Raw genomic sequence first — 72,089 nt, forward strand, 5'->3', positions numbered from 1 at the left:
TATACTTTTGCTCAGGATGACGCGCAGGCAGAGGAGCCACATTGCACAAAGGGGGGGAGGGGGGCCTCCGCAGGCTTCTCACCCTCCGTTCTGTTTTCGCTACAGGGACTCCCGCCAGGTTGGACACTCTCAACAGCAGCTCTTCGTCTATTGCTCCGCCTCGCCGGGCTCGTTACGATCAGCTTTTCCGTCCCAGTTACCGATGCCGCTGGCCGCCTTTTGTTTGCCATGGAGGAGTCCGGCCGCTGCCTCCATGCCCCACTAAACCGTTCTCAAAGCCGCCGTCTTTCTCAGTCGCTGATTGGCCGAATCGGATCCTGCGGAAGCGGGGGATTGGCCGCACTCGCTTTAATGAGAGGGGGAGAGAAAGAGGCGTGGCTTCCTAAACGCGCGCGGTTTAGTTTTAATTAAAGTTGCGGCTCTCTAGTTTTTTTCCACTTTGATTAAAGAGAGTGCTGCGAGTACAGTAATCGGGGGCTTTAAAAGACACTTGGTTGTCAAATTAACTGCAAATGGGTCTGCTTGTCAGCCGCGAGAACTTTGCACTTAAACACGCACTCAGAATATCTTCCTTATATGAGAAAAATAACAGGAAGGCAACATCCTACATACTCCGACTGAGTGTCTGCTGCTGTAAAGCGCTAATCGTGTTTAAAAACTAGTCTGCTGGATTAGAAGGGCGCACACAAACTTGCATAAACTTTTCTAAACACTACAACATTTTCCAACGAATTTATTCCACTAGATTGGACCTCCCCACCCCCTGTGTAGATGAGGATAGCTTTTAATTAATATTGAGAAATAAGGTGATTTTCTAAACGGAGAACAGCATATCCAATTTTCTCCTTGCTTAAATTATCTCTCTTAAAAATTAGAAGTACCTCCCCCCCCCCCATGCACACCCCAAACTGGCATAGTCCAATTGTCATTCCTAAAACTCACCTACAATCAAAAGTACAAAAAGGAAGTGGTTTTATGCCACAGTAATGCCAGTAAGAAATTCAGGAAAGAAGACAAATTTGTAAATGATCAAGTCCCAACAGTAGCTGTGTTGTTTCAGGATGGGGAATATTAATGCTCCAGGACATCTGAATGATATGTGAAGAAAGCACAAATGCTGCTGTAGGAGGAGCTTTTGCTGGATTGCAGATGCTGGGTTGTGATATTTGCTCTCTGAACATTATCCTGCCTGAAAAATATATGGAAGTATTCTTAAAAGTTGTCTTATTATTTTCATATAATTAAGGATACTATTTTGAAAATTCTTTGATAGATGTTAACTGTGAGAAGAGGCACTTAAGATTTACAGATTGTGCATATGTACACAGGTCGTCCTTGCTTAATGACTCCTCTGTTTAACAACCTTTCATAGTTATGATGATGCTAAAAAGTAAATTTCTGACTAATCCTTGCACTTATGACCATCATAGCATGTGGTCATATGACTGAGATTTAGGTGTTTTGCAACACCTGCGGTCATGTGATTACTATTTGCATACTTCATAGCCGGCTTTCGACAAGCAGAGTCAATGGAAAACCAGCAGTAAAATTACAATTCACATTTTGGTGATATTTAGCTTAATGGCTGTGTCCTCAGTGACAGAGTTGCCAGTTCCAATTGTGTTTGTTAGACGAAGACTGTTGGCGTATCTTTCTGTCATAAAGACTACTATATCATGGCATGTAAAACATAACTGAAATGTCTGCACAAGATAAACAATACAGGAGGAAGAGACTTGGATAACCGCAACAGCCATAGCATATTTCTTTCTAGAATAGGAGGCCATTTTGATGTGAAACCATTTTAATTTGTCCCACAAACTCTTGAAGGAGTCCCTGACACATCTCATTTTCAATTGGAAGATTTAAACTCTGATGCTACTAGAATCATTTTGCTCTCTCCTTTTGGATTCTGAGAGGGTTAGGTGTACATATTAATCTAAAGCTCTCCTTTACTTTTTCTCAGTTGCAATATGCTATTTAGCTATTAAGGATAAATATGTATGCATCTATGTAATTGGAGTTATTCCCATTCCACCTACCCCGCCCAACTCTGATGTAGAAATAACCCTGTTTTTATGAAATATATTTCTGAAGGGCTTATTAAGATTGTATTTTAAAGATAGTAGTTATAATTAGGTACCGGTAGTTGTAATGCTCCTATTGGACAGCAACAATGGGATTTCCCCCCCAATATTTTCTCAAGAAAAATAACATTTTGTGCACCTGAAATGAACTGTGATCCATGAATGCTTATTTTGTTTACCTGTCATATGTCTGCAAACCTTTCTTATGAGAGACAAATAGATTGCACTGATTGCACTGTCAACATAAAATTGTAGTAAAATGAAAATGATATTTACTATAGAAATTAATGCAATAGTATGCAAGACTGTTGAGGAATTCCTTTCATACTGGGGAGCCCCAGCTTGCTTGTAAACCCTTCTTGTTTCTGCTTTGCTGTTCATGACTCAATCTAATTGATTGAAATTGTGATTTATTTATTACATTTATATCCTGCTTTTTATACAAGATCTCAGGGATGCATATTTATTAGATTTTTATCCCACCTTTATTGCTAACTCAAGGTGGTGAACATTCACAATACTCCTTCCTCCACCTCTTTCCCCACAACAATAACCCTGTGAAGTGGGTTGGGCTGAGAGAGAGTGACTGGCCCAAGATCATATAGCTGGCTTTCATGCCAAAAGTGGGACTCACAGTTTTCTGATTTTTAGGCCAGCCTCTTAACCATATGCCAAACTGACTTTCCTGCCTCCATTTTTTCTCCTCAACAACCCTATCTAGTATGTTGGGCTGAGAAGAAATAACGTGTCCAAAGTCACTGAGATTCTATGCCCAATATCTTATTTATTTATTTATTATTTAGTTATTAAATTTATATTGCCACCTATTCGCCTATGACAACTCAAGGCGGCTTACATCATTTAAAACCACATTGAAACTAATTAAAAAATCAGATAAATTAATATAACAAAATCACCCCCACTCTCACTTTATTATGATGTATGAACCCAAATTGTAATTAGTTTCTGAATTAGTGAAAAAAATAGTTATTTTGGAAGAAAAGAAGATACATAATTTTTATTAGGTAGTTATTTGCTTTATGAGGTGAAATGGATGTGTGTAGGCTAATGCTAGAATCTGTATCTCACAAATTCTTTCATAGTATTGTCTCATATAAGTGGTTTTTTAGGATCAGAACAAATATATATGCTAACACTGTGATCAAATTGAACAAGATTTTAAAATATATGATATTTAGATATAAATTTAAGACATATTATGGTTCCCCCACCCAACATTTTAAAATTGGGGCCACAAAATGTTTGTTAAAAACTGCTGACATTTTGAATTTGTTACATAAATGTCTGATGGGGGAGGGGGGATTTTCAAGATTTCATACAGCAATGATTTTGAAGAAGATAAATTATATGACATGCTTACCTTTGTACATGTTGCTGTGTGGAAAACAGAAGGCAGAGTTGTTTTTTATATTGGGTTAGGATTTCATAGCTGATATCTGCCTAAAAATCTGCTTTCTAGGCCACAGTAAGTACATTAAAGAAAGAAACAGAGTCACTAATCCTGCCTGCGCAAGAACAAGCTATCTGCACAAATGCCATTAAGGCCAAAATCGAAAAATCCTCTGATGATGCCAAATGCAGACTTTGCAAAGAAGCTGATGAAACTGTTGATCACATACTTAGCTGCTGTAAAAAAATCGCACAGACTGATTATAAATTGCAGCACAATTCAGTAGCACAAATGATCCATTGGAATTTGTGCAAAAATTATAATATTAAAACAGCAACAAACTGGTGGGAACATCAGCCTGAAAAAGTCACCGAAAATCAGATGGTCAAGATCTTGTGGGATTTCCGTATACAAACCGACAAAATACTGGCGCATAATACACCAGACATCACACTGGTTGAGAAAAATAAGGTCACAATCATAGACATCGCAATACCAGGTGATAGCAGGGTCGCCGAGAAGGAACATGAAAAAATCGCAAGATACCAGGACTTAAAAATTGAAATTCAACGACTATGGCACAAACCAGCAGTGATAATTCCAGTGGTAATTGGCACACTGGGTGCTATACCAAAAGCACTGGAATTACATTTAAAACAGTTAAAAATTGACAAAATCACCATCAGTCAAATGCAAAAAGCCGCACTGCTTGGATCTGCATGCATATTACGAAAATACGTTACGACGTCCTAGGCCCCTGGGTGGGGCCCGACTAGTAACCAATGCCAAATCCGGCAAAACAACTGGCCGCTGTGATACAATTGTATAATAATAATAATAATAATGTCGAACAGATAACTATCTGCCACATATCCCCCCCCCATCCAGTGACATGCAGTGAGGTTTATGGCTGGTGAGGCACTGACATCATCACAATCAGATTTACAAACATTAAAATCCTACAAATTATCCAATATTTGATTGGCAGCAGTTAACGGGTTATGTTTAAAGTCTCATATCAGCATTCTTTACACATACTGTAGCACGCAAAAAAAGCACATTTAATTGAAGTTATTATGGGTCTTACCTTTACTTATAAATGAAATCCATCCGCCACTCCTTCTGAATAAAAGCATCTATAACTTGTTGGTAGAATTTTTCATTGTCTTCTTTTAGTTTTAAAAGTCTCTCTGTCTCAATGGCGATCACGGCCAGGGAAGAAAGTCATCCTTGATATCACCACGCTCTGTGGCTGTCACTTACTCTGCTGCCGCTGAGTCACAGGAAGAACGAGAGCCTTCTACTATGAGGCAGGAGAACTGCGTGCCTCACCTAGTCTGACTTTTTAGGTGTTCTATGATTGCTCAGCACACGAAACACATTCCACACATAGTTGTTGACAAAAAACACTCCATTTTATATTATATACATCAGCTAAACTATTAAAAATGACATCCAGAGAGACAGCGTATTGGTCTCATTACAGATCATGTAAAACAGTTAAGCAGAGTCATCTACGGTAAAGCAGCAGCTAGCTCAGCCTCACCTCAGCTCTCGCCTGACTACTTGAATGGTAAATGTGAAAATTCTGCAATTTTAATACCAAATAATGTAAAACTGGTGAAGTTAAATGGAAAATAACTTTATGGTACAGATCAGTAGATAAATACAAGCATTTAATTTATTTTTTCCTTTTACCTTTTTTTTCTTTTTATGATGAGAGGTGAGGCTATGCCTCACTTGCCTCACCTTACTGCACGTCACTCCCCCCATAAACAATTGTTGATAAGAAAGAAAAAAAGGGAATAGTGGGCATTGCAGTATTTGAAGACAGCAGAAGAGAAGAAAAAGGAGAGAATCGCACAATATAAAGACCTGTAAATCATTGTGTCTTCGGTTGCAATTTCAAAACCTCTGGAGCCCCACTTGAACACCCTGGGCATTGACCAAATCATCATCAGTTGCAAAAGGCAGTTTTACTTGGAACAGTTTACACCCGGCAATGATACCTTTAATGCTATCAAACAACATCTGCTTATCCCAGCTCCTTAGGAGGGACTCGAAAGGTGAATATAAATGCCAAATTCAGCTTAAACATCTGACTGACTATACAACCAAATGCAATAATCAGTCACAACCAAATTAACTATTTTTTTCCACCCAGAAATAGGGCTGCAAACTGTGTACCGTAATTCCCCATATAATTTAATGTTACATGGTAATGAGGGAAAAGGTGCCCTCGGGGTTGAACCAGCTCATGAATTCTGAGGTAATCCACACCTGAGGAGAAACAGTAACTGGAAAAGCCCCCTTGCTGCTAGACCTACCTTCAGCCCCTTTGTTATAAGCCATTTTCTCCCTTCCTCACCAGCCTTCTGGGGAACCAGGAGAAGACTGAAATCCTCCACCTACTCTGGGTCTGGCTAGATTGCAGGAAGGTGATGCATTAGCCCTGGAATTAGGAGGGGGGCATCCTGTGGAGAGTGGAGACATCCCAGGAAACTCTGTGTGTGTGTATGTGTGTGTGTGTTACATGCCTGGTGGAGCTGAAGGGAATTAATAAATAAATATTTAAAGGGATGGTATGATTGTGATGATCTGGTCAAGTTGGGGTGCCTCAAGTGGTCTGTGCCACTTGATGTTCCACATAAGGCAAATAGTGTATGTTTAACCAATGAGATTTTTTTGCAACCATGCTATTTCCTTGTTTCTTTGCTTTGAACTGTATAAACGTAATTAGAAAACGCCACTCTGGGTCTTGGCTCCTTTTACTGGAGTACTCCAATAAAAGAAGCTGAAAATGCCATTCCTTGTGTCTGGTGGTCTTTATTGGATTTCGAGCCAGACTAGGACCCATTTTGGGTTCAACAAAGGGAAACCAAGTAAAACCTTAGGGGATCAATAGCTGAGGCAGGTGCTGAAAGGCCACCAGTGAACTCAAGGATTTAACTCAAATCAACTTTATTGAAGGTGCCAAAGGAGACAAATACACCAAATACAGTTTTAAAAAAAGATAATATACAATCTTAATGCTATTCCAACTACAGCTAAACAACTCAACGTCCAGGTTTGCATGAGGCCACCCCCTCATACAGGATTCCAGTTAATCCCCCCCCCCCAAAAAACCCACTCAATAGAACACCCTTCTTTTCCTTTATTGGCTCCTAGAGGTCTGGTAACTCACTATAAGCATATGACTGATTTGTTTTTTTGAAGGATCAGCTACTCCCCACTACCTATTCATATAAGGTACATTAAAATTGTATGTCATCTGTGACAGTCTTAATTAGCAGCGGTAGGACCCCCAAAGTGGTGATTTTGTAAAAAGAAAATTCTTTTAATCTCATGATTCCAGCAACTTCATCTTGCAATCTAATGCAGTTTCAGTATTCTTTTTTTTTAAGTTTTTTATTAGATAAACATTAAAAACATTGGACATAGTGCGACATTTCTGGCATAAACATTTCCATATAGTAATTAGATCTTACAACAATTACATTTTTAATCCATTACATAGGTGTGTGTAGTCAATCAGATTACCTGTCCGTTGATCCTTTCTTTTATATAATTACTAATCATACAAATACATATCCAATTCCTACCTATCACACATTCTTAATGCCATATTTTCCAATTCTTAACTTGTCTGTGTTTTTCTGTCCCGACCTTTTCCCCTCATTTCTAACTATTGGCAACATTTGTCCCAGATTTCATGATATTCCGTCTCACTCTTGTCTTTGAGCTCTAGAGTCAGTCTGTCCATTTCTGCCCACGTCAGTATCTTATTTATTATTTCTTGTTCCGAGGGAGTCTCTTTCTTGTCATCATGATGCCCAGGACCTGTAAAGTTTATTAATACTTGAGGTTAATTAATCAGTGTTAGAAAACTTGAAACTCAAGAGCAATATAATATAGATTTAACCATTTTGTAAAATCTGTACACTATCTTGTATAATAGGGGAAATACTTCAGAACACTACTTTTATATGTTGAGAAAGTGCCGGCTGGGAAGTGTTCTGATAAAATTAGTACTTATGTTATGCAAACAGACTGCATAATTTGCAGAGCAAATTAAAGTGTAACACAGTATGATCCTTATACAGTAATTAAAAATGAAAATGTCCGATTCTGATGCCATGTTCATCTCATCCATAGAAGAACAGAGCCCCCTAACGGTGGCATTGGGAAATAACACAAGCAATGCAGTTAGGATCCGATATAGAAATGAAGAAAATAACAAATGGAGATGCTTCTGAAATTTTCATATGAATTTTTACTCAGAATTGGGTTTATTAATTTAATTTTCCTTTGGAAGGGAAAACAGGTTATTTCCAAAACTTTCCATTTCTCCATTATTATATCCTTTCACCAATTGTTATTGATGTGCTTTTGCATGCATGGACAATTTCATATACTTGTGTGGATTAGTTTTGTTGATATTTTTTGCAGTGTTTTTATTACTGAATTGGAACATAACTGCATAGTAGGAGTAAATATTCAAGTGCTGTTTTGAATCATGTTCAAACGTTTTGGTGCAGTCAGCGTACTGTAGATCAGTGTTTTTCAACCTTTTCTGTGCAAAGGCACACTTTTTTTCATGAAAAAAATCACGAGGCACACCACCATTAGAAAATGTTAAAAAAAATTAACTCTGTGCCTATATTGACTATATAGTGGGTGTTTTTCCCACGGCACACCTTACACTATGTCACGGCACACTAGTGTGCCGCGGCACAGTGGTTGAAAAACACTGCTGTAGATAATGTGCCTCTCTCTTGCCTATAATCTTTCCCTTAACTCACATATTCCATACATGCCATGTATATTTTCCCCAAATCCTCCAGTGATTCTTTTTTAAAGCCCTTCCAACAATACTTTCTCTGACTCTTGGTCTGTTCCTATTTTACTCCCCCCCCCCACTATTGTTCTACTCTTTTACCATTTTCCATCCTCCCTCACCTCGCTCCCTGTCAGGTAGGTAATACTGACCTCTATTAGCATTGCTGAGCAGAGTCTGAACTAAACAATATGTTCTGCTTATTTAGGAATCTGGTATGATGTATAAAGCACTAGAATGAGCTGATAGATGTGCAATACATTGGCCTTCTGGTTTATGAACATTTGTGGATAATCCTCAAAGCATGTGCTAGGAAATTTATCCCCACAAGGGATTTCATTCCATTCTGCAGCATCCAGGGCCATCAGGACTTCAGGAAGAAAGTTGTTACTACCTATCATAACAAAAATTTCTACCAATCTGCCACAAAAGAGCAATTAAAGAAATGTGTTAATCCCTCCCTCTCCCCCAGAAAAGAGAGGGGGCCTGAAAATTCTGGCCCTGACCCCTAATACGGTCTTAGTGTTATCACCGCATTTCCAGTGAGCTTCCGCAGGCTAAATAATGAAGAGAAGGCACACTCCAACCTCAAAACTAGCTTATCCCTATGATGAAGAGAATAATAGATGTTTCCAAATGTTCCCTGCAGCTGGATCAGGGCACACTGATGTCTCTGACTCCGGGATCTGAAAAAATGTTTTGCCAATCCAAGCACTGAGATGTTAAAAAGGAAAATCAATTTTCTTCCTGCCAAACTTAGGGATGGGTCATCTCCTCGTGGCATGAAATAGGGTGTTATATCAAAATGGATGTTACCCAAGCCAAATTCTGAAATTCAGTTCCCATTACATTCCTGAGAATCTCAGGAGCACATTGACGGCCCAAATACCTCTTCTTGACCCTTGCTGCTCCTTTTCCATCCAATTATTCAGCAGTATCAGGGCCATGGGGAGGTCACAGCCTCTCTGTGATAATGGTATGTTCTGAGTTGTTTATTCTGACCAATTCCACGGTCCATGCTGAGGTTTCCTATCAGGAGTGGCTCAGGAATTCATGGTTACTATAGCAACTACAGAGTCTATTGTGAGTTATTTCTGGCCCTACCCATTCAGCTGGATATAGTTTTAACTAGATAATGTTAACTACCGTAGATGTCCTATTGGGTTATTATTTCAAGATATTTCCTTACATCAGCTGAAAAATAGAATGACCATGGACAGACCAAAGAATAATGGGAGAGAGAACAACTTCCAACTTCCTGCTGGCTTCTCCACTGTTTTTCTTGTGGGAATTCACAGAGCACACTGGAAATCTTCCTTCCATCCCTTCCTCTTTCTTCATTCTTTCCTGTTCCTTCCTCTCTCCCTTCCACTATTCCTTCCTTCCCTTCTTCCTTCCCTCCCTTTATTTCTTCCTCCTTCCTGTTCTCCCTTTCTGTTCCTTCTTCCTTCACTCCTTCTCTTTCCACCCTTCCTTTCTTCCCTTCCCCCTCCTTCCTTTCTTCTTACCGTTCCTCCCTCCCCCCTCTTTCTTTTCCTCCCTCGCTCGAATTCCAGTTGGTTTCCCTATTCAGTTTGCTTGTGGGAAGCTTTCAGGGGGAATGTCAGTGGGGAAGCCAGTTGGAAGTTCCAACTCCAAGTAGGCAGGTAAATGGCTGCTGCCATGTGGAGGAGGGAGCAAGGGTGTGTGGGTCAGACCAGAAGGCTGTATAGGTATGAACAAAAGATGCAATGTGGGTTGTGCAGGGTACATGGATAGCCAGCATGGGCCAGGAGGCTGCATGGGGGTGCATGAGAGATGCAATGTGATGTTAGGTAGGGCATATGGAAGGAAGTGCAAGTCAAGAAGCATGTATGGATGTTGTGGGGTTATGCAAGAGGTGTCAGAGACAGGGCAGCATGGGTTGAGAAGGTTTGTGGATTCACCCAAGAGGTGCAATTTGGATTAGAGAAGTGTGGTGGAGGAAGAACATGGACAGTGTACCATATGGGTTGAGAAGGCACATGGGGAGGGGATTTGGGTCGAGGGAGCACACAGGGAGCAACCTAGAGCAGGAAGGATGCACAGTGGGTTCTTTCTTCTCTGTTTCTTCCTCCTTTCCTTCCCAGGAGACAGGTAAGTGGCCAATGTTGGATGGGGAGGGAGCAAGATTGTGAGAGTGGCTGGGAAACTGTCATGGAATGTTAAAAATGAGCATCTCATGACACAGCAACAGCCTGGCAGCACTGAAGCAACCCTAACTAGTAAGTACCCACTGCTAGTACTAAATTTGTAAGTAGTTGAATTTAGGAAAAATTCGGCAACCTGTAGCCCTTGACCTAATTTCCTGTGGGGGTAGCTTCAGAAGTTTTGTGCAAAAAGAAAAATAAAAAAACCAATGTAGGTCTTTGATATGAGAGGTGTGCCTCTTTTCTGCCACCTGCTATTTGGGGGAGAAACAAGTTGGTTCACTGGTCCCAGTGGTCCTACTGGCTTGGGCTTATGGAAGTTAAAGGCAACACATTTGGAGCATACCAAGCTAGGAAGACTTCCCTGTTGAAAAAGAAATAATACAAACGCATTGTCATAAACTGGAAACAAACCAATACACGCAGACGAAACAATCATTAGAAAGGCACTCGAATATGCAGAGATGAACAAAATGACCATGGAATTAAAAGAAAGCGAAGAATCGGATTTCTATAAAAATGGAATAGAATTTATAAGTGGCTAGAAAACAGAAGCCAAGCAGGAAATAGAAGTCTTTGTGGGGGGGGGGGGGGTTTCTAAACTAGTATTGAATAAAAATAGTAACCAAAGTTACTAATTACTATCAAACTTAAAGTATTGACTACAATGTAAATATAATGGTGATATGAACAATTAATGTTATTACAAGTGTTAGTACTACTCTTACTACACTATTAGAGAAGTTAAAATTGATAGGAAGGCAATGGAGAATGGCGAACTACAAAGGCTAAATATGAATGCAGAAGGCTGTATAACTACTTTATATTGTTATGTTTGTCTTGTTTTTTCTTTCTTTTGTGTGTGTGTGTTTTCTTTCTGTTTTTAAAAGTAAAAATGTTTAATAAAAACTTTTGAAAGAAAAGCATTGTCATGGAAGAAGAAGAGCTTTTGAGATGGTAGCATGCATGGTTTCAATTTTATTATAGTGTGTTAAGTTGCCACTGCTTCATTGGGCCATTGGGGGAGGGATGGAGTTGCTCAATACTACTTAATGGCCTTAGGGCAGTGATGGCTAACCTTTTTTGGATCACATGCCAAAAGCGGGGGGAATGCAGGGGGGTTGTGCGCAGGCATGCCCACACCCATAATGCTATGTGCCTCCCCCCTCCCTGCTTTTGGCACACTTTTTTTCACCCTCCCCAGGCTCCAGAGGCTTTCTAGGCGCCTGGGGAGGGTGAAAACAGCCTCTCCCCACCCCCCGGAGGCTCTCCGGAAGCTTCAGGAGCTTCCCTGAAGTCTCCAGAGGGCAAAAACTGGCCCTAGAGGCAGCTCGGAAGTTCAGGAACTGTGACTTCTGGTTTGTCCGTAGGGCCTGTTTTTCGCCCTCTGGAGGCTTCAGGAGGCTTCCCTGAAGGCTCCGTATGGCGAAAAACGGCCCTATGGCCAAACCAGAAATTCTCCTGAAGGCTCCAGAGTGCAAAAAACAGCTCTACAGCCAAACAGAAAGTCTGTTCCTGAATTTCCGGTTTGCCCATAGGGCCGTTTTTTTGCCCTCCGGAGGCTTCAAGAAAGCCCTCTGGAGGGCGAAGTTGCTTCAAGAAAGCCTCCAGAGGGCGAAAGACAGCCTTAAAAGAAGGCCGAAGCCAGCTGGCCAGAGCGCGCATGCGTGCTGCAGCTGACAGGGCAACACCTCGTGTGCCCTAACAAATGGCTCCGTATGCCACCTGTGGCATCTGTCACAGCCCTAGAGTAACTGTTAGACTATCACTCCATCTTTTGATTTGACATTTAACATATTACACAATAGTTGGAACAAATTCATTAAAATTGTATTGGAAGTTGCCAGTTTTGAAGCTCAGACAAAAAAAAGCATCCATGTCCATTCATTTTCAATAAAATAACCACATTTTCTCAATAATTCTCCCTCAGAAAACCAAACTCCTGTAAGAGAGTTGCATTAAATTCTGCTTAAGAGGTTTTCCTCCACCTTGTTCTCTCACACAGTATGAAGAGCTCCAGGATTCTGTTACAACATATGGAGATGAGCTGCACAGTGTAAAGAACGAGATCCCAGAACTGAACTAACTAATCCAGAGGCTCCAAGTGGAAACCGATTCTGTGAAAAAAAAACAGGTATGGCCAAGTAGAATTACCAGAAAATTAATGGGAAAGAGTACCAACACTCCTGAAATTTTCTTGTTTTTCTTGTAAGCAGTTTAATTAATTTTGTTAATTAGACCACCTTGATTCAGATTGGTATAAAACAGACAAGGGTAAACATGCAGATGTTATATGTGTGGAAGATTAGACCACTTTTGTTCATAGGCTAATCATCATCATCATCACCGTCACCATTGGCATCCTTCAGTCTCAAAAGACTATAGTATCGTGTTCTGGAAAGAGGTCCTAATGCAGCATCTAGTGTGGCTAAAAAGGCCAATTCGGGAGTGGCAATCCCTTCCACACTGAGGGCAGTGCTCAGCCCCCAGTCCCCTGCCCAGCCCCCAGATTTCACTGGTTCCGGGACTGCCTCTTTGCCACAGCAAACTTCCCCCCTCCTTTCTCCCCCTTCCTTTTTTCACTTTATTTTCCTATTTTTCTGATTGTCTGATTGCTGTCTTCATCTTTTCTTCTCAACGTGGACATTAATATTCCATATCAATACTTACTACCAAATTCTAACCTAAGATAAAAAAGTTTATTTTATAGCAAATCCTTGGATGTAATCTGCAACATTTTTTATTCAATTCTGGATGAAAAGGGTAAATAATCTGATGATCCAAAAAATTGGCATTTTTGCTCAATTTTGCCCCCCCCTCCAAGCCCCCAGGAGTACACTATAAGCCTCCTAAAGGCTATCCATGCCCTTTAAAAAAAACTGGGCCTGTTTTGGCAAAAAATGGGCCATTTTGGGGAGGTTTGCAGAGTGCAAAAACTCTTTTTTTTTTAATTTGCCTCTTCAAAACCTTGGTGTGTCTTATACTCTGAAAAATACGGTAATTTCAGTCACTTTCAATTCAGGATATACTTCAATGCATTCTGAAATTCAACTGATTTATCCATGTTCAAGATAAGATGGATCTTGTAATCAAGTGTTCTGAAATAAAACACTGGTGAGGAAATAGCTCTTAGCTATCTATGGGTGTTTTTTTTTCTTTTTTAAATAAACTAATCCATACATATGAATATATAATCTGTCGCTTGAAACTATTTTCACCTTGCCAAACCTAGAGTATGCACAAACCACATAGAAAAAAGAATAAATATGCTCCTATGTGGCAAGTTCAGGGTATGGCATCTTTTAAACTTCCCTAAAAGTAAATTATAGGCCATTTAAATTTTACAGCCAAATGTCATTTTACAATCAGGATTCAATGGGAAAAAGAAACTGTGCAATCTAATTGCAAAATACTACTACAGATAATGTGCAACTTTAACCTATTTAGCCATGGTTAGCAAGTTGCTTGTTGCCAGACCTGAAAAATTGGATATGTCCCAACTTACAATTTTTTCAAGGCATTGTCAAAAGTGCTTTGGGCAAAGTCTAGGGATCACACACTTTAAAAAAAAGGGGGCCATGCATGAACCACCATCCAGCACCGCGTGTGCTTCTTGGGACTGAGGCAATTGCCCTGCTCTGCTATAAATATTCCATGGCAAGCTGTCTTCCTTTCTGCAGATTTATTGCTGTGAGTATGTGCTCATAACATGGTGCATGAACTTCTGCTTTCTCAGCATCTAGGGATTTAGCAAAAGAGCCCATGAGCTCCACGCAGCAAGCAAACGCTTTGCAAGATCAAAGCTGCAGACTACTGGCCTAGGCAGGAAAAGGAGATTAAAACCAGGCCCCAACCATGAAAATCTTTCTGCTGAGTACAAGTTTTGTTTCATTTGTGTATAGAAAGGGAGGGGAGAATCCACACTTCAATGTGTGGTGCTTTTAAGTGTAATAAAGAATATTTGTGAAATACCTGAAACCTAAAAGCCATGTTGTATATAGGCCAGGTAGAAAGCTGGGTGAGAAACAATAGCAATAGCACTTAGACTTATACCATTTTACAGTGCTTTACAGCCCTGTCTAAGCGGTTTACAGAGTCAGCATATTGCCCCCAACAATCTGGGTCCTCATTTTACCACCTTGGATGGATGGAAGACTGACTTAATCATGAGCCTGTGAAGATTGAACTAACAACTGCACCATCATGACTCATCATTGTTATTCCATGATGCTGGAATAGCCATCTGTGGCCCAAGCAGAGATGTGTATTCAGATGCCACATCTCTGCAGAAATGCAGGGAGCTGCCCTGCTTTCCACTTTTATGATTTGCTCACATGTCCCTCCCCAGGTGGCTTCAGATATGGGAGCAGAAGGGGATCCGGTGTCCAATTTCTGACACCCATGGTCAATTGTGTATGTTGTCCTTAGGAAACCAATATGTAAGACCAAAGGTAGGTTCCTACCAGTTCGCACCTATTTGGTAGAACCGGTTCGTCAAATCTACCAAACCGGTTAGAAGAGGTCCCACCAGTGGACCCGGAAAGCAGGCCACACCTACAGAAGATGTTCCAAAAATTTTTGAAACCCACCACTGTGTAAGACCCACAATAGTTTGGGAAAACTGATACCAAGATCAAAAAGAATATTACCGGCTATAAATAACAATGGTTGCTTCAAAACAAACAAACAAACAAACAAACAGAGCTCCTTTCTGATGCCTTGTTGCCAATATAAGAGTTGTTTAGAAATGCTAAATTGATAGTTCTCACCTTATCTTGTCTAAGGTGGGAGAAAAGCCAGATTGGCAAGTTGAGGTTTCCAACAGAAATGTCCCTTCTCAGACATTTTGGCTGATCACTTTAGTTTTCCTGACTTCCCCGGAAGAGACTAGAACGACCTGCAACTTCTACCTCTTTTTCCTATCAGAGGAAAGAGTTATCAAAGCTTCCCAGCTTTGAAATCAAATTGGTCTATATTCATGATGGTGAATCTATGGCACGCGTGCCAGAGGTGGAACACAGAGGCTTCTCTGTGGGCACGCGCACCATCGCCCCAGCTCAGCTAGCTGGTCGTTGGGTTTCTGAGGTACGCATGCACAATGGCCAGCTGGTTGTCGGGTTTCTGGCATGCATGTGCCTCAGAGGTGGGTTCCTACCAGTTCGCACCTATTTGGTAGAACCGGTTCGTCAAATCTACCGAACGGGTTAGAAGAGGTTCCACCAGTGGACCCGGAAAGCAGGCCACACCTACAGAAGAGGTTCCAAAAATTTTTGAAACCCACCACTGGCAAGGATCTTGTAACTTGACAGCTTTAAGACTTGCAAGATTCAAGATTTAATTTATTTGTATGCCACCCTTCTCCGGGAGGGACTCAGGGCGGCGAACAACTCCAAAGGGGAAAGGGGATACAAACACAATACACGTAATTAAAGTACACAAGAGTCATACAGCCATACAAGTCGAGAGGGGAGGGGAACTCATCAACCCCAGGCCTGCCGGCATACTTCAATGCCAGAGTTTCTGAATAGCTACTTGGACCGACCTAAGTACTAATTCATAATTTCATATTCGGTCACATGGGTGGCAAGCCACTCCCATCCGGTCACATGGGTGGCAAGCCACTCCCACAAAGGAGGCCACACCCACAGAGTAGGTTCCAACAATTTTTGAAATCCACCACTGATGTCCCTTCCCAGTTTGGGCACTCTGTGTCTAAAAAGTTCGCCACCACTGGTCTATATACTTAAAGAGTTGGTCCTCCCTTATTGACTTCCCATTCAGCGACCATTTTAAATTGTGTCAGTGCTGAATGAGTGGCACTTAGGACCAGTCCTTGAAGTTGTGGTCATTGAAGCAACCCACAGTCATGCGGTTGCAATTGGGGTGCTTGGCAGCCATCTCATATTGATGAGGGTTGCAGCATCTTGTGATGAAGTGATCACCATTTGTGACCTTTCTTTCTGGTTTCTTGCAAGCAAAGTCAATGGGAAAGCGGCCAGAGTAAGTTGCAATTCGCTCTGGTAAGTCTGCTTATGCACCATATTGTGCCCTCCTTCCCTCAACCTCCCCATATTTGCACCCACTTGCACTACCATGTCCCCTTCCCCTCGGCTTCCCTGAGCTCAAATGTGCTTGCATTGCCACATCCTCCTTCCCTCGGGTTCCCTGCCCTTGTGCGTGCTTGCACATGCCATGCTCTCCTTCCCTTAGCTTCCCCGCACTCAAATGTGCTCACACCACAGTCCACACTCCTTGCTTCCCTGCACTTATACATGTTCACACTGCGCGTGCCTTTCTTCCATTGGTTTCTCTGCACTCATACATGCTTGTGCTGCACTGCACCCTCCTTCCCTCAGCCTTCTTGCACTTGTACACGCTAACACTGACCCACACTCTCCTCTCCTTGGTCTCCCTGAATTCATTGCACACTGGAGCATCCCCTCTCCTAACTCGTGGCCTCTGCCAGGTTTCACAGGACCTCTTATATCCCTTTGGGGTATTCCTACATGCCTTACCTGGGATTCCGAGCACTTCCTCTTTAACAATCCACATATCTTGGGATTATGATGGCAACTGAGACTGCCTGGAGTATCATCACTAAGCAAAGCAGTCATGTGACATTGTGTTTTACAACCACATCACTTAGCAATGGCAATCCTGATCCAATTGCCGCCCTATTCTGAGGACTACCTGTGTATGGCAAGAAAATAACATGAAAAATGAATGCAGGGAAAAAGTTCAATTTTTCAGACATAATACTTGTGAATCTCCCTCTCTTTCTTTCCCTGTAGTTAGGAATTACAGTAAATGTGAAAGCTTATATGCCCCCCCCCCGAAGTACCGAAACAGACATTTTCATGATGTTATCATGCTATAATGATGATGTCATGTAGTTATCATTATCGCTATAATCTGCCAAAGACTTGACTGAGCATGGGCCACCCAGAATACCAAGGGATTTACATCAGGGGAAGTGTGATTTCATTGCAAATTTGCTGACTGTTTGTACAAGCTTTTTAATTTAATAATTTAATTTAATTTGCTTCTCCTTGCCTTTTGTTCTTTTATCTTGAGGGTGAGCGTTCTCTGTATGAGAAAGGCTTGCTTGTAGGTATTTCATGTGATCTGGCTATTGCATTTGGCCATTTCCTGTGGAAAACTGACTTGTTACAGCTTCTCTTATTTCTGCTTTATATCTTGAGCCAGGATACCAGAAAATGGGGAGCATTTTGCAGAATCCAATAACTGCAGCTTATTTGAAGATGAAAGCCTTGTCTCTCCTTTAAAATCCTAGAAAATGAAAGCTTGTTTTCATTGTCAAAAAGACAACACGATACAACTTGGCACAAAATCTGCCTCTTTGAAATTTGTACCAATCAGAATCTTCTTAGAAGGGTCCACCAACTTAGGGACAGAGACGTGTCAGCCTTGGCAACGTGATGGATGAAGAGTTGAAATGCAGTCCCTGCCTCCTTCTGTATTTTTTTTTTTTTTTGTTAATAGCAATTTTGTTAAAAATTATCATAATCATAAAAAGAAATAAGGGGGGGGGGGAGAAAAAATAGAAGGTACAGACCAGTAATGGTTTTCTCTTACCTTCGCTACCGGTTTGGAACTGGGACCACGTGCAGAGTGTCCATGATGACGACGGGGTGGGTGGGCAGAGCCTCCAGCCACTGCCGCCCGAACCAGGGCAAACTGGGAGAATACCACCACTGGTGCAGATAGAAAAGAAAGAGGAAAAAGAGAAACTACTGTAAAGAAAAAGAAAAGAAACATATAAAGAAGTGACTTCCCTCTTCATCACAGTTATAAATAATTTTAGTAATTTATCACTTTCTCTATAGATACAGTAAATCATCTCTTCTTCCCATATGCCTGCTCTTATCTATAAATAAATCCATATAGCCTTGTTTCAGTCCTGATGTCAGGAAAAGTCCATTGAAGGTTATCAGAGATAAGGTAGCTATCATAAATTAAGGCAAATATAGGTGTCCAAGGATAATGTTGCAGGATCCAATCTGGTTCAGTCACTGGGACCAGAAGTTTAGTCTTTTGAGCTTTCGGATTCATGCTGGAGCCCATCGTCAGGGAACTTATTTCTACTGGAATGTCACTTTCTGGAAAGAGAGAAGTTCCCTGAGGATGGGTTACAGCAGTGGTTCCCAAACTCTGCTGGCTGGAGAATTCTGGGAGTTGAAGTCCACAAGTCTTAAAGTTGCCAAGTTTGGGAACCACTGGGTTACAGCATGAATCCAAAAGCTCAGAAGACTAAACCTCTGGTCCCGATGATTGAACCAGATTGGATCCTGCAGCATATCTATTTTAATCTTGATCAAATAAATAAAATTTATATCCTTCCTTTTACTTCTAACAATCTTGATTTTTAGTCCTTTTAAATAATATCATAGAATTTGATTTCTTTTCATTTTTCTTTGTCCTTTCCTCACAAAATTCTTCAAAGCTCAAACAAGCCTCTTTTGTAAATCCAATGTAGGAAAATTATCCAGTTCGCTCTCTTGATTTGTTATTTGTACAGCTGGATCCTTTTGTATGTATAACATCTTTCTCCATGGTACCCTCAGGGTAAGAGCCTGCCAGACTTCAGCTACATAGTGCACAATCTTATTAAGATTTGTATGAGAGATGTAACTTCAGTTGCCTCAAGTTAGAAATATTCTGGGCCTTCTCAGTACCCAGCCCTGAGCTCTGAAATGTTTTTCTCTGAAAACCTGGAGAATGTTCATGATGCCTAGTAATTAGGAAAGATGTGAAAATAAAACCTTTTAGTCAAGTTTTTTTCCCTTACCTGGAATTTGAATATTTTAGGCATTTTACTCTACTGCTTGTATAATTTGGGAAGTGCTTTCACACATTTATTATTATTTTTTTCTTTTTACAACTCTATAATTCCTTAATTCAGGATAGAGTCAGGACGACCGAATGAAACTGTGCATTTACCAGAAGAATGCCCTTCCTGATGCCTACTTGAAGTTCACAGCAGATACTTTCTCTTTGAGCTCTGAGAGAGAAACATCTGCTGCTACCTTATGAATGGGAGGCTAGCATCCTCATCACTGGGCCGCCATGTCACTCTAATTAATTATAGGAAGTAATTAACTTCCTATAATGTTGAAATGAATAGATGAAGGTGGGGGAAAACACTCCGAAAGAAGGCATGAATGGATATAGTATTATATCATCTGTAGAGTAATATGGAAATGATACTTGTTTTGCCTCTCCATCCCAAAATAACAAAATGTTGATTCAATAGAAACTCAATCAGAATCCTCACATACCATTTCATATTTTCCAATTCTGCCAGACAGACATTTTTCTTTCTGGCACAATGTTATGTGCAGACTGATCCAGAAATGTTTTGGGACTTGAAAAAAGGCTGTAGCTATTTTAAATCTGGCATTAATTCTAATGAATGGATTCCTTGAAGAATCTAAAGTGCCTTCTCTGTATTTGTGTGAAAACCTGAAAAGAGTTTTCACACAAATGAACAGTATTTGAACAGTAATGGTCACGTGGGTGCAAAGCACTTTCTTCAGAACTGTTTTTGAAGTGTGCAGCACACGCATGCACGCACACACACATATTATTTTGTACAATAGGCATAACATGAAGAGAAAATCAATATTCAGCTCATTTATGTTTTTTTTAAAAGAAATATCAATGTGTGAACAGTGTAGCACCTGGGTTTCATACATTCCAATACAAATAAAACTAATGAAATTAATCATAATTATTACATTCAATCAACTCGTGTATATCTAGCAATAATACATATTTATATTAGATTATAGTCTATCATCATTCAATTATTCCATGTTGTATAGAAAATTATTTCTGTCTATCCTAACTTCGAATCCTGTCACCTACCTAAAAGGAAAAAAAGGAAAGAGAGTGAGAGGAGATGAAAAGCAAACCAGAATAACAACAAATAGAAGGATCATCCATCCATCATATATAGCCTGCTTCACTATTTTAATTGCTACACTTTAAAGGAAAAAGAGAAAGATGGAAAAGCAAATCAGAACAATTAAAAAGAAAGAGAAATCATCTAACCATCATCCCTTTAATACTTTAATTGCTATGCTTTTTCTATTGACCTGCCTCCCCAATTCCTCTCCTAAATCTTTCTCTATAACTTCATCTGCTTCTTGACTGTTCAATTTAAGCACTTCTCCCACCTCTACCCTCTTCCATTGCCCAGTTCCTAGGTTTTCTACCCAAGCCCCAATCTCCCTTTCAAGTGTATCTTCCAACTCAGCTCATTTATGTATTGATGCATTGTTATCAAGAGCTGGAAGGCAAAACAATTGGCTGTATAATTCTTCAGCCTGCAGACTTGATAGAAATTTGGTAACGGGTCTGGGCAGCCTGTAATGGAGTCTCTGCATCTCCTTTGGCTATTGAGTCAGTAATGTTTATCTTATTAAACAGTTACTGCCAAATGTGCAAAAGCAGGACTTGTTGCAGGTCCCAGGGATGAAATTGGTTGTGGGAGAAGAGCATTACAGTCTAGCCAGAAGTTTCCCAAGAGATTTTCTATTTTTGTTTGATTCTATAACTTCCCTTGGTGGGGAATAAAAAGGAAGCAAGTCAGGACAAAGTCCTCAAGCTTAGCAGATAATTATGCAGACACACATAACAATTACAAAGATTTTCCTCTGAACCCCACACACAGTTTTGATCCCATGAATGTCATAAGGGTTGGGTGGAGAAACTGGAGAAGAACAGTTGCAGAACCAGCATAAACACCAGAAAAGGCAACTTGCTCTCATTTCTGGTTGGTTATTTCTTGGTTCTTCAGGACAGCTTGGGGAACATCTAGTATGTGATATTACATATGTAGCAGGAGAGAGATACCAGACCCCCTGACACTTTGAAGGAGATGTTGGGGATCTTGATATAGATATTTTAAAAGGCAGGGCTTTGACCATACTCCTGTGACTTTTTTGACCCCCTCGCCCCCATCCCGGTGCCAGTTCCTTACTGCATTGGATGGATATGTATTGTTTGTGTGGTACTATATTGATTGTGCAGTAATTATTATGCCTGAACCCAGGAGTGGGATTGAAAAATTTTAGCAACCGTTTTTCTGCCTGGATGGCTATGGCCATTGGGGGTGTGGCCTACTCAGCCTCCTGCATCACAGCGGGGGGGGGGGCATTTCCACCCTCCCCAGGTTTCAGAAACTTTCTTCTGAGAGGGCAAAAACAGACCAGTTTATGGAACTTCTGTGAGGCCTGTTTCTTGCCCTCCCCAGGCACTGGAGGCTTTCCTCGAGCCTCTGGGAGGACGAAAATGGCCTCCCCCGGGCTCTGGAGGCCGGAAACGGGCCCATTTCCAGACTTCCGGAACTTCCGGGAGGCTCGTTTCTCGCTCTCTTGGAGCCTCCGTGTGGGCCCTGCACTTACCTGGCATGATGAACGGGCCACTTGGAGACTTCTGAGAGGGGCAGGATGGGCAGGGCCAGCCAGTCCTTCCAACTACTGGTTCGGCGAACCAGATGCAAAATTAGCATCCAGTTCGTCCAAACTGGTCCGAACTGGCTGAATCCCACCCCTGCCTGAACCGAACTTTTATCTTCCATTTGATGTTCTTGTGATTCTCTATTAGGCTTACAATGCTTATTGCATTGAAATAGTAATTAATATGCATTGCTTCCTCTTCTTGTCCTTGTTCAGTAATAGAATATTAGTTGATTTGATTAGCTTTGCATAATCTCTATTGAATGTCAAATCATAATATACAGCCCTGACTGACTATCATTATTATTAGTTTTATGAAACAAACTATCTTTCAGGCTAATGTGTTTGCTTCTAATCCTGTGTGTGTCCCTCTCAGGAACAGAAATATAGCAATCTCAGTATATTTTGAAAGTAAGGTATGATAAGAACAAAGAGCCTGGCTGATGTCAATCAGGAGACAGGAGTGTCAAACTGGCAGCCAATGGTCCAGATCTTCACACGCAGGCCATCCCCATCTCAGCACCCCAAAGGGAAAAAATATCACGATACATCACATTTCGGCAATGCGACATCACAAGTATAGACCTTCTCAATGGCATCATGTAACATCCCTCTCAGACAATCACACAGATCCAGAAGTTGGAACAATTCTAAACTGGACTTTGTGTGGGGAGATCCATTTCAAAGTAGCTAAACAATCAAAAGTCAGAATGGACAAGATCTAATCGGCACCAGGGAGGCCAATGATGAATTTTGATGCTATGTTACTACCAGTCTACCATTTACTTCCTGACTTGGCTTCTCAAAAAGACGACCTGCGCTTCCTTGCTTCTTTGTCTATTAAACTTTCTCTCCTAGCCAGGCTAAAGGTTTGTTGGATATAGAGCAGAACTGGCTATATAACGTGTGAAGTGTGTGCTCAGCGAACCGGTTGTTAAACTGCTAGGATCCCACCCCTGTCTCAACCCACAGACAAACTGTAGCTTTGAAGACGTTGTTTGGCTCACAAAGAAGTAGGGTAAGATGGATGTGACAGAGATAGATAAAAAGATACACAGCATGGAAGCTGGGAGTAAGGAAAGTTTTTCTCCTTTGCTCATGATGTCGGAATGCAAGATCAAACACTGAAATAAATGTGGAGAGATCAGGATTAATAAAAGAAAATCCATGTGTACAATACATAACTGTAGCTGCCAAAAGATGAAACAAAAGCTCCCAATTTAGGAGGTTTTTATATAGTCTGGACACACACATACAGGACAGGCCTTTTAGAATCAATGACTGCTATTGTCAATGGATATAATATACTCTTGAATCACTCTTGAATCTTGTACATCCTGACAGTGGGTCTCCAGGGAATCTCTGCTGGATTAATGTGGGAAAAGTTGGTCTGCTCCAGCAACTTATGATCTTAACACACCTTAACACAAAGTTATATCTTGCTGCCAAGTCACATTAAATAAGTGTCCACTGATTTCAATAATATCTCAGGAGAAGCAGGAGATGTGTTTGGGTGTATGTGGCTGTTTAGGTATGGATATGGCTCTGTAGGTGTGGGTATGATTGTATTAAATTATTATTTAAGTGTAATTATTATTGCTCCTCCACGCATAATAATTACACTTAAATAATAATTTATTTATAATGACACTACTAATTTCAATTATGGTGTTCGATTTTTCAAAACTTTGTAATACATATTTTTAAAGTGTTATTTTGTTAAGTTGCTAAATTGCTTACTATAGATCGGTGGTGTCAAACTCAATTTCACTGAGGGCCACATCAGGGTTGTGTTTAACACCTCTGATTTGGGGGGCAGGGTGTGTGTGGCCAGGGTAGCTGTGGCCAGCTTGACATCACTCATGTCAGGGGTGCCTGTAGTGGCCTGAGTGCTCTGCCAGCGAAAACAGACTCCCAAGCTCCATTTTCCGCTGCAACAGCCTCCTGCAACCCTCTGCCAGCAAAAATGCAGGTGACCCTCCTGAGCTCCATTTTCACTGGCAGAGGCATTGTGGGCAAGTCCATTATTTCCAGGGAGGTCCTGCAGGCCAGATCTAAGCACTCAACAGGCTGGATCTGCCCCCTGGCCTTGAGTTTGAAACCCCTGCTATAGATGTTTTAGTATTAAATATACCATAAATGTATAGTAGATATAGAAGTATTTTATATACCAGCAGCCCTCAACCTTTTGGGCACCAGGGAATGCCATGGCCCGGTGCCAATCCATAGACCGGGGTTGGGGACCCCTGTTATATATTGTATTTGGTATTTCCTTTCACACCTGAAGCAGTAAAAGAGGAAGTAAAGAATAAGTAATTTTACCATTGCAATTATATTCTGTGGTCATCCTTGAAACATATTGGGTGTGCACACATTTCTCTCCAGCAGTTTTGGTGAAATTATAATTGGTGTCTGTCTGTCTGTCTGTCTGGCCTTCATACCATTACAAATTCACCCTCTGTACTGCAAAAATATTTGAAGTTTGTTTATGGTGCAGGAAATCTAATAATAATTTTGAGGCACTAAAATACTTTAAAAAGATAAAATAACTCAAATCTGACAAGATAATTAAATCTCAACATATTAGAAATTATGTGCAGGTTTTTATGAGATCTCATGTGAGCAGTGGTGGGATTTAGCCAATTTGCACCACTTCAGGAGAAGCGGTTGTTAAGTTTCTGAGCAGTTTGTTGAACTGGTTGTTGTAAGAAATCATTAGGGCAGAGAACCGGTTGTTAAATAATTTGAATCCCATCACTGCATGTCAGATGTGGTAATTTGACAAGCTTTTTGGCCATTTTATTATTATCTTTTAATCTTATGGTTCTACAGATGGTATTTGGAGATCCTGCAGATACCCTGGCAACTAGCAGCATCATATTGCCCATTTTGCTTTTTTATTAACCTACTTCATGGGACTGTTATGAGGATAAACAAAAGGAAAGGAAAGAGCTATGAGTATGTGATCAAATTCAATGGAGTCAATGGTATTCAAGTAGCTCCCATAAATGTGATAACTTTGATTTCTCTCCAATCCTAACAGTAAACTTTTATTACTGGACAAAAGCTAAAACTCACAATGGGGACAATGATGCATTTTCCTTCAAAGAGATATGGTCTTTGCTCTTCTTTCAAAAAGCTTGGAAACTTCATCCATTGCTAAATAATGTGTAAAAGGGGTTTTTGATACAATCATAATACAGAACAGACTAAGCCATTCAGAAGACTCTTTAGTAGCTACTAGGATAGAAATTCTGCCAATCTATCAGTTCGAAAGCATGTAAAAAATGCAAGTAGAAAAAATAGGAACCACCTTTGGTGGGAAGGTAACAGCTTTCCGTGCACCTTCGGCATTTAGTCATGCCGGCAACATGACCACGAAGACATCTTTTGACAGTGCTGGCTCTTTGGCTTTGAAACAGAGATGAGCACCGCCCCCTAGAGTCAGGAACGACTAGTACATATGTGCCAGGGGAACCATTACCTTTTAGGCATAGAAAAGTTTCTGTTTTCATAAAATCCCAATTTATGCAGCAATGTGCAATTATTACTTGAGTGAACTTTCTGAGGAACAACCCTTTCCTAGTTTTCGTAATGCCAGCATATAGCTCTGCCTTTTGGATCTTATAAATTATTGGATTGCCTGCCTTCTCTCTACTTCAGCCTTAAATAATTATCTTGGCTGTCATAACACAAGAATTCAAAGGGCTGATCAATTTTCTTTTTCTTTTTTTGAAAAGTGGATGATAAATGTTGCACCATGTCCATTCTTCTTTATCCAGTGTATATGGAAGAAAAATTAAAAGAATCACAAAAGAACACCATTTAGGAGAAAAGTAAGATAGCCTCAGCTTTATTTGTGTGATTTGTTTAATTCCTTTGCCACTCCCAATAAAAAAGGTAGGAAAATGCAGCACATTTTTTACATCAAAACCAGAGCATGTGGTTACATTCTGGATATTTCTGATCAAGGTTTACTCTGCTGTCCGTGAAATTGACAGCGAAGTTCTCCTTGGTCTGAATGGGGACAAGAAGAGATTAAGGGTGTTTAAAGTAAGTAGGGAGGAGCTCATGAATTTATAGATTTCTTTCATCACTGCCGGATGTTATGGCCATTTTGGGGTGCTGAGGAAAAACAACTCCTTTCCCCAAGCCCATATTTTCTTCTCTGTTGCAATGAAAGGAAGGGGCATTTCTTTTATTCAGTGATGATCCTTTCTTTGCTTATTTCAATTTTTGACGCTTCTCCTGGTTGTGCTTTTCACACTGTATGTCGATTTCAGGCTGCTCGAGCCGCCTCCAGGAGTAAAACCAAGAACTCCACTGCCCATTCCACTTCCCAGATTAAATCCTCCACCAAAGCCAAGACCACCTCCGCTGCCGTAGATATTACCACCACCAATGGAGCTGAGCATAGCTGCAGCATACAAAAAAAGCAAGTCATGTTTAGCAAAAACAGTGAGACATATTGGAATATTCTAACAAATATTCTGCCAACAACAGCAAGGCATTGGTTCTTGAAGAGAGCAGACACATTAACTATGGCTCAGCAGAGGCCACTTAATTTATAATCTCATATGTATGAAAAGGGATTTTGGCCCAGTTATGCTTGCTCTCCCATTCAGTCACCTTCTTTCTACCTATATCCTAAAGTGAAGGAACATACATTTGAGTATGGCCCTGAGAAATTGCTCCCAATTATCAAAATGTGATATTTAACATGATAGAAGATGAAATTATTACATGCATACCTATTATAGAATCCCCACCCTCCTATCCTTCCACAAGAGTGGCTCTGCCGGTTGGGCTAGGAGCCAAATGGGGGATTTCCACACTGGAAGTGGCTGCCGGATTGATGGCGGATTCCACCTCCCCACCCTCCTTGTTCTATGCCAATGGTGGCTAACCTTTTTGGCATTGAGTGCCCAAAGCATGCGCGCATACCCACAGTGCAATGCATGTGCGACCCCCCCCTTGTGCCCCCCACATATATGAATGCCCCCTGCATGTGCTCTGCCCCCATGCATGCATGAGTGACACCTACACATGAGTGCATGACCCCTGTGTGTGCACCCCATCCCCCACACATGCATATTCATCTCCCGCATGTGCCCCACCCTTTGCGCATGTGCAGCAGAGACCTGAAAACTAGCTGGCCAGCTCGAGGCGCATGCGCATGCGCTGTGGAGCTGAACTGGGGTGACAGCTCGCATGCCTGCAGAAAGGGCTCTGCATGCCCCCTGTGCCATAGGTTCACCATCACAGCTCTATGCTCTCCACCCATCCATTTTTTGGTTTTCAGATTGATGAATTCTCATTGTATTACTTCCTCATTGTTTATTTTACAGGTAGTACTCAACTTACAACATCAGTGAAAAAAGTGACTTATGACCATTTTTCACACTTATGACCATTGTGGCATCCTCATTGTCACAAGATCAAAATTCAGATGCTTGGCAACTGACTCATATTTATGACGGTTGCAGGGTCCCAGGATCATGTGATCACCTTTGGCGACCTTCAGGAAGCAAAGTCAATGGGGAAGCCTGATTCACCTAATAACCCTGTTACTAACTTAGAAACTGCAGTGATTCACTTAACAACTGTGACAAGCAAGGTCGTAAAATGGAGCAAAACTCACTTAACAGTGAGATTGTAAGTTGATTGCTACCTGTAAAATAAACAATGAGAAAGTAACACAACGAGAATGTCTCGCTTAGCAACATAAATTGGGAGCTCAATTGTGCCTATAGATTGAGGACTATCTGTATGGTATTCTATTATTTTATTTCTAGTCTGTTTACACTGCTTTCATTTTCTTCTTTTTTTATTACCCCCATGGTGAAATAGGAGGCAAATTAAATAAATAAATAAGATAAATAATCTCTACTCTTCTTCTAATTAAGTCTAAATGTTTTCCCTAGCTATGTCTTCAATTTTTTGGAACACAACTATAAGTACAGATAGTCCTTGTTTAGCAATTGCAATTGGGATCAGTAACTTGGTCATTTAGCAAGGTAGTCACTAAGTGAAAATGATAGGACCATGACTATGCTTATAATTTTTCAGTTTTCCTTTGCTTCTTGCTACTTCCTTCAGCTGAATTGGGGTTCTTTTGGGTTGAGGACAATTTGGTATGGGCTAAGTAAGTGAAAATAAATGCAGAAAGACACTGCAAAGTTCATAAATGTGAGGACTGGTCACTAAAGAGATTTTTGAGCAATAAACTTTGGTCACTAAACAAGACAATCCTAGGGGAAACTTTCATCTTGGAGAAAATTATAAATTGCTGCCCTAAGGGATAATTTCCATGATCTGTGATCCAGTCCCTGGGGTTTAATATATACTGAAAAGAATAGGAAGTAAACTTACTCATATCTACAAAACCAGATCCGTCTTCAGACAACCTATTGTGTGAGAAAGAAGCACACAAGCAATTAAAAAAAGAAAAAAGAAAACATTCATTTTTTCTAATTGAAATATTTTAGTCTTGGCAATAAGGAAACAAAACATTAATTTAAAATATTCAGAAGAGACAGCTAACTGTCTCTTGCCAGATTTAATTAATGCGTGTCATTGGCCTTAGGAAGAAGATGAGAAATACTATGTTGGATGGGATTAATGATCCAGAAGATGGACTCTTCCCCCACCCAGTCCTTTATTGTTGTTAATTGACAACAATACAAGTAGGATACGCTTAAATGACAAAGCATAGGTCTCCCTCATGATTCACTTAATCGCAACCATTTCCCCATAGGAGTTTTAATTGATGAAAGGAAACATTGGATTAAATATTCATAGCGGATATATATACATAGTGGACTTTAGCAGTTGATATTGTTATTTATATATCATCAGCATCATTTTAGCCATTGGATGTCCACTGCAGGATGAAGGCCTCTTACACACGTTTCCAAACAATACGGTCCTGAGCTTTTTTACCAATTGGGACCACAACGCTTGCTGATGTCATCAACCCATCTTCTTTTTTAGGTCTCTTTTGTGGATGCTTTTTATCAAGTGAGATCCATTCTTTGACTATTTATACATGCACACACACATACACACACACACACACACACACACACACACACACATATATATATATATATACACACACACACACACACAAACATACACACACACACACACACACATACATACAATACATATACACATACACCAGTGGTGAAATCCAATTTTTTTCCCTACTGGTTCTGTGGGCGTGGCTTGGTGGGGGGGTCATGTGACCGAGTGGCCATGGCCAACTTTACGTCACTGACAGCAACTCACAAAGCCACGCCCATCAAGCAATGCCCACAGAACTGAGCCGTACAGCCGTCCAAACCAAAGCTAGTGGTGAGGAGGCTTCAGGATGACACTCGGGACTGCTGAAAAGGCTTCCTCCCCAAGCCTTCAACGTATCCCAGGATTGCAACATGGAAGGCTCAGCAGGAAAATGAGGGTCAGTCTGCTGACCTTAAGAAAAGGCTGAAGGCTTGGGGGGACCTTTTTGTCGATTGGCAGGAAAATTGTGAGGGGGATTTTTCCGCCTGTCCTCCTTTTCCTGTCGGTCCTTCCAAAGTCTCCGTGAGTCTTTTGGCAGCCGAGGCAGAGAATCTTCTGGCAGCTGGGGCAGAGAGGCGGCAAAGGGCGAAGCAGCCCTGCATGGAGCTGGAACCATAAAGCGGGAAGCACACTCCCAGAGTGGCGGCTGCTGGAAGACTCTCTGCCCCAGCTCCCAGAAGACTCGGCAGCAGGTGGCTGGCCTGACCAGCCTCTTCTCCGTTTCCAGTGGCTTCCAGCCAGGATTTGGAAACTGCAGAGGAAGCCTGCCATGCCCAGTGAGGGTGAGAGAAGAGATAGCAAGAAGAGCCACATCTCACTCCACACGTCTTGCTTCTCCCCCACCCACCCTGCCACCCCCCCCTTGATAAAGAGACGGTGGGGAACAGAAGCAGCCAGGCTGCTGTTGCCATTGGGGTGGGGCATGTTGGGTCGCAAGGCACACGTCTTACTGAGACTTGCAGCTCCATTGTGTTCCTCGCCATTGTGTCCAAGGAAACATGTTGTAAAAAAAATTTCTCATGAGTTCAATCAAACTTTGCAAAATGTTCTTTTTTACACCATGTTTTCCTGGACACAACAGCGAGGAACACGACTTCCATGCATGTCTCAGGTAAGACATGTGTCTTAAGCCCAAAACACTCCCCACCCCGCACGACCTGCCACCCCCAAATTGCATTCCTTAAAGGGGTGGGTGGCTAAGCGAGGGACAGGAAGCCCAGCCATGCCTGGCAAGGGGGAGAGGGACTGCAAGAGGAGCCATGTCTCACTCCACATGTCTCACTTCTCTCCCGCCCCACCTGCCACCTTCCTGGATAAAAGATGCCAGAAATGAGTCTTTGTGAGACTTTTGGAGCAGGACTCTAAAAGGCGTGTTGTGCCATTGCACGTACTAATTGCAGCACCGCTGCAAGTTTCAAACTACTGGTGCAGTCAGAAGTGGCAGGATATCATCTGTGCTGGCAGTGAGCGGACAGCAGCTCTGGAGCAAGGCTGGAGTCGGGGAATGGCACATTCCCTGACCCGGTTGAGGCAGAGGCTTTGGGGTCTCGGGAAATGGTACGTCCCTGTGCCCCAGCTCCCGACCCAAGACAAAGGGCAAGCGGGTGACATACATTGCTTACCTTTAGTGAGGTGAGCAGGCAAGGTGACTGGCGAGGCAATTAGCTGGGCCGTGTGGTAAAGGCAACTTATATAGGGCAGGGATGTGTGGACGGGACAAACAGCCAGAAGAGGCGAGCGAGTGTCCATAAGGTGGGAGAAAGCACCCAGAAGAAGATTGAGCAGTGAGCGGGCGGGAGTGGGCATGGCCAACCAGAGGTGGTTTTTACCAGTTCAGCGAATTGATTGAAATCGTCCCTACCAGTTCACCCGAACTGGTTAAATTTCACCCCTGACGTACACATACATATGATTGCAAGCTACCCAGAATTACCCTATAGTAAGGTGGGTGGTCAATATATCTTATAAATAAATAAACAAACAAACAAATAAATATTTTTTAAACAACCATTTTTAAAAAACTAAATGCCTTCTTGGCCTTAGATGTTTGTGTTCTAGCAGAAGTCTTATTAGAAGAGGCAATCGCTTCCATAGGCAATGATCATAAGTACTTATTTTATATATAATCTGGATGGGGAAATAAAACCTTGATTGGTTTAAAAAAAAACTACTTGTCTGAACACTGCAGCCCTAGTAAAGTTGCTGCAACGATCAGAATATTTCTTCAAGCCACATACCTGCTCTCCTCCCCTTCCAGCAGCTTTCTGTAAGTAGCAATCTCAATATCCAGAGCGAGCTTGACATTCATCAGCTCTTGATATTCGCGCAGCTGGTGGGCCATGTCTTGCTTAGCTTTGTTGAGGGCCATCTCCAGTTCCTCCAGTTTCTCCTTGGCATCTTTGACGGCCAGTGTACCACGTTCCTCTGCTTCTGCAACAGCGGCTTCCAGTTTGGCACGCTGGAGAGACAGACCAAGAGGACAGAATTACTCAGAAATTCTGCCGTTTCATTTCATCCACCACAGAGCAGGAGAAAACGATAAGTGTTCCAAAGCCAAACTGAAGGGTATTGTATGGGGACGTCCATTCATCCTTTTTTTCTTTTTCTTTTGCTACTTTTTTTAACAGAAAATATATTCAGAACCAATCCCTAACTGTGACCGGGGGTGGGTGGGTGAGGGGGATCTAAGGTTGGCTTCAGCTGCCAAGGCAAGACTGAACCTGTTAGGTCAGTTTACACGAATCCAGGAACGTGTGGTGAGTAATTTTTATTGTAAAGTCTCTTTTATTGTAAAGCCTGTCTCTCTTTCTTTTAGTTCTCTAACTTTTGTTTTTCCTGTATTTTTATTTTATAATGAAACTTTAAAAAGTCATGGCAAAAAAAGAATGAGCATCCTGCATCAATTAGCTCTGGTGAATAAAAGACAGGGAACTCCGTATTGGTTATTTTTATAAGTCTCATCTTATTTATTATTTTTATTAATATGCCACCCTCTTTCTGTCCACTTTTCTTGCTTCGTTTCCAATTGCACTTTTTAAAATGATGAGGAGGGTGTCTTAAAATAGGTAATGAGAATATCTTGAGAATAGTGTAGCAGTATCTACAATAAATGGACTACACTCTTCCTACTATTAGTGAGGAATCTGAGTTCTCAGTGTAAAGAAAATAAAATAAAAACTTTTCTGCAAAGAGAAGGGAAAAACAGCTGGGAAGTAAAGGGAGCTTCAATTGATTCTATCTCCTAATTTTTCTCTTAGGGCAGATCACATTCATCCCATAGAACAGCAAGGCATTAACGTCTCTTTAAAAGTCAGTGCAATCATTCAAGTGATATTGTACAGTGATTCACTGCTCTCTAGCTCAAAGTCCAGCAAATAGTGCTGTGTCTTTAAGAAGAAAAAGAAAAGAGGGGGAAAGGAAAGGAGACTATGGGTCAGCAGCAGGACAATGCCTGCATTGTATACCGAAAGTAGTTCAACAAGTACAAAAAGTTCAGATTGGAACATTTGAGAAACCACCTACTGAAGATCAGGAAAGCCCCTGGCAGAGCAAAAATAGATTACACTAAATGAACCAAAAATCTGACTTTATAAAACAGGGCTGAGGAACTTGTTCTAACAGTCATAATTTAGTCATCTAGAACCAGTGGTGGGATTCATTTTTTTTACTACTGGTTCTGTGGGCGTGGCTTAGTGGCCATGGCATGGCTTGGTGGGTGTGGCGGGGAAGGTTACTGTAAAATTCCCATTCCCTCCTGATCAGCTGGGGGGAGACAGAGAATAGAAGGGGGCAGGGCCAATGGTGAAATCCAAATTTTACCGATTCTCTGAACTACTCAAAAGTTCTGCTACTGATTCTCCAGAACTGGTCAGAACCTGCTGAATACCACCTCTGTCTAGAACTCTTTGGAGAGGAAGCAAAAGCTTTACCCTTTATTTAAATCAATGCACAAACATCACTTGCAGCACACTTTTGATTTGATATATTAGGGGAGAAGGGCTCACAGCCGAATGGCAATGCAAATTTTTCTGTCTCTCTCCCCCTCCCCTTTCAGAGTAGACCCAATTTGTGGCACCTCCAGTCAGTAAGTCAAGAAGTGCTTTTGCTTGGCAATCCTGGAGGACTATTACTACAGTCAGCCACAATAATTTAGACAATTCAAGAAATGCGACCTGCCGCATTAAAATCAATATGAGAATCAATATTAATCCAACGTCAGTGTCAAATGCATGTTCACAAGGGAGCATGTTCCTTAGCCTGAGAACAGGGAGGAACTCTCCTCTCCATGCCCCAAAAATGTGCCTTTGTGAGCAGGAGTGCTTCCAAAATGACTTAGGCTAATCTTCAAGTCTATCATCTGTTCTGGCATTGACAGGGTGAAAGGTAAAATGCCTTCATATGCACCTAGGGTCAGAAAACAGCAGTGCCTTGTTTCCAAGAAAAGGGAGGGAGGGGGAAATCTTCTAATCATCTGCCCTTTGCTCACCATTAATGCCATAACCATTTATTACACTGTTGGTATGAGATAAAATTACTAGCCATTTACTATGCAGGAAATTTGTAGGTGGCTCCACCCCTTGTGCTCCACTCCCTCTATTGTAAGGGTGTTAAAAGAAGAGTGTAAAGCTTAGCATCTGGACTCCAGACCTCCATCAATTAGAAGTGAACTCCCCTGGGTCACTGTGTTTGCATTGCTTCTCTTTGAATGTTTGCTGAAGTCTCCCTGCCCTGAAACCAAACACCCATTATGGAGAGACAATAGCTTATCTCTCCCTTTTGTGCAAACAGTCTACTTCATTTATCACGAAATATCCAATCCTTGCAGGCAATGTAGCACAGTTATATAAGCAGGTGGGGGTTTATTTTTTTATAAAACGTATATATCATTTATTCAACAAACTGACAAAGCTGCCCAAACCGGAGGAGGGGGAAGGTTTGTGGCTTGGAACAGCATGAACTCAAACTTAGCTAGGTAGGTGAGGGCCAGATGAAGGAGACAGATGTGTGGCCAGATCTTCCCATATTTTTGTGAGGTTTTTTTTATTTTATTTTTACATTTCAGCAGCTACAAAGGGCTCCAATTTCTCCATAAGCTATAATGTATGCTTTTTACCAAAAGAACTTTGACTCTAGCCAGGTTTGCGATAGAATCTCAACCTGCTTTTTCTTGCAGTTCTTTTATATCTAACACGTAGATGCATCCAACTTTAACAAGAAACCATAAATCCAACAATATAGTTCCAGCTGTGGTCTATTTCCTGTAAGGATTTAGGTGGGATGGTGAGTTGGGATATTGGGACTGTGCATGGATATTATACCACACTCTTACACACTTTTATTCCTTGGTACTTGGTGTAGATTTTCTTTCTTTTACTCACCTGGTTTTTCACATTGTCAATCTCAGCTTGCATCCTCAGTATTGTGCGATTAATCTCTGCAATCTCATTCTTTGTGTTCCGCAGGTCATCTCCATGCTTTCCAGCGGTGGCTTGCAAGACCTCAAACTAAAATTAATAAAAGATGTAGAAAATATAAAGGGAGGTTGCTAGTCTTCCCCTCCTCATTCTAGGCTCCTGCCTGGGCTCAGTTCCCTATCACATCCTGAAACTCTACATAATGTTCAAGTTTCAGAATTGTTTTCTACGCAAAGACAAAAGAAACATCATCTTTGCTCCAAGTAGCAACTGACCCATTTCTGAGACTAGAAGGGCAAGTACAAAATGCCCATGGGAGAGAAGGTTAGAAGAGTGAGTGAGCTAAAAGAGGATAAATGACTATTAAGACAGTTTGTGGAAAACTAGTAAAAATTCTTAAGGGATAGGACACAAACAACATCAGTCCCCATCACGTATCTCCAATGTTACATATACAGTACATTTGTCTGATTGCTTATTTGAGAAATCTCCTGAACAATTCATTCAGTGGGCACTGCAAAATGAACAGTCATAAAGAAGGAAAAGGCTAACTGATGGTGATATCATTACAGCTTCTACTCATAAGAGTAGTTTAACGATGTTGGAGCTACAAGTTCCATATATATTAATATATCCATATTAATCATAAATTTGAGATTCATATGCAGCAGCTATCCAACAAAGTCAGTACCTACAAGGGGCTTTCTTAAACATCTGCAAATGTATTTGAAAACTATAATACAGCATTAAGACACTATAAATAATCCACTTGATATCACCCAGTGGGCTCCCTTTTAAACCCATCTTTTCCACTATTGCTCACCTTGCTTTGGTACCAGGTTTCTGCCTCCTTCCTGCTCTTCTTAGCAATATCCTCATACTGAGCCTTGACCTCAGCAATGATGCTGTCCAAGTCCAGGTTCCGATTGTTGTCCATTCGAAGGACAACAGATGTATCTGAGATCTGGGTCTGCATTTCATTCAGTTCCTGACAGGAAAAACAACGTCCACCAGACATTAGTTGTGTGCTGCCCTTTCCATGTTGTTCTGGTGAGGATGTATGACAACACAACAGTTGAAGTCTAAAGAGGGGAAGGAGGTAGTCTTTGAAACCAAGTTTCCTGCTTCAATTAAATGTTCAATAAGAGTGATAACTAATATGGCCAATTTTTCATGGGATTAGGATCAGAATGGCAGCTAAGTATTCACTGAATTACATGTACTTTGTATTATGTACAATGTACATGTACATTGAATTATAGGCATAAGCCATTGCAATATACGGAAGACACATGTTTTTTCCCTCCATGGGTTCTGTTAAACACAGAAAATTGTGTTTAACAAATGTCCCAATTAAGACCTGGCAATAGTATCAATGAACAAGTGGCAGCAACTTTCTCCGGTTCATGCAGGTTGAACAATTCCTAGCTCAGCTCATTGTGCCATACACATACAGAAAGACTATTAACTCATTCAAATAGACTCATTTGTAAAACTCCTTTGATATCCATCTACTTGACAAAAGAATCACATAAGATAAGCAACTTGATATGTTTAACAAGGGTTTCGGGTTTCCACTACAGAGCCATTTGTACATTAAAATGTGACAGCTTTGACAAATAGCCTAGAGACTATGAAGAAAAGGGAGTCAGAACAATGAAAAGTAAATATAGATGATTACATTAGTAGAATTTCAGTGTTTGTAATTTCTTAACAGCTTTGTATTCAATGTCCTGTCAAGCTTGAATTTAATCTTTTGAGTTTCTTTATATAGGGAAACTGGATTTTCCAATGGAATTTTGGAATATAGAACCAATCTTAGCTTGAGCAAAGTTCTCCTTGAAAATCACATTTTAGTTTCGTTTCAATTCAATTCAATTCAATTTATTAAATTTATATGCCACCCTTTTCCCCCGAAGGGGACTCAGGGCGGCTCACAACTCGAACCGGGGAGGGGAATACAGACAAAAGATTTAAAAACAACAACATAACAATATATAATTTAAAAACTCACAACAGTCATACCATTCAAGACGGGGGCAACAGCTCTTTAGCCCCAGGCCTGTCGGAACAACCAGGTTTTGAGGGCTTTGCGGAAGGTCTGGAGGGTGGTGAGGGTTCGAATCTCCACGGGGAGTTCGTTCCAGAGGGTCGGAGCAGCCACAGAGAAGGCTCTCCTCCGGGTAGTCGCCAGTCGACACTGGCCAGCGGATGGGATTCGGAGGAGGCCTAATCTGTGGGATCTAATCGGTCTAGTGGAGGTAATTGGCAGCAGGCGGTCTCTCAAGTACCCAGGTCCAATACTATGAAGGGCTTTATAAGTAACGACTAGTGCCTTGAAGCGTATCCGGAGACCAATAGGCAGCCAGTGCAGCTCGCGGAGGATAGGTGTTACGTGGGTGAACCGAGGTACACCCACGATCGCTCACGCGGCTGCATTCTGGACAAGCTGAAGTCTCCGAATACTCTTCAAGGGCTGCCCCATGTAGAGCACGTTGTAGTAGTCCAGTCTAGAGGTCACAAGGGCACGAGTGACTGTTGTGAGGGCCTCCCGGTTCAGGTAGGGACGCAACTGGTGCACCAGGCGAACCTGGGCAAATGCCCCCCTGGTCACAGCTGACAAGTGGTGTTCAAGAGTCAGCTGTGGGTCCAGGAGGACTCCCAGATTGCGAACCCTGTCTGAGGGGCGTACTGTTTGACCCCCCAGCCTGAGAGATGGAACACTTGGCCAATTAGTAGGAGGGAAGCACAGTAGCCACTCGGTCTTATCTGGATTGAGTACAAGCTTGTTAAGCCTCATCCAGTCCCTAACAGCCTCGAGGCACTGGCACATCACATCAACCGCTTCATTGAGTTGGCACGGGGTGGACAGATACAGCTGTGTATCGTCCGCATACTGATGTTGTTTAAAACATGCAGCCTACTCAGTCAAAGGATAGGGTTTAAGCTAACCAAAATATTGCTGTAAGTGTATTTTGCACATTGCACTAGATTAATATTTGCTTAATCATGGTTTGTTGAATAAGTTACAATGTCTGGGTGCACACATCATATTAATCCACTGGAGTCTGGCAGCCAATAAATTTAAAAAGATAAAAAATGTCAAAACTAAACAAATTACATTTTAGCTTACAAAGTAAACTCTTATTAAAAATAGAATTCTGGGCAGACTGGAATTCTGTCTGAATCTAATTTCATCAATAGTGAGAAATTTCCAATGAAAAATTCAGCAACGCAATTCACCTACCCGCACAGTGATTATATTAGGGATCAAATAACTTGGGATCAATATTAGTGATAAAATATTTTTGACAATATTTAATAAAAGAGAAGATAATACTTCTCAAAGTTTAAATGTAACAGAGAACCATAATTTGTTTTCTCTTTACAATTGTTACGTCTGGATATTTAAATTACTGCTAGAAGAAAATGATCTCCCTTAATTTTCCTTGAATAAATTTATGAGAATTTAAGTTTTCTCTTTTTTATGTTTCCTTTTTAGATATTGACTGGGCAATATGAGATGCTAAATGAATACTGTCATCACAAATGCTTATCATTATTATTTGCTAAGTTATATATTTTCTTTAATGAATAATCTTTATTTCTGTTAATTCTTCCCCTCCCTTCATAAAACAACTCCTTTGCTCAATCTCTTCTCCCATGCCAACTTTTCCAACTCTTGAGAAAGACAAACTAACAGGTCATATATAAATATTTAAATAAATTCTTTACAAGGATCAGTTAATTTGTTCTCTGTAAGGAGATCAGTGCCTGAGCTAAAGACAGTAATAGCACAAACATTCTTCCTTAGTCTTGTATCTTGCATATATGCATCTTGTTGACTGGGAGTTGTAAACCAGCATACCTGAATGGTACCAGATTGTGGAAAGTGACAGTAAAGTTTACTTACTGTTTCATAAAGCGCTCTCAGGAAATTTATTTCATCTGTCAGTCCATCCACTTTGGCTTCCAGCTCCACCTTATTCATGTAGGAAGCATCAACATCCTAAAGGAAACCATTAGAAGAAAATCAACTTATGTTTTTGAGAAATGGAGAAGAAGGAAAGGACGAGGTTGCTACTATGGGCAAAGGAAAAAAAATGTAATGGAGAATCTCATTTCTTTGTTGCTAGGTTTAATCATCCCGCATGTTGTCCCCGCCCTAAAATGAAATTGTCAGACTGATTTAGCATCAATGTACACATGATACTGTGGTGGCACGATGACTCGGTGATTAAGACAGTGGATGCTGGAAAGCCAATGTCCTGGCCTCAAGATCCCAGCATCATGTCACAGATTGAGCTCTTATTACTTGTTCCAGTTTCTGCCAATTTAGCAGTTCGAAAGCATGCAAATACAAGTTGATAAATGGGTGCCACTTTGATGGGAACATAACGGCACTCTGTGACATCTTGCTGGCCCATATGACTGCAGAAATGTCTTTGGATGTCACTGACTCAATGGCCCTTGAAATAGAGATGAGTAGTGCCCTCTATAATCGGCAATGACTAGCAGAGTAAAATCCGCAGGGGCTCCTTATACATGATACTGAATATGCAGCAGGCTACTATGGCTTTTTAAACATTATTATTTAAAGTCACAACTATAATTTAGTCCACTGCAAGTGGGAAGGAGAAGTTTATCCTTTCCTTTTATAGTTTTAATTGCAATTACACTTGTCTTCTCCTCCCATGGCACAGTCTTTTTTGTCAAGCTTGGAAATTAGTTTCATTTTCCTGTAATAAACTATTTAAGGGGAAGAACATAACTGCAAGTATTCAATTTCAGATAATATGTAGTATGTCCTTAAATTTCTTCTCCATGTGGATGACTCAATTGACCTTGAGTAGGTCACCTCTCCTTGCTGTGTGTGTATCCATTATCCTTTTCCTCTTCCATCTCATCTGTTTCAGTGGTGGGTTGCAGGTGGTACACCCGGGTACAGGCATACCGGAGCCTGCCCAGAGCACAGGATGGAGCTCCTTACCATGTTTTAAAGCTTTCAACGCTTCTGTGCATGTGTATGGTGCGTACAGCGCCTGCGTGATGCTCCGCCGAGCAGCTGGAGCATTGCGGAGGCTTGCGGAAGCCTCGTTTACAGCTACAATGCATGCACACGTGCCACACGCATCCATGTAGGCATCCAGAATCCATCACTGATCTGTTTGCTTTGTATACAAAGAAGAAAAACACCTGTCTGCATAATACAAATCCCTGCTTTTAGTGCTGTAACCATATAATAAGGGAATAGGTGTTACATTTATTATACTCCAATGTAATTCTTGCATCAGGACTATCCAACAGCTGAATGAATGAATGAATGAATGAATGAATGAATGAATGAATGAATGAATGAATGAATGAATGAAACCAATTTGCAAAATAAGGGTATCCTTTTGAGGATTTTGGTGGTTGCAGCAGTGTATTTAAGTGATTTTAAAATGCAATTGTTTTACTCTTCCTAGCATTCACATGCTTCATAAAAAGCTGGGTTAATGTTTGCAAGATTTTTTTCTTTCAGAAAGTTTATCAAATTCAGTTTTTATTCCATTCAAAGTTTCTATATGAAATATCCACTTTATAATGGAGATGTCAGGTTGTACCAGTTAATAATTCCCATGACAAAATAATCCCTGCACAGAAATAAAAACCTGACATTCAAAAAGTCTGTAACTCTTTCCCCCTAACAACTTATTTTTATAGGTTTATAATTTTCTTTTTTCTTTGAAAATAAAAGTAGGCGATCTTTTCCCCATTGGCAGTTTATGGTGATGCCATCATTTTTTGTGTATATGGACAAGAACAGATGTCACCCAAAAGTTTACATTTCCATAATTAATATTAAATTTGAAGACATTTGACATTTGGACATCATCACTAAAATAAAATTTTACATCCCAATGTACTGCTAATAAATTTAATAAAAAGGTAAAGGTTCCCCTTGAACGTATGTGCTAGTTGTTCCTGATTCTAGGGGGCGGTGTTCATCTCTGTTTCAAAGCCCAAGTGACAGAGCTGTCCGAAGATGTCTCCATGGTCAAGTGGCTGGCATGACTAAATGCCGATGGCACATGCAACTCTGATACCTTCCCACCAAAGGTGGTTCCTATTTTTCTACTTGCATTTTAACATGCTTTCAAATTGGTAGGTTGGCAGAAGCTGGGACAAGTAATGGGAGCTCATTCCGTTACATGGCAATAAGGATTCGAACTGCCAAACTGCTGACCTTTCTGATTGACAAACTCAGCATCTTAGACACTAAGCTACCATGTCCCTAATAAATTTAAATTTAAATTTATTTTAATAAATTTAGTAAGTAGACTTACATTTCTACTTTGATCTATTCCAATTGTTTAAAGGTACTGTTTCCAGGGTTATATCCTGCATATAATGCTACAGAATTGTACTAGTAAAATCATGTCACACTGGAAACCCTGCCATCTATAACACAACGTGCGAATTTAGGTTAATAGACTCTTACCTTCTTGAGCACGACAAATTCATTTTCTGCAGAGGTGCGCTTGTTGATTTCATCTTCATACCTGTGATGAATGTAGAAGAGACAGATGGTTTAAATAGGCCCATGAGTTACTCATCACAGAAAGAGAAAATTTATCTAACCCTAGGGAAATCTGCAGCAATGATGGGACTAATCAAGTTTCTTTCCCTCACCCTGCTATTTTAGAAAATGAAAATGTATCTTTTAACAGGATTCTTCATGTTAAACCTTCAAGTTTGGGAAGTCAAATTGGGGCCAAAGACATTCAAATCTGGAACAGTAAGCTTAGATATGTCTTGCTTATTGTAAGATTAAGTTGTGTTGTACCAAAGGGGATTTATTTCCAAATATATATGATTACCAGAAAGCAAGTTGCTTTATACCAAAGCACTCGAGTCATGTAGCCTAGCATCATCTGACTGACAAGGGATGTCTGGAAGTCTGCCTGTCGAGATGAGATGGACCGGTTGCTTTTGTGGTGTGGAGACAATAACTTGGTCCTTAACACCAATAAGACCAAGGAGCATATAGTGGACTACAGAAGGAATAGATCAGACATCCAGCCCTTGCTTATCAATGGAGACTGAGTGGAGCAAGTGACCAGCTTTAAGTTTCTGGATGTTATCATAAAAGAGGAACTGACCTGGGGCGCTCACATTGCAGCACTGGTCAAAAGGGCCCAGCAGAGATTATATTACCTGAGACTACTGGTGACCTTCTACGGCTGCACCATAGAGAGTATTTCAACTTACTGCACCTGTGTATGGTTTGCCAATTGCACAGTGGCAGATAGGAGAGCGTTCCAGAGAATCAACATCATTGCCCAGAGGATCATTGGTTGCCCTCTCCCCTCTTTGGAAGAACTTTATAGCTCCCGCTGCCTTAAGAAAGTTCAAAACTTTCTCCACAATAGGGGATCGTTACCGCTTGAGCTCCCTTTGTTCCTTTTTCTCTACCTGCCCAATATAGCTCCTCCTTAGCTTCATTTCATTTCCAATTTCCTTTTTGCCTCCTTTTTACCAGGAGGAGGAAGGGTTTGTGTGTGTATGCCCACAGGTGCTTATATTACACAAACATCAATCCACCATTAAACATTTTTTCTTTTAAAAATCCTGTCTATCTTTTCTCAGATTGGGGTCTGGCAAAAATGACCCAGGCCTACATTAAATGAGGAAAGGGTAGAAATTATCCCCTGGGTTGTTTTCAGCTGGAACTGGCAAACCTCAATTGATGAACAAAGAAAGGGGAACTCTGCATAAAGGTATTTTCCTTCCTCTCTTGTTGTGCATGATGACCTCTCAAATCTGCAAATTTCTTCTTCTCTGAAACTTAACAACTGCTATGGCTCTTTCCTATGGCAAAAAAGTGTGGGGATTGTAAATTGAAATGGATGCAGAGAATATTCTCTAAGAGACCCTCTCACAAATTCCCGGAGTTCATAAAAGCAAAGACCTTTTAAAGCTGTTTATGGCACAATTGGTGTCTCACACACAGAACTATCCCTGCTATGAAAGCGGTTGGTGTCCTTGGATCGTATAAAAAGGCCTGGTTAAAGCCTATCCTCAGGCTGCTACTCCCTTTCTCCAACAATCCATATTTAACTTGCCTTACCTTTGGGAAACATTAGTAAGTTATTGACTTTTTTCCTCCACAGAGACACACCCTCAGGTGTTTTGTTTGCTGTCTTATTGGAGCTAGTGTGCCAATTTCTATTTCTTAAACATAGCAGGTGTGACTGGGGGGGGAGAAACAGGCGTAGAGTCCATTTCTCTTGGATATTTGTAAGAAGCAAAGAGCCTTTTTTACACAAGTTCAGCAGCCATTTGATCCTTTGTCTCCACAGGAACTTTCTAAAGAACAACAGAATGTGCTCTGGTAAAATGCAGAGCTATCAGCAGATAAAGAGTAGTATACATCCTTCCTTCCTCCACCTCCCTTTTTCAACAGTTGTTTGTCAAGTGATAGGAGAGGGAAAAATGACCTTTCACTTGCTGGCATGCTCTTTGTATGAACTAATTGCGAGAGAAGCTAATCCAGGAACTTCTTAGGAGGGATTTATAATACTTCCACTTAAAATGGCTCCTAACGTGTAAGACTTAGGCTATAATTTACTATACCTATAAATTACACAGATGAGATAGCAGGTCCTAAGTTCAAGGGCTGCCATATCAGCATAATTGCATAATAGTTGAATATATAGTTGAAGTATGGGGACACAGACTGGGAAAAATCTCTCTCAAAATCCTCAATCATCCATACAATTTCTTAAGTCATTCCTTGGGTTGCTCTCAGTGAAATCTACCTCACAGGAACAATGAGAAGACAAAACAAGGATTTGTGTTTGAGCTGTGCACCTTGCCCTGAATTCTTTAGAAAGGAATTTGATTTAAAGATGACTACCGGTATATACATTTTCTAGGCTAAGTAAAAGGCTCATAAACAATCAAGCCATCAAACAGGTTGAAAGCATCAATTTTTTTAAGAGTAGTATCCAAACTTCACAAAGCAGCAAAATTCAATCCAACTATGTCTTTTTTGTAGAGCAAACTTTTCACTTTTCATTTTAAACTTTTCACAGCCAAATCACTTTTCCACCACTATATGAGGCAAAGGTAAGCTGTCATTCATACATTGTAAAAGAAATCAGAATGTTTTTAAAGAATTCCTTCTCAGTTGCCTAGATCTGTCCCTAATGTGGTCATGAGATCAGAGGCTGAACTCCCCAGAACTGAAGGCAGAGTTTACAAATAATATTTGCCTGACTAAGCCATAATTTACAGGTACCATTAATTTTAAGGGGCAATCATATATAAAACTGGCAGGTGATGGAATATTACAAATAAATTTTGCACATGCAGTGTTACCTGCAGTGTCTGTTACTGAGGGTAGAGATAGTTAAGGTTGTCATCACACAATAAGATATTGTGTTGAGTTGAGTTGTGTTGTGTTGAGCCAAATTATAAAAATATATCACTCAGAGAACACAATGGATTCCTCTCCACTGTCACCTCCATATTTATTCTCACTTTCATATTCTATGTATTGGTGCCTTTCTAAAGCCTGTTTTAATGCCTTATTATCAGCACATTTTAATAAAATCCCAATATTAAAAGATTATGCCCAAGTAGGACCAATGAAGAATCGATTACATGAATTGTTCCATACTGTGCCTGAATCAAGACGGTTGGTTCTTCCATTAAATATTTTCCTAAGTTCATGTAACTTTAATATAAATTATCTGCTAATGTCACAAACAGGGTTGCAAAATATTGCTATATATAAAGGTACACCACAGCAGCATAATTATTGTGAAATATATGTCTATTAATATAACTTGGACAGTCATGGATCAAATTATAGGGATATCATTATAAGGGTTGCTTTGCAATAGTGGCTTTATTTGTTGCTTTATTCAATCTTGGTTTAAGACTGCATCAGATTTGTAAACAATGCGTAAACTAAAATAGGGTGACCCATCTATCTAGGCTAATACTGTGCTTTAACTATATGACAACTCCTTTGGATTCTATCAATTTTCCATTCCAGACTACAGAACGCCACACATAAAACCGTTCCAGGACATTCACACCATTAAATCAAGGATGTGTGGTAGAAAAGTAGACAAAGCATTCTCTGTCTCTGCCCATAAAGTACACATGCAGAGTTCAGGCGGATGAAACAAATTGTTCAACACCCACATTTCTGCACCTCCAGAAACTGTATACCTGAGGAATTTTTTGCAAAGGAACCTTTTAAGCCATTACAGTTATCTGCACACCTGCTGGAAAGCCCCTTGTATGAGATGTGTAAACATCAGCAAAAGCGTTTTAATGCTGTCTCCTGAATGATTTAAATGAGATTTTTTTCCCCTCTGCAAATCAGCAAATGGTACTATGCAAGGAGGGGTGTGTCATACTTAGATTCCATTTTGGCCAGACTCAGCCAGTCTTAAGATTTCATAATTAGTAGGTTAAACAGGCTGGAAATCTTAATGACTATGTGCACGTCATGCTCAACCACAACTATTCTAGTACATTTTAACCTAATTTAACAACCAACATTTCTGTCACATGCAGCTATAGTACAGCTGCACTAGGACTATGCCATTTCTAAATAGCTTGAGCCTTTAAAAAAAACTGTCTGACAATGTTTAGCCTTCTTAACCTTGAGTAATTTTTACAGCTATATGCCACTCCACATGTTGTTTCCCTATCATCCTCTTTCCAGTTTAACAGGTCAAGCTTTTCTAAATTCCTTTTGGTTATTCATCCTTTCACCTTTGCAGGAAGAATCCATATTGGGACATGAACATACCATGAAACTTTCCAGTAGTTTGAGCCTAGGTACTGACAATTCAATAAGCAAAAATGCTTCATCTAAATTTCTCTGGACTGAAAACCCCTTAGACTACTTGAATCTTGTATGTATCGGAAGGTTGGCCTAATGTTCTCAGGTTTTGTATTTTGTTTTATTTATTTGAATGCTCCAACACTGGAAGTTTTTAAGAAGATGTTGGATAACCATTTGACTGAAGTGGTGTAGAGTTTCCTTCCTAGGCAGGGGGTTGGATTAGAAGACCTCCAAGGTCCCTTCCAATCTGTTTTTCTAAATTCTATATTTTACTAACAGGGTCTATGTTTGGATCCTAGGCATTATATGATTAACCCCCAATTTTCTCTTCATCTGCCATTTTCAGCTATTGATGAAAGCAGCTAAGAAGTGCATATCATTCAGTGTCTATAGATCACATAATTCTACATTATTAATATCCTTGGTCCTTGCAACTACTACAGTTCAAATGTTTGTGAACTTGACTGTACTGCAGATTCTACAGTAATTACCTTCCTTGTGGTCTCTCACCAATATTGAATGAACACAGCCCCACCTAACCAAACTGCTTTAATGAATAACAGAGATGTTCTGGGATCGTGCATGTTGCTTCCAAGTAGTTTTTTAATCATGCATAGCTTTAATATCTAGGACCCTGTGCTTTAGAAGTCATTGTTGTTTTGGTTGGATAAAAAACAGTCTATAGGCAAAATAATTATAAATACATGACACTTTTTTTCCAGCCACTACCATGAGTAGAATGGTTTGCCTTTCTGTATCTGCTTCATATATTTTGCACAGAAGATTAAACAGTTCACAAGAGAAATATGTGTTGTATCAACAATTCAATCTTGTTTCTTTCAATGATTAAAAAAAATCATCTTGTCAGATTAAGGCTATTCCATTTGCAAGCAAATAGCTTCTCATCTTTCTCTGAACAATATTAATATTCCTTTGATACAAGTATAGAAAAATGAAGAATAAGCCACTGACTCCAAATTTCAATTCTCTATGGATTTCTTCAAGTATCAAGTGAATTATCATTCACAAAGAATCCTGGGACTTATCCTTTGGTATGATAAAGGTGCTTAAATAGGTTGGCAGGATGCAATGAAAAATGCTGTCCCTGGAGAGGCTACAACTCCCAAATACCATGGCAACTTTAGGGCAGCAGGTTGGGAGAGGCTGATCAAAGCAAGCGTATTCTGCTTGAAATCCCACTCATTTTAAACTTCTATATCTCTGGGTATTTCTTCCTTTAATATTTATTCAAGCTAGTATTTTCCAGATGCGTTCCAATTATACCTCCCAGATTGTCAATAGGCCTTTATGGTTAGAAATTCTGGGAGTTGTCATCTGAAAGTACCTGTAGAACATTAGATTGGGGAAGGCAGATTAGTTGTTAACTTTAAATTGAAGGTAAATCCACATATATATTTTCTTGCATTCAATGGTCTTGTTTTATCCCATAAAAGGATGGATCAGGGAGCAAGCCAGGGACAATACTGGGCAATGGTTGGTAACATTGTGCCAAGTTTAGATATACTTATGCTGCATTCAGGTTTGCACGCTCCGTGCTATGTACACAATTTCTGATGAATCATATGTACTAACTTAGGTGCGTTAAGTGCAACAGTTTCTTGGATTCTACACCGGACTAAGAGGGTTGGACTACATAATCAAGACCTCTTCCAGTCTTTATATTTTATGTTTCCAGAGAAGCCCATTGGATCCCTATGAACTTTCCAAGGAAAAGCATCTTGAAATTGAATCTGTTTTTACTTGTATTACTGTTATTTTGGCTTTATCTTCCAGAACCTCCATGCCATTCCTTTCTTAACTATTTGCACACTTCCCCTGTATGGCAGAAGTTGTCCGAAGCAACCTAAATAGTAGAATTACCAGATCAAGGTTGCAAAATGCAGGCAGTTCAGAAATTAGATAGATAACTGTAAATAGATAGATAGATAAATAGATAGATGGATGGATGGATGGATGGATGGATGGATGGATGGATGGATGGATGGATGATAGAGGCAGGCAGGCAGGCAGGCGGAAAGTAGAGTTTTCCAAATCTTAAATAGCATGAGAATAATCTCAGCTCAATTTCTGCACGAAATTTCATGCTTGAAATAAATTCTGCTAACCTCTCCAGGGCTTATTTCAACCATCCATGAGCTCATATTCCTTATTTGCAACTCAATGCACATTAGTTTGAGAATGAGTCTCTTTAGGGCCAATTGGAATTTGCAATGAACTTCTGTCCCCCTCCCCAAAAAAGCCCACACACTTTTCAGACCTGAATTCTTTTCTAGATACTGTTCCCCCCAAAGGAAAACCTGGGATGCTTTGCACAGAGGCACCTGAAGCCTCCCAGTCTTGACAAAAACCGTTATGAATACATTACTTGTTCTTAAAATCCTCAACAAGATTCTGCATGTTCTTCATTTCTCCTTCCAGCCGTCCTTTGTCATTGTGCAAGCCCTCTAGCTGTCTCCGCAGGTTGTTAATGTACGCCTCAAAGAGGGGTGCAATCTTGCTCCGAGTTCCGGTCTTTTGCTTCTGCAGGAGGTTCCACTTGGTCTCCAAGATTTTATTCTGTTGCTCAAGGAATCGGACCTGAGAAATACCCACAAGCACATTTTAAAGAACAGCTGTTTTTCCAGGACAATGCGACATGTCACGAAATCAGGAAAAAATGGCCAGCCTGAATAATGCTCAAGATACAGAAAAGAGGATAAAAGAATGAATTATCTGGCAACATTAAGTAGCTAGGGAAGGAAGGAGGGAAGCTGAAAAGGAACAAAAAAAACCCCATCAATGGATAAATCTTTGTTGGTTCTGAAGCCAGCCTTTTAGCCATGGGTCAGCGTGAAACACATGCCTGGATTAGTTGCACATTTTGCAAGCATTTTTGAACTTCTGATATTTATTTAGCCTTTGCATGACCAAACAGTTTAGGAGCTCTAAGAATGTTTGCATTGCCTTTTACTGCATTTTCTCTTTATCAGTTTAAGAGGTGTGGGAAGGTTACAAACTTGGATTTCCAACAAAGAAACCTCCTAGTCAGTTATACAGCTAAGCAGAGATTCATTCGTGCACGCACATTGTTCTCTAATGTTTAAATGAATCGATTACATTAATAGGAGGCTCTAACATTTGAAGAGGGATGTTAATTTACAAGCAAAATTGGGGCTAGAACTTCCATGGCTAAGCAAAAGGGTTAATAAGTAAACCATGTCCTATTTTATGCCCATAAAATGCCCATAGTTGGCAAGTGCAGTTGTTAAGTGAATAGTGCAGTCGTTAAGCAAATCTGCCTTTCCCCATTTGCTTTTCAGAGGAAAGCACCTGGGAAGGTTGCAAATGACAAGCATGACTATGGTTAAGTTGCACTTGTATATGCCCATTGCCAAGCTCAGAGAGATACTAAGGACTTCTCATTTCAACCATGAGCTACAAATATTCTCCTTTATTGCTACCATCAGTGGTGGGATTCTGCCAGTTCGCACCACTTTGGGAGAACTGGTTGCTAACTTTCTGAGTAGTTTGGTGAACTGGTTGTTGGAAGAAATCATTAGGGCAGAGAACCAGTTGTTAAATCATTTGAATCCCACCACTAGCTACCATTGTCAATCTCCTGATTTTTGGTGACATGACAGTGGGGTTTCTGCAATGGTCATAAGTGTGAGGACCAATTCTAAGTCACCTTCTTTAGCATCCTTGTAACCTCAAACCGCACCTTAACAAATGGTTGTAAGTGGATGATTACTTCATATGCTCAGAACTTTGGCTTTTGGGCTAATTACCCAACCCAACCCAGAACTATTGGACAAGTAGCACAAATGGCATCACAGTATATGGCTTATAATGAATACTTATGGGATATCTCTATGTAGGTATCTGACAATATGCTCCTAAGCATGATTACTCAGAAGCAAACCCTATAGAATTCAGTGCAGCTACTCCCAGGAACAAACAGATAAAATGCAGAAGACATTAAAAGGTGAACAAGGGTATATATAGACATAAAATCATCATGGGACGGAATCCATACTTTTTTTCCCTTTGTCAAGAACTGCATTAACTCAGACACATTGCAACAGCGGGTGCACAAATGTAAAGAAGAAGACATTTTGGCCACTTAAGAGCCAAGCAAAAATATTACAGGACATATCAAGTGTAATTACTAATTATTTCAGAAGTGTGCGCTCATAGGTATGTATTTAACCTGGATAATTTTGAACTTTGGAGGATCTCTTTCTCCTTTCCTCCCTGTGTGTATAATGTATCGGCCTCCATCCTTGACAGCATGTGAGACATATCTGTATTGTGAAGATGTACAGTCTTTTACAGATCAGTTCAAAAGCGTGCTATCCTGCCATAAACCAAGGTATTAATCAAGGTATTATTAATCAAGGTATTATTAAGAACAATCAGGTGATTCATATGGAGTCACTGAGCCATCACCGTTTAAATCCAAGCTATCAGTGAAAACCGAGCATCTCCTTCGATGCAGCTAAAGCAGTCAGCCTGAAGGAATCCCTCGCTTTGTAGGAAAAAAACAACAACGAAACATCCCAACTTCATGAGTACAGTTGCAACCCACTACTAAGGCCTGTAGAAAGTTCTTGATATCACAAAAAGGCTCATATCTCACCTTGTCAATGAAGGTTGCAAATTTGTTGTTGAGGACCTTGATCTGCTCCTTCTCCTCCTTGCGTATCGCATGGATCTCTGGGTCAATACTCAGGTTGAGTGGGGACAAGAGACTCGGAGTAATATGAATACTACCATATCCAGGTGAGACAAAGTAGGATGGGTTATTCCCCCTGTTGCTGGAGCCCACATTAAACATACTGGTGCTACTAAAGTCACCAGGCTTCTTAAGGCTTCCTCTAAATCCATGTGACGAAGAAGCCGAGCTGACCCGGACCTGGGAAAAATTAGAAGGGCCACTTGCTGAACGAGAAGTGAACGAAGTCATCTGCGACATGATTGCTTGAGCAGGGGGTTGTATCAAGGTGTAGACTCAGGGGAGTTTTAAAAAAAAGAGTCCCTCTGAACCTGCAGGCTGGCACTTCCTTTCCTTTATATCTATTAGAAAGAGCTGGGCTTGGCTTGGGGGCAGAGAAAGGATCATTTTACTGCCTGGAAGAATTGGGTGTGTCTGGCTGCCGGCCCACTGCCTTCAACCTGCTGAGCTCAGTGGAGAAGAAAGGCGGCGGGGAGGGGGGGAACGACACTATCAGCTCCACTCCCTTATACCTTGCCCTTTTCTTAGCAGCTATTGTCCACCTTCCTGGACAACTTGGCCTCAAGCAGAATAAAGTTAAGATCTCACAGTCTTTTATTCCTGCCCTGGGAGTAAAGACATTCAGAAAATACTCAGGGATCAAGGAGAAGTTGTAATAATGCATGGTTTTATGTTAATAAAAGAAATGTCGGGAAAGATAAACTAAGAATAATGAGATCAAAAGGGAAGAAAACCCATTAAATGGTGCAACTCCAACATCTTTGATCAGTGTCTTCACTCAGATATGCTGTTTCTGAGGGTGGGATTGCATAAAAATACATTTAAAAAGGTCCAATAATCAAAAATCTACCCCAGGTTGATATCCTCCCAAATAGCTTGAATAACAATTCCTATCACCTTCCAGCCTTGAACAGGATACACAAAAGCGGAAATCTGGGCTGTGTAGCATTGGATTGTTGGTAATGTAATATCTGCATCAAAGGGATACAGTACTTCAATCTGTCATCCTTTCCATGATTAATAATTGATAGTTTGCTTCCCCTTTTTCTGTTGTTATGCTCCAAAGTGGGATTTTGTTTCTCTTTACTGAAGAGAGGAAACCATGGGTCATTTCATTTATGCTTGCCACCACCTAGACCCAAAAGGTTTTTAGATACTCTGATATAGCAACAAAGGAAGATTTAATCCTAAATCTCCAAATGCAATATATGTTTGCTGAGCAAACAGAGCAGCAAACAGCACAACAAACAGCACAGCAAACATATGCTCTTTTAGTGTAAGTTGCATTGACCAAAGCAGCAGATGAAACCTTCTTCCTGGACCTATAATCTAGAAGATATTTTCTTTATAATCCTAGATCCCTGCATTGTCTGTAGAGATTCAAAGCACACTGTTAGAGAAGAAAGGCATTGTAGAGACTATATTCTGGTAACCATAAATATTAATGGATTGGCTGGATATATTTTAAACATGTTTCTTTAAACTAAGCCACAATGGTTAGATTCATACATTACCCTCTTATCCATAAACAATGGTTGGGTTCACACACATTAAGCCACAGCCAAACAAGGACATTGTGGCTGAACGTAATGTGGAAACCTAGTCACTATGTTCAGTTTGCTTTTCATCTGCTGGGTGGCGAGTATGGGAACTAAACCTCATGAGAAAAACTCGGGATGTATTTAGAATAGAATAGCAGAGTTGGAAGGGGCCTTGGAGGTCTTCTAGTCCAACCCCCTGCTTAGGCAGGAAACCCTACACCACTTCAGACAAATGGTTATCCAACATCTTCTTAAAAACTTCCAGTGTTGGATCATTCACAACTTCTGGAGGCAAGTTGTTCCATTGATTAATTGTTCTAACTGTCAGGAAATTTCTCCGCAGTTCTAAGTTGCTTCTCTCCTTGATTAGTTTCCACCCATTGCTTCTTGTTCTACCCTCAGGTGCTTTGGAGAATAGTTTAACTCCCTCTTCTTTGTGGCAACCCCTGAGATATTGGAACACTGCTATCATTCATGTCTCCCAATTTCTTCAGGAACTGGCTGGTTTACTACCTTTGATACACCAAGCCAAAGGAAGCACCTTACAAATCTCATGGAGGGTAGTCAAAAAGATATTCTGGAAGATCTCCTTGTTTTAATGTCCTTCAAATTGCATTGAAAGAATTGCTAAGGTTTTAGGAGTAGCTCCTGGCCCTTTTCACAGCAGTGTCATTGTACACATTCTTGTCACAAAGGATTAATGTTTTTTTGTGAGGAGGGGGTGGACTTCCTCTGTTACTTTTTGCCTTTCAAGGAGTTTTAAAGGCCATTTTTTTCCCCTGACACCCCAACAAAGACCGCCCACCTTTGGTGGCTCATTTCAAATCCTGCTTAAATGGAATTTGGGAGCAATTCATTTACTTAGTATGAGTTAACTCAAGAGTTATTCTGAGAGGGAGGGAAAAGAAAGAACAGATAAGAATTTGCCCTGGGAAGTTTCAGGCTAAACTTGTTATCTGAAGCAAAAGTGCAAGTTGATGTTTTGGTTACTGTGGTAACTTCAACCACCATTAGGCAAATAACTTCCCTGACCACAGAGTTGACTCTTGGTAGTTCTGTCTCCTACAACACATGAGCGCACCAACGTGCCTAATCAGGGGTGGGTTGCTGCCAGTTTTACTTCCGATTCGCTGCGTGCACATGCGCTGTTCAATATAAATTGTTCTGCGTGCATGCGCAGAACAATTTACAGTGAACTGCACACGTGCAGTCACTAAAATCCAAAATGGCGGCAGCCCGGCAGCAGCGTGGGAACCAGTTCAGGGGCGTGGCAGGCCTGGGTCACTGCCAGTTCTGCAACCCAGGCCTGAATTCCACTACCAGTTCGGATGAACTGGGCCGAACTGGCAGCAACCCACTTCTGGTCCTAATGTTTCCTTTTATTCGCATCCATTTCATGTATTCAAAACCATGTTTATACTTATATATCATGTTTATACTTATATATGCTTGATGAAATAAATAAATAAACAGAGAAAAGCCCTTCCTCTTTTTGATACAAAGCTGAAATGAAGACTGAAAATTCAGTTTTAGGTAACTGGCTCAGGTCTCTGAGTGTGTGAACCTAAGAATGGGGATAGAAGAAAACAAGGCAGTTCTCTGCACCAGTAATAGCCCTAGCTAAAATAAACATTGAGGTTTGCAGGCATGCGGAAAATTGCTGCAGGTCTATGTAAATGTAGCAACTAACTAAAAGACACAAAACGTCTTGATCTTTGCTGCAGAGGAAAAGGGGAGTTTCACTGGTGGCAAAGCCTTTTTAGGGAGCTGGTTCAACTCTTTGGTAAGTGTCAAACTCTGTGACAAGGATCTTTGTCTACCCGCTTTGCTCTATTGTCTTCTCATATCACCACCAAGATTATCAGAGAGGATGAAGAAAATAAAGGATGGATGGACAATCACACAATTGGCAAGAAAAGAATGTTAAACACAGGTCATCCTCAGATAACTATGACAATTGGGACCAGAATTTCATGTGAAGTATGATGTCACATGACCCCACTGCTTAGTGTGGGCAGTTCCGGTTTTCGTTGTTAAGTGAATCCCATGTGGTCATTAAGCAAGGACATCATGTGGTCACCATTTGTGATCTCCTGTCCAATCCCCCTTTGACTTTTCTTGTAGTTAGTAAGCAAAAAGAGGTTGCAAATATTAACCATGTGTCTGTGGGATGCTGCAATGTCATAATTCTGATCTGCGCACCAAGCAACTGGATCATGACTGCATAGCTGTGGAGACACCAAGATGGCTGGAACTTTGAGGACTTCTTGTAAGTAGCACTTATTCAGTGCTATTGCAAGTTCAAATGGTCACTGAGTGAGTGCTTGTTAACTGAGGTCACCTGCATTTCTATGAAGAAGGAGAAAGAGATAATACTACTGCAACGTGCTCTACATGGGGCAGCCCTTGAAGAGCATTTGGAGACTTCAGCTTGTCCAGAATGCAGCCATGCGAGCGATCATGGGTGCACCTCGGTTCACCCACGTAACACCTATCCTCCGCGAGCTGCACTGGCTGCCTATCGGTCTTCGGATACGCTTCAAGGCGCTAGTCGTCACTTATAAAGCCCTTCATGGTATTGGACCTGGGTACTTGAGAGACCGCCTGCTGTCAATTACCTCCAATAGACCGATTAGATCCCACAGATTAGGCCTCCTCCGAATTCCATCCGCCGGCCAATGCCGACTGGCGACCACCCGGAGGAGAGCCTTCTCTGTGGCTGCTCTGACCCTCTGGAACGAGCTCCCCGTGGAGATTCGAACCCTCACCACCCTCCAGGCCTTCCGCAAAGCCCTTAAAACCTGGCTATTCCGACAGGCCTGGGGCTAAAGAGCTTTTGCCCCCCCCCCCCTCGAATGGTATGGTTGTTGTGTGCTTTTAAATTGTGTATTGTTTTGTTCGTCTTTTTTTATTCTTTATTTGCATCCCTTCCCTTGACTTGGACTGTGAGCCGCCCTGAGTCCCCTTCGGGGAAAAGGGCAGCATATAAATGAAATAAATTCAATTCAATGCAATTCAATACTGAGGAAAAGTCTGAAAATTGTAGCCTAAGATTCTATGATGAATTAGGAATCAACAATTTCCTCATTCGTCTCGTCTACACTTTCTCATAAGACACACCTTGGAAAGGCACGACAGGTTTTCTCAGGAAAGAAGTCCAGTAATAGTGGACAGTCTTCAGGCAAATTCCTTTCCCCGAGTGACCATGAAGACTTTTTGCAGACGTGACTGTCACAAGCTTCAGAACTACAAGAGTATCCCTCAGAAACCCTTAAAACTTTTTTTTCCTAACATGACAGAAGGAAAAATATACGTCTTTCCGCCTCAATAATTTTATTGAAGATTATATTATATGGATAAAAAAGAATACACCCACATATTACAAGAATTTATTTTAATTAAAAAAAATAAAGTACAGAAAAGAGATGTCAGCCTGAAGTGATAAACTACTAATACTGATTATACTTGCTGGAGATGAAGGGCACATTTTCTTCTTTTATCTTTTCTATGATAAAAGAAGAAAATATGCCCTTCATTCCCAGCAAGTATAATCAGCATTAGTAGTTTATCACTTCAGCATGACATCTCCTCGTTCCATACATTAGCTCACTCCATCCTTTCTAAAGCCTCATTCTGTCTCTAAAGCCTCATCTTTCCATATTAATCAGCAAAAAAGTCCAGTAACGATTATTAGAAATAATAGCATAAGGATTACACACTTTATTTGGACGTGGTGGCTCAGTGGCTAAGACACTGAGTTTGTGGATCAGAGGGTTGGCAGTTCAGCAGTTCGAATCCCAAGCACCGCATAACAGAGTGAGCTCCCATTACTTGTTCCAACTTCTGCCAACCTAGCAGTTTGAATGCATGTAAAAATGCAAGAGAAAAATAGGAACCACCTTTGGTGGGAAGGTAACAACGTTCCGTGTGCCTTCGGTGTTTAGTCATGCCAGCCACATGACCACAAAGACATCTTCAGACAGTGCTGGCTCTTCGGCTTTGAAATGGAGATGAGCATCGCCCCCTAGAGTCAGGAACGACTACCACATATGTGCGAGGAGAACCTTTACATTTACCTTACAAACTTTGCCTATTATACCAATCTGAATCTTTCCTATCAATAATTTGATAGCAGACACCCATGATTTACTGCAGACAAATCAACATGTAAAATATTCCCTGAAGGTAAAAAGTTTTATTTTACTTTTTTTTTCTTTAAAGAACCTAGTTTGTGCAATTTTCATTCATGAGTCATATATGACACAGACTTGTATTGCCAAATAGACACCTCATCTTTTCTTTTCCTCTTTCTCAGTCCCTATAAGTCATCATCAGCCAGGCTGAGAGAACTAACTTCATTCTTGCCTGTTAACAAGTTTTATGTAAACAATAGCTTTAGGTTTTAAACCCATGATGTAATGCTAGACAATGGATAATTGTTGGGATTGTCACTTTATACAAAGAAGAATGCACATTAATACCTAATTGTTATTTACATGTTATAAGTCTGTCAATCTGAATGAATGTTTGTGGACTCACAACTTAGTGTCCCAGCTGCTTAGACTTGGTTTAATTATGAGTTGTGGTCTGAGGGCATTTCCACAAAGTGTTCTGATTGCCCCTAGCAGAACAGAATCATGCAGATTCTCATGTTTTGATGTCAGGAGCAGGATCTGTGGCAGAGATTAGAATGGGTTGTTTTTTTTAAACTGCCTATTCCTCTTTTTTAATACACGACCTTGTGCTACAGTCCATACATGGCCCACCCTCACAATCCAAAATCTCGTAAGATTTCAGCTACCTCACCAGGGGTGGGTTCCTGCCAGTTCTAACCTTTTCTATAGAAGAAGTTCCACAAATCTACAGTGCCGTTTAGAACCAGTTCCAGATCCCTCCCACCGCCTGTCCGCATATCATCAAAATGAAGAGTGAGAGGAGGAATTCTGGGAGTTGAAGTCCACAAGTCTTAAAGCTATCAAGTTTGAACTCCCCTGGGTTTTTTTTCTAAAGGGTTAGGGGTGCAAGAGTCTTGTAACTTGACAGCTTTAAGACTTGCACACTTCAATGCCAGAGTGCCTGAACTAACATTTTGGTTGCTAAGCAAGAGCGTTGTTAAGTGAGTTTCACCACATTTTACAAGTTGGCCACTCCCACCCAGTCACATGGCCGGCAAGCCACTCCCACCCAGTCACATGGCCAGCAAGCCACTCCCACAAAGCAGGCCACACCTACAGAAGAGGTTCTAAAAAATTTTGAAACCCACCACTGTATCTCACTCAGAGATTGTTGTGAGGCGTCATGTGAAAATGGTAAGATCTCATTTGTGAGAGAGAATTCTGAATTGCTGGTCGTTTTCACACTATATAAAACAAATGAACTGGAAGCCACATTTTAGAGTGTTCATAGCAAAGTAACCGCAGTTGGGATTTTAGTTTGAAAAGTACAACACAAGCCTGTAAAGCATAACCTGATTTATTTTGCTTTGGAATGATGACAGACGAGAAAGGAGGATTATGTAGAAACAGAAGAACTTGAAACTCTGACTGGGAGGCCCTTACTTGAAGGGCTCTCAACCTGGTTTGAAATATCTTCAAATCCAGGGATTTAAGGGGAGGGGAGGGAAGGGTTGTCACAAAGCAAGCAATTCCCATGCATACCATTGCAATTCTAGGGATGAGCTTTCTTTGTCCACTTCAAGTTTGTGACATGATTTATATCCCATTTCTAGAGAACAGTGAAGTGGGATTGATTTATCTTGGTGTCAACATGTTTTTACCATAATAATAGCTCCTCTTGCCTTCTCTGTTTGGTAAGAAGCTTGTTTCTATGCCTAGAGTACATATTAAAGGAAAGCTATAAAAGCTGGGACAAGAGGCATGTTGCAATGCACTCTCACTGTATCCCCCGGAGAAATCTTATACAGGCAGTCCACAGTTTACAACAGTTCATTTAGTGACCATTTAAAGTTACTATGGCATTGAAAAAAGGGACTTATGACCGTTGCAGCATCCCTATAGTCACGTGATCAAAATTCAGACCGTTGGCAACTGATTCACATTTATGACAGCCACAGCATCCTGACAATATGTGATCACCTTTCATGACCTTCTGACATGCAAAGTCAATGGGAAAGTCAGATTCCTCTGACAACCATGTTACTAATGTAAAAACTGCAAGCGATTCACTTAACAACTGTGGCAAGAAAGGTTGTAGAATAAGGCAAAGCATGCTGAACAAATGTTTCACTGAACAACAGGAATTTGGGGTTCAATTGTGGTTGTAAGTTGAGGACTACCTGTAGAAACTATATTAAAAGTCATTTTGCTTGCCTTTGGGTTCTTCCACATAGCAACCCTAAAAGTGCTATAATGCAGGCCCGTGTCTGGACTTCTGGAGTTTTCAGTAGGCCTGTTTTTTGCCATCCCCAGGCTCCAAAGGTTTTCCTCGAGCCTCTGGGCGGGCAAAAATTGCTTTCCCCGGGCTCTGGAGGACCTCTGGAGGTCAGAAAGAGGCCCATTTCTGGACTTCCGGAACCTCCGGTAGGCCCTTTTTCCCTCCCCCTGAGCCTCCATGCAGGCCCTGCACTTACCTGGCATGATGATCAGGCCACGTGGAGACTCCTGGGAGGGGCGAGGTAGGAGGAGTGAGGCAGGGTGGGTGTGGCCAGCCAGAAGTGGCATTTGGAGGTTCGCCAAACTCGGCACAATCCTAGCTAGAGGATTGCCTGAACCCATGACAATCCCCTAAAGAGTGGGCAGGGGGATGCTGAGAGTCCCACCTACATGAGAGTCCCACCCACATGACTCCTGGGAAGGGAATCAAAACAATATAATTTGATTGGACATTTGGAAATTAAGTGATTGTTCTGATGACCATCTCAATATACTTTGTGGGATTTGGTGGGATTTTATTCCTTTTGTGAAACACTAAGAGTTTAATAACTAGGACACGGATTGTTGTTGGGGGCAATATGCTGACTCTGTAAACCGCTTAGAGAGGGCTGAAAGCCCTATGAAGCAGTATATAAGTCTAACTGCTATTGCTATTGCTATTGCTATTGCTATTGCTATTGCTAACTAGGATTATGCTTTGCGTTCTGTTGCATTGTGCTGCATTGCATTGCATTAACTACAGTGTATTAGGGCTAGATCTTGGAGAATATCTATATGGTTGCTCAGAGTCAACACTGACTTGATGACACCTGTTCAATCAATCAATCCCACACATTGCCTGAATATAATTATTTCAGATTTTCTCAAAATAATTATTTAAATATTTCAGATTTCCCAACAATGTCAATAATCATTAAAATTATTCATGACTTTATAATTTAATAATTTCAAATGTCCACCAGGAGGAAAGAGGTTCCCATGACAACTCAGTATATGAAGAAAGTTTTTACAATGTTTGTTTATGATTCTGCCATAATGAATGCCCCATTCATTGTGGAAATTTCACCCCTGTAACATTGTGGTATCACTAGATGGAGCTAGTATTGTTGTGATGTCATGGCATTGTAAAAAATGGGCGGAGTTTCCTGACTAAGATGGGTGACGATGCTATGGTGAAGTGAGTAGAAGCTAATTACAGGATTCACTTAAATTTCCAGTCCACTGGTATGTGCCACATTAAAATATACCAAAATAGCTGTGGTGCAAAGTTAGTTTTGGGGATTGTTCTTTTAACAGATTCCTTAACAAGTGGGAAGTTGGTGCAAAATCTGTGTTGTATTTACTCCAAAGGACAATGAACCTGATTTTAAAATGATCTCTTCTTCCAAAAGGAAAACAAACCAAAATAGGATGTGTGTGTGTGTATGTGTATGTGTGTATGAGAATGTGTGCACGGACAGACTATAAAAATGTGTAATACCCATTTTCCCTACCTTATCAGTTTATCATGATATATTTTATCTTTCCTTTTTATATATTATGTACGTATTATCATATCACATACTGTTATGTTTCACACTATAGGACGCACTTCCACCCCCACCCGCCCAAAAAAAGAGTGGGTGGAAATGTTTGTGCATCTTATAGAGCGAATATTGCAGGGGAGGTTGGTGCAGCCTGTCACCACTGCCCCCATTCACCGCCGCCAGGGAACGTTGTGCATCTTCTCCTGGGCGATCCCCCACAAAATAACCTCCAATCCACGGATGTGATTCAGCCAAGCCCAGCCCTGCAAACATAAATCTGGTTCCTGATTTGAAACAGATGATTCATATATAAACAACAAATATTCTAAGAGGAGGGAGAGAACTGGGGAGCTAGGCATTTGTGGGAAACAATGAAAGAGACTGTTTAAGTGGACTGGGATAGGCCAAAGGAAGGTACAGACTCTGAAGTCATTTTCCCAATTCTGCCTTCTGCCACTAGCTTTGTCTGCACACTGGACAAAACTCCCTTTCATCCCACAGCCCCACCTTCTCCTGAGCCTCCTGCTGCTTTGCTTTGCAAAAAGTAGCAACCCTCCCCCCCTCCATAATTGAGTCATAGTTCTGTTTTTGAAATTTGAATGTATGGTGCTGTGTGCTTATTATTTATATGATAATTAAAAAGTACCATGTTTTAGCACACACATATCCACTAGATCTCTAAGTAAACAGTGCACCATTACAGTATTCATATACTGTAATTCGTTTAGCAAACAATCCAATTCAATCATCAGAGGAATTTGTACAGGATGTTTTCCCTCTTATTAGCATACCCAGTCTTGGTATATAATAAAAGTAACTCAGGAATGGGCAATATGTTGGAGCCTTCTTTGGCTTGGGGGAGGAATCTGGCTAGACAAGAATAAGGGTTGTCCTTCTGCTTTGAACAGCTGTGAGGCAAGGGAGCTAGATTCACCGATTTACCTGATAGTAGTAAACCCTACCATAATATTCCAGGAAGGGTTGTTCCTGATAGGCACAGCCAGCAGCCGTACTGTTCCATTCTCCCTCCTGAATTTCTATTTCCCAACATTCATTGTCCACGGAAAAGGGTGGGATTTTATTTTTTTGTTTCCAGTTTCTTCAATTTGCATGGCTTATTATTATTATTTCCTTCCCTTGATATGGTATTTGCATTCATTTTGTATTTTATATTTGTGCCACACCTGATATTTGCTTGTCTTTTATTTCAAAAAGAAATGTCAAACTGGCAGCTTATGGGCAGGCCTCGTCCACCCCAGTTCCGCAAAGGCAAAAAAGTCACAATACATCCCATGTTGTGATCGAGTTTGACACCCGTGCCCTAGAAGGTCAAATTGCCTTATATGAAGATCTCCCTTCATTTTTTCCCAAGGCAACCTATGATGTAGACTGAATAGATACAAGACCATATAGTTTGGAAACATGCGGAAGAGGCCTTCATCCTGCAGTGGATACACAATGGGCTAAAATGATGAAAGACAGAGCACCTAACTCAAAATCATCCTCCAGGTTTCCATAGCTAAAATAGTATTTTATTTTTTTGTTTTACTTTAATTTGTTTTACTTTAATTTGTTTTACTTTATTTTACTTTATTTTACTTTATTTTACTTTATTTTACTTTATTTTACTTTATTTTACTTTATTTTACTTTATTTTACTTTATTTATTTTACTTTATTTTACTTTATTTTATTTTATTTTACTTTATTTTATTTAGCTTAACTTATTCTGTTTTATTTTATTTATTATTTTATTCATTTTATTTATATTTTATTATTTATATTTATTTATATTTATTTATATTTATTTATATTTATTTTATTTTTATTATTTTATTTTTATTTTTATTTTATTTTTATTTTATTTTTATTTTATTTTATTTTATTTTATTTTATTTTATTTTATTTTATTTTATTTTATTTTATTTTATTTATTTTATTTTATTTTATTTTATTTTATTTTATTTTATTTTATTTTATTTTATTTTTATTTTATTTTATTATTTTATTTTATTTTATTTTATTATTTTATTTTTATTTTATTTTTATTTTATTTTTATTTTATTTTTATTTTATTTATTTATTATTATTCTCCCTTCTTTCCATAGATCTTCAAAACTGAATCTTAATACTAGGTACAGCATTTCCCACCCCTCTTGGGTATTTCCCATGCTGTTATCAACCAGGCAGGCAATAGATCACTTTGCTCCTTTAAATGTTATTATGGCATCAGATCCAAATAACACTGTGCTATTAATAGAAAACTTCTAATGGTATCTAATCCCAGGCAAATGTTTTTTTTTTCTTCTTTCATCTGGGTGGAAGAGGTCTTCCTGCATGTTGACCTTGTGCTGGTAGGCCATTATCTACTGTTAGGCTGCTTGTCCCACCCTCCTGCCTCCCAACTCAAGTTTCACAACAGAGCCCCAGGGCAACCCCCAACATTTCCATGTCGTAATTGTGCAACTGGTGGCAAGACTGGCAGTGTCAACAAAACACATTGGGGATCTTTGGAAATGCTCCCTGATGCCACAACAGTGGAGATGCAAATTACATTACTTTAAGGAAAGGAATGTGAGAAAGGTAAGAGGGAAAAATGCACACCTGAAGTGAATCTAGGAATCCTAAAAAGGAAGAAAGGCCAATAACCAATGCTTTGGAATCATTTGGAACTTCAAACTCCACTGGGATCTTCAAAGGGGGTGGATGAGATTTTCTAATTGAAAATCAAAGCTTTAAATTGCTATGTAGAGAGTATGAATATTGTAAGTGAGATGGGAAAAATAGCAGGGTCCTATAATAAGCCTGGAAGCACCGATTATGAGTGTATTAAACAATGCATGTGGTGACAGCAGTCTTTTGTTCAAAAATTTAATCTCTGTCGTCCCCTCTCTTCCCAACCATGATTTCTAACCTTGAAACTTTTATTTACAGAGAGAGGGAATTCATAATGGCACCATCTGGGAGAGCTCAGGTCAAAATAGGAGCTACAAAGAATGGAGCCAACTTTCATTGATTCTCTGTTTGGCAAAAACAGATTGTTTCCCTTTTAGATCCTGCTGTTTAATTTTACTTAAACCCATGACAACATTCATCCATCGCAGGCTAAACCCCTGCGATGAGGCTGAGTCAGAGGTGGGTTGCTCCTGGTTTTGCCCGGTTTGGCCAAACCGGTAGTGGTGATTTGGCCTGGGTCATAGAACCAGCAGTGATGCAGGCTGGCCATGACCCCGAACCGGTTCCCCGGTCTCTTCTTCTGTTGTGGGCATGTTTCTGCGCATGCGCAGAACTATTTACAGTCAACTGTGCATGCACGAGCAAAGCGTGCACACAGCGAACCGGTACCAAGCAGTACAGGAACCCACCCCTGGGCTGAGTCACCCTCAGTGGAGACCTTGTATAACATCTGTGTTTGTGTCTACATCAAAAGCTTGATAAGGACGAAACAAAAGAAAATGCTTTGATCTGGGAGTGCCAAAGGGGAAAAAATATTTTGTACCCTAGAGAATTTCACTCCTATTTACAGGAATTTGAAGTGAGTCAGTTGACCCCACTGGAAGCCACAGATGGGAGCTGAGGGGAGGGGATGGTAGAAAAATAAAATTGACCTCCTCAACTTCTGAACCTAGCTGGCACAAGAGCCAGGAGGCGTTGGAATGGAAGATCTGGCCCTCTACAGCCCTCACATCTTCCATAATGAAAGTAAGTTGAATGAGTAACTAAAATAAATTAAAACAGTAACAAGCAAAACAAGCAAGTCAAATAGCTAAATAAGCATTTGGCTCAAACCAAGCATGCTGCTTTTTTCCCCTCTGGCTTTTCCTTTCTTCATTTCAGGCTCATTTAATTTCTTCTCAGATTTTGAATGTGTGACATTTCATACTAAATTTTGTACCAAACTCAAAGTATGTCTTCCCCCCCCCCCCCCCGCTGTCTGCTACTCTATTTCCTTTGTGCCTTGACCCCTCTTGTTTTATACTGTTGAATGTAGATGCTATTAGGAAGGCTTGTGATCACCCAGATGATTATATGATAATTGTTTTTCTATGCATGAAGAAATGCTTTGTTTTCAGAGGCACAGCTGTAAGATATAGGATATGATGCAATAATTAAAAACCACACCGTCATTTTGACATAGCTGCACACATGATTGTACCCAGGTACTTAATATGTAATTTTGTCAAAGAAATTCACAAAAATAGATAATAGAAAGAATCTTGTGACATCTTTGATATGATGGTAAGGAAATCAGGATTACTTTTGCACATGGGCTGTATTTTAAACTAGGGGTACATATGCTTTGGTAACAATGAATGGCATCAGATTTAAAGGAACTGAGGAAATAAATGCACCTGTCAGGCCCAAAGAAACCAAGAATGACACAAGAAGTTATTGTTAATGTCTTCTGTTATTGTTGTTCGCCTACAAACTGAGTCTTGCCAGACTAAAGTAATTCTCTGAAATACGTATAGATATATACTCTTCAAATTGCTAGGGAGGGTCAGATCTGCTCTCTTCCTGCCACCAGACATTCCACGTTCAGCTGTCTCTTTGCTGTCTGGGAAAGAGCCCCTCCCTTCCACCACAGCACCCAACTTTATATGCTACCATTAAATGCAATTAAATCTCAGTTTTCGGAAAGGTAGCTAAACCCTAATCCAGAAACATCAATTTGGGGTTAGGATTGCTCTACGGTCTACTGAATGCAAGAATGGACCAGAACCTCTCACCTTGTAGGACAGGGATCCCCAACCTTTTTGGTTCTGTAGACCAGCAGCAATGGTGGTTTCAGCGGTTTCAGCGGTGGGGGCGGGAATAGTTTTGTGCATGCAGCCTAAATCCCACACATGTGCTAATGTAACTTCACATGATTGCCCATCTCTATGGTGACCCAATTCCCAACAGGCTGCAGCCTGATAACAGTCAGCAGCAGGGGTGGGTTGCTGGGGCTGTGCAGGGGTTTGAGAGAACCTCTAGATAAGATTCTGTGCAGTTCGGAGAACTCCCAAATCCCACTCCTGGCTGGCCCTGCCCACCCCTCCCCTCCCAGGAGTTCCCACATGGCCCATTTTGTATGCAAATAAGTGCAGGGTGCGCATGGAAGCTTGGAGAGGGTGAAAAATGGGCCTACCGGAAGTTTGGGCCTCTGGAGTCTGGCGAGGCCATTTTCGCCCTCCCAGAGGCTTGAGGAAAGCCTCCAGAGCCAGAGGAGGGCAAAAATGCCCCCCCTGTGGTGTAGGAGGCTGAATAGGCCACACCCACCATGGCCACGCCCACCCAACAACCAGGCAATGAACCCCTTGCTAAAAATTTTGAAGCCCACCCCTCATCAGCAGCCCAAGGGTTGAAAACCCCTTTTGTAGGAGCCTGGGTTGTGGTGTAGAGAGATCATAGCCCAGGAGGGCTGTTGCTAGCAGAACTACTGTAAGGGTCTCCTGGTTGTAGGCTCAGGGACAGGAGTTCAGGGAAGATTCTCAGTTGCCAGCTTTTATGTTCTGTAACCAGAATTCCTCTTGACTTCTTCCTTATATATACTTCCTAATGTCAGCTTAATCTGTAAATTAAGATTTTTTTAAAAAACTTGAAATCTGATACTCTTTACCAGGCTTCTCTTTTTATCACAATGTTAGCTGTTCAATCTGGAGTTCTTAGAGTATACTGAACAGATGTGGCACTGTGCAAAGTTTTAATTTCCCTGGAGCTGGAGGCACAAGTTGCTGGATGTCTAAATTGCAGATTTCCTGTTCAAAAGGGTGGATGTAGGAGTGTTTGGGCTTCAAGATGTTTTCCCAAATGGTGTAATGGCATAACAAGCACAGTGTGTGGTATAGAGGGAGAGGCCTTGGAATGTGGCAAACGAGAAGATCTGGGTTCTGTTGACAACACTGCTCCATTTGTTTTACCATTTGACCTAGGATCATTTGTTTTCCTTTTGTTGTAGGAAAACAATATCCTCCTTAATATGGAACCTGTGAAGATTAGAGACTTTTTAGTCTGTAGTAATAGTTGAAATGATGAAGGCTAGTCACTTCCATCTCTGTAGAAATAAATTTTGCTTTAAATCTAAGGCTAAGTGTTTGGCATCCTGAATTGCTACAAATGGCCACTGTTATACTACTGCATTGTTGTTGTTGGTAGTTGCGAAGTTGTCTCTGACCCATCACGGCTCCATTGACAACGATCCTCCAGGCCTTCTTGTCCTCTACCATCCTCTGGGGTCCATTACTGCTTCAGTGACTCCATCCAGCCACCCCATTCTCTGTCTTCCCCTTCTTCTTTTGCCCTCCATCTTTCCCAGCATTAGGCTCTTCTCCAGTGAGTCCTTCCTTCTCATTAGGTGGCCAAAGTATTTGAGTTTCATCTTCAGAATCTGGCCTTCTAAAGAGCAGTCAGGGTTGATCTCTTCTAGGACTTTTTTTACTTTTAAAGCCCTACATGGTTTAGGACATGGCTACCTGAGAGACCGCCTCCTGCCATTTACCTCCCAGAGACCTATAAGATCACACAGATTAGGCCTCCTCCGGATTCCATCTGCCAGTCAATGTCGGCTGGCGACTCCCAGGGGAGGGCCTTCTCTGTAGCTGCTCCGGCCCTATGGAACGATCTCCCCATGGAGATCCGGACCCTTACTACTCTTCCGGCCTTCCGCAAAGCGATTAAGACCTGGCTGTTCTGGCAGGCCTGGGGCTGTTGATTTATCCAGCCCCATTCTAAGTTATATGAATGTTGTGTAATTTTAATGTCTGTTCTTTTAATTTTTATATGTTCCCCCTCCCTGTTTTTATCTGTAAGCCTCCCTGAGTCTCTCGAGAGTTGGGCGGCATACAAATCCTAATAAACCGAAACCGAAACCGACTGACCAGTTTGATCACTTTGCAGTCCAAGGGACTCGCAGGAGTCTTCTCCAGCACCATAGTTCAAAGGCCTCAATTCTTTAACGCTCAATCTTCCTTATGGTCCAACTTTCACAGCCATACATTGCAACTGGGAAAGTCATAGCCTTGACTATACACACTTTTGTTGGCAGGGTGATGTCTCTGTTAAATTGGGTAATGGATAGGAACACACAGGATTAACGGTAACAACAGCTCTTTATTGAATACAAGTGAGAACAATCCAACGAAGGTTGAGTCTGACAGCAGCCCTTTTATAGGGAGCTGTCAGACCCTTCGACCAGTAGGATTAAACCTCTGTTCCCGCCGGAACAGAGGACCTTGGTGGAAACCACTGTAGTCAGGGTGAATATCTAATACCCTGCTTTTTAGTTTGCTGTCTAGATTTGCCATAGCTTTTATACTACTGCATAGCTCCCCACTGATAAAGAAGATGAGCAAAGTATGAGTTGAAGATTGGTGTTATTGCCCCGTTCTTTGGATAGATGCCCTCATTTGAGAATAGAAGGAAATATAGACAGCAGGTTGGTGCTGGCATAAATTTGGACAAACAAAATAATTGAGAGAGAGGAGTGTAATTGACCCCCAAGGGCATGGTGACCCCCGAGGGCATGGACAGGATTATGGGAAGACTCAATGCTGCCACTTGTGTGCTGAACCCGTGTCCCTCTTGGTTAGTCTCGGCTTCCCAGGAGGTGACACGAGGCTGGCTCCAGGTGATTACCAACGTTTTGTTGAGAGAGGGGTTCTTTCCCACCGCCTTGAAGGAGGCGGTGGTGAGGCCCCTCCTTAAGAAGTCTTCCCTGGACCCGGCTTCTTTAGCCAACTATCGTCCGGTCTCTAACCTTCGCTTTGTAATGAAGGTTGTCAAGAGTGCGGTAGCACGTCAGCTTCCTCAGTACCTGGATCCGTTTCAGTCGGGTTTCAGGCCCGGATACAGCACGGAGACAGAATTGATGTGCTGTTTGATGATCTCTGGCGGGCCCAGGACAGGAGCTGCTCCTCTGTCCTGGTTCTATTAGACCTCTCGGCAGCTTTCGATACCATTGACCATGGTCTCCTACTGCGATGACTCGGGGGGTTGGGAGCAGGGGGCACCGTTTTACAGTGGTTCTCCTCCTACCTGTCAGATCGGTCACAGTTTGTGTTCACTGGAGGGCAGGGATCAACCCCGAGGCGCGTCACTTGTGGGGTGCCCCAGGGGTTGGTTCTCTCACCCCTCCTGTTCAACATATATATGAAACTTCTGGGTGAGATCATCTGTGGTTTTGGGGTACGGTATCATCAATATGCTGATGATACCCAACTTTTCATCTCTACCCAAACTACCCAAACAATGCCCTTGACGTGATGTCCCGATGCCTGGAGGCTGTGCGGATCTGGATGTGGAGGAACAGGCTCATACTCAATCCTTCCAAGACTGAGTGGCTGTGGTTTCCATCATCCCGATTTGTGCATCTTGTTCCATCTTTGATGATAGGGGGAGAAATTTTAGCCCCCTCAGAGAGGGCCCGCAATCTGGGCATCCTCCTGGATACGCGGCTTAGTTTAGAAGAACACCTGATGGCTGTGACCAGGGGGGGCCTTTTATCAGATTCGCCTGATACGTTAGTTGTGCCCCTTCCTGGATCGGGATACTCTGTGCACAGTCGCTCATGCCCTCGTCCTTTCTCACCTTGACTACTGTAACGCTCTCTACATGGGGCTGTCCTTGAAGAGCACCCGGAGGCTTCAACTGGTCCAGAATGCATCTGCGCGGGTTATCATGGGGGTACCTAGGTGCTCCCATGTTGCGCCCCTTTTAGGCGGCCTGCACTGGTTGCCGGTTGTCTTCCGGGTGCGATTCAAGGTACTAATTATGACCTTTAAAGCGCTCCATGGCTTAGGCCCAGCATACCTGCGAGACCACCTACTGCCATCGGTAGCCTCCCACCATCCAATGTGATCACCAAAAGGCTTCCTTATGTCTGTACTATGAGAATATATGAAGGATGGATATAATGCCTGTAGAAAGCCATAGAGATGGCCTTGAGGGGAATAGTCAGAAACAGTTACCAAAACAAGGGCAGAAACATTTGTCAAACCCTGGGAAAGGAGATAGTATTATGAAGAGGCTCAGGCTGGCTCCTTCCTGTCTCAGTGGGGATGTAAGAAAGAGGGAAGGTCAAACATAAGCAGACTTTCAAGATTCTGTTACTGCAGTTTTACTTGGTAAATATATTTATAACCTTCCTGTAGAGTCAGTTTCTTCATCTAGTTACCTCATAGCCCAGACAATGCCAGAGGAATAGAGAAAAACAAATATTATTTTAATCTTCTTTGTGTGTGAGAGGGGGGAGGGGGGAGAGCAAATGAGAGAAGGGGAGGGAGGGAGAGAGGAGGGAGAGAGGGAGGGTGAATGAATGAGAGGGGGAGGGAGAATGAAAGGGGGAGGGAGGGAGGGGAGAAGGGTGGGAGAGTGAATGAGAGAGGGAGGGAGAGGGGGGAAGGAAGGAGAGTGAATGAGAGGGAGCAGGAGAAGGGGAGAGCAGGAGAAGGGGAGGGAGGGAGAGAGGGGGAGGATGGGAGAGTGAATGAAAGAGGGAGGGAGTGAAGGAGAGAGGGAGAGGGGGAAGGAGAGTAAATGAGGGAGGGTGGGAGAGAGAGAGAATAAATTAGTGAATACAGACTAATCAGATTGACATTGATATGGAACTCTGGAACAGATTACTAAACTATCCATTTGTGACCATTAAGAAAACAAAGCACTGCTTGACAAGTCAAACCAATTCAATATAATTTCCTTTTTTGATAGGCTGGGAAAGTGGTGGATATAGCATATATCAACTTCAGCAAAGCATCTCTCGTGAGATCCTAGTAAAGCAGCTAGCAAAATGTGAGTGGGATTATGCCACCCTAGTTGAACAGCTGTACCCAATGAGTATATATCAGTGACCCTCCAGCAAACTGGAAAGAGATAGCATACAGCTATGTTGTAAGTCCTGTACTGTTCAGCATGTTTTAACATGGCTTGGATGATGTTTAAATTTGTAGATAGGACATATAGGACAAATAATAGTTAGAATAATAGTTCTCAACCTGTGGTCCGCAGACCCTTGAGGGGCTGCGATGTCATCACAGCGGGGCTGCAAAGTCTTGAAAAAGTGTTATGATTTAAATCTTGAGTTAAGTCTTGGGAGCCATGGCCATAGTTCATGGCCACAAAAAGTATTTAAAGAGCGTCTATGGTGAAGAAAAGTTCAGAACCACTGCCTTAGAAGACAATTATAACATCAACAGACGTACATGGTCAAGATCAAGAAAAGAAATTATTCTTATTGTTTGCTGTTCAGGCCACACCTGAAATATCCTGTCCAGTTTTGGGCACTGCACATTTGGAAGGTCATTGAAAATCTAATGCATCTCCAGAGGTGAACTGGGATGGCAAGGGGTCCTAGGAGGAAAAGGTTATAAAGAATATTTGGAGTTGAGAACCTGAAGAAGAAGTGACCATAGGGAGGCATGCTAGCTATCTTCAAGTATTCAAAAGGCTATTATGGAGAAGATAACCTAACTTTGTTTAACTGTGTTTCAGAAGCCCAGACAAAAATGAAATAATGTAAATTGAAACAAGTAGATTGAAGGAGGGCATTGGTGACATATCATAATAGAAAGGGCAATGAAATAGACTACCCCAAAAAAAGCTGGATAGTTGTTTGTTGGGAATGCTAAATTAATGGATTCCTACAAAGGGCAATAATTTCCTAGATAATCATCAAGAGCTATTCTACTCCATCCATTCTATGATTCTATGGTCTTGGATGAACAATTCTGGTCTCAACATTTGGGAAAGATTTAAGGGTCTTAAAGTATGGGGTGGAAGGAAATCTGGGACATATTTCATTACTTTGTCTGCAGTGCTATCCACAATTATCTATTTGTTGTTCTCATAATTGCATAGTATTGCAATGTATACAGAGTAGGTCAGTGTGGTAAAGACTGCAGTGTATACAATATTTAATGATGGAATTAATAATTGCCCAAGACACTGTTGTTTTGTAATCTTAATTCTCAGTCATACTATGTCTGGATGCTAAGGAAGGTTAATTTCTTTTAAAAAATAAAGGAAAAAAATAACCTTCAGACATATGGTTCTATGAACTCTGGAGATCTGTTGACAAAGGCCCTTGAAAGCAGTTCTAATTCCAAAACTATTTGCAAAGCCCTATAGTTCCAGTTTGGCCATTCTAGGGAAAGGTAAATAAAAACGGTGAGAGGAGTAGGGAGAACCAAGAGATTTTTAGATGACCTTAAAAAAACATGCTAAGTAGAGCAAAAATATGGCAACTATTTGGATTGAAGAGTCAAGGAAATTCCCAAACTGTAGGCTAGATGTTGAAAGAACATCCCAGAAAACAATGGTAAACCACTTGTTTTGCTGCCAAGGTAAACAAATCTGTCCCTGTAGCCACTAACTTCAAATCTGAGGAGTCTACAAAGACCTGTCTGAAGCAGCACGTCTCAACCTGATCAGCTTGAAGATGTATGGACTTCAACTCCCAAAATTCAATGGCTGGGAAATTCTGGGAATTGAAGTCCACAACATCTTCAAGCTTCCAAGATTGAGAAACGCTAGTCTGAAGCAGAGGTGGGTTGCTCCCGGGTTGGCCCAATTCGGCTGAACCGGTGGTGGAATTCAGGCCTGGGTTGCAGAACTGGCAGCAACCAGGCCTGCCATGCCCCCAAACCACTTCCTTCACCACCGCTGGGCTGCCGCCATTTTGGTTTTTAGTGACTGTGCATGCTCAATTCACTATAAATTGTTCTGCGCATGCACGAAGAACAATTTACATTGAACAGCGCATGCACATGGAGTGTGTGTCTGGGGCAGGCGGGGGTTGCGAACCAGTAGTAAAACCGGCAGCAACCCACCCCTGGTCTGAAGCCTCCTCAGGTGCAAAGCCTAAACTTCCAAAATGCCTAAGCATCATGGTGATAGACATAGAAGTCTGTTCTTGACTGTGATGGTACTAAAATGATGAAATGTGCACTGGGATATGATGCAAGTTCTGTTTTTCCTGCTTTTACTATCATGACATTGCAGAATTGGCATGTCTCAATGCTAATAGGAGTAATTCCAGCTTATGAGGATATTGAGTTGGAGAAGGACATAATAGACTCCACTCCACTTATGCTTGGAAGAAAACCTCCCTCATACGTGTGCTTCTTTGAGTGTTTTACCTGAGTGGAAACAGGTAAGGGAAATATCCCTTTCTCTTAATGCTAAGTACCGTAATCATTTGTTTAGGAGCAGTTCCATATAATAACAGAGCAAAACAGTTTGGCAGCAATGTTTTCATGCCACTAAACATAAAAAGGTTTTTAAAGAAGGTCAAATGAATGATTTATACAGGTCATCATCAGTCTAAAGGTTTGCCTCCATTTACAAAACAACAAATGGGTTCAGGTACATTGTTATAAGCTGCAGCTTGTTTCAATAATATGTTTGCACCGAGCATCGTGGCTTGATTTATACATAAAATTAAGTTATAAATTATGGTTTACAAACCATAACAGGGAAGTTCACATATTTCACTAAGCATAAGATCTCAGCATGGTAATTGGGAAGCCAAGACACTCCCAAAAAAATTTCCTGGCACTTCAAATACTTCCTACTGTACGGTACCTGACTTTTTATAAAGGT

At 41.1% G+C, this 72,089-nt stretch overlaps 2 protein-coding genes across 2 annotated transcripts in view; both read right to left on the bottom strand.

Moving 5' to 3' along the window:
* Positions 1 to 268, bottom strand: part of ETAA1 (ETAA1 activator of ATR kinase) — a 9,497-nt gene extending 9,229 nt beyond the window's left edge. The window contains exon 1 of the mRNA XM_032208840.1: positions 83 to 268. Coding sequence (XP_032064731.1) covers positions 83 to 230 — 148 coding nt within the window. The 5' untranslated portion in view covers positions 231 to 268. The remainder of the gene's footprint in view (positions 1 to 82) is intronic.
* A 25,542-nt stretch (positions 269 to 25,810) lies between these two features.
* Positions 25,811 to 50,402, bottom strand: LOC116504324 (keratin, type II cytoskeletal cochleal-like). The gene is made up of 9 exons (XM_032211269.1): positions 49,960 to 50,402; positions 47,707 to 47,918; positions 40,953 to 41,013; positions 38,382 to 38,477; positions 35,292 to 35,456; positions 34,433 to 34,558; positions 31,292 to 31,512; positions 28,359 to 28,393; positions 25,811 to 26,403 (listed from the first exon to the last, which is right to left on the bottom strand). Exons 1-9 carry the CDS (start codon positions 50,293 to 50,295, stop codon positions 26,216 to 26,218), a joined length of 1,440 nt encoding a protein of 479 aa, XP_032067160.1. The 5' UTR covers positions 50,296 to 50,402; the 3' UTR covers positions 25,811 to 26,215.
* Between the last annotated feature and the right edge of the window lie 21,687 nt (positions 50,403 to 72,089).

The sequence above is a fragment of the Thamnophis elegans genome, chromosome 2 (assembly GCF_009769535.1).
Source record: "Thamnophis elegans isolate rThaEle1 chromosome 2, rThaEle1.pri, whole genome shotgun sequence".
Classification (NCBI taxonomy): Eukaryota; Metazoa; Chordata; class Lepidosauria; order Squamata; family Colubridae; genus Thamnophis; species Thamnophis elegans.

Bases quoted from the DNA above. Each gene is read 5' to 3' on its own strand.
- LOC116504324 (XM_032211269.1), bottom strand. From the start codon at position 50,295: ATGTCGCAGATGACTTCGTTCACTTCTCGTTCAGCAAGTGGCCCTTCT. The intron at 47,919-49,959 runs GTGAGATATGAG...GGTATTTCTCAG, and splicing joins TTGCAACCTTCATTGACAAG to GTCCGATTCCTTGAGCAACA. The intron at 38,478-40,952 runs GTAAGAGTCTAT...GGTTTCCTTTAG, and splicing joins AATTTGTCGTGCTCAAGAAG to GATGTTGATGCTTCCTACAT.